Here is a 72,089-nt window from a genome sequence, read left to right on the forward strand (position 1 = left end):
GTATATTTTTTCTAATACTTCCCACATGTTGTCCAATGAGGATAAAAGGGGGGAAAACATTTTGCATCAATTCCCAAAAAAACACACATGATGTATTCCCATTTAACAGCCTACGTACGATTTACGGGCGGGTGAGGTGTTTATGTGGTGTGGCAAAAATGCATCCCCAAAATAGCCACTTAAGCTACCGGCGTGTGCATTGTTCACTCACGCTTACTCATTTTCGCTCTTCGGACGTGTCAATTCGTTAAAAGCAGACGGGATGAAATGTCAATCGAATTAGGTTTGAATTTTGGGCGCAATGAAATGGAAACCCATTCTTCACCGGACAGACTACAGCATCCGCAGCGGGGTAAGGTGGATTAGTTTCATATAAAAGCATATCTTAATGCTATGATGATTTTAAACATCATCATCAGTTTTTTGGTGTTAAAGATTTAATGTATATATTTTATAATATAGCAAATATAACAAATCTACCAAATAAAAAATGACGAAAAATGTAATGCTTTTAATGCAAAACATGAGTTGTTCTTAAACTGCATATCGGCATTACTGCTTGAGTTTTATTTATCAAGCCTAATTACTTATAAGCTAAATTTTTCATATAACACTGCGGAACTGATTATAATTATTTCTACATGGTGATGAATTTATAAGCAGCTTCACACTACATAACAAATTAAACACCTCATTTAGCACAATTAAAACGTTATTCTGAATCTTCTGAAACCTGCCACCATATCTTAAGAATTCCTTTCCTGCATTAAAAGCTTCATCAACCACGCAGTTATGCTTACTGTCCAATTTTAATTGAGTTCTCAAGTGAGTGAAAATGCATGCTATTTGCACAATTTGGCCCCCACAAAGCCAATTCACACACAAAGTGTTGTGCGGTCAATTGCAATGTTAAATGGTGAGGAAAAAATGATAAATTGACGCGCTGCCCCACACCGATCCGCATTCCGTGCGAGTGCAATTGCACCGCATTTTTTGTTTTTTTATTTCATTCTCTCACCATTTTACTGCGTGTCCAGTTACGCGTCATCTTCATCAGTGCAGCAACGCGGTGCTAATGGCTCATCTGGGTCGCGTTTTCGTTTCGTGATTGCTGCAGGACATTATCCGGGCATGCGAGGCTTGACGAAGGTGACAATTAACAATGCCCAATCCAATTCCGTACTGGGGCTAGAGCATCGCGGTTGCACCGCAGGGTGAAAGTGAATTTGTTCGCTGATTGCACTGCGACCATTCGCACCATTCGCGAGCACTTTTGTTGTGATAGTTTGGTGTTTTAAAGAAAGCATCACCTACGCGTACGTACGCTGCCACGTGCGAGTATGCAATAACGATGCGCCAACGCGTTGGCAGTACTTGCACCAATGAATGAGGTGGATGCAATTTCACGCCATCACGGTGTAGATACAGTGATACTTCTTTTTTGTTTCGGTAAATTTAGTGTCTCATCCACCGTTAGCCATGCACGTGACACCATAGTCTCCTGACTAATCATCGGGGAAGATGTTCGCTCCCATTGGGTCGCATAATCCCTTAAGACTGTTAAATTGAATTTCAACAAAACGAACCAGATATTCGCTAGCAGATATTCGAACGCGTATCGAATGATATTTATTGGACACGGCACAAGCCACATCAGTGCCATGCCCAACCGAGTGTCGCCCCTTTACGATTAATTTGCGGAAGGGCACATTTCCTCGACGTGTCTGGGTATGCGATGGAAACCCTTCGGGAGATGCGTACTGCTGCACCAGCTTTTAAGTCGCGTGGCCAAGATGATACGCGTCATTTGATGCTCGTTTGCCGGTTCTATCTAGTTTGTAGATACTCCGAGACAGCAGAGTGATATGCAATCCTATCAGAAAACAAAACTGCACATCATCCTTGAGCAGTAAGAGCTACGAAATACCTTAGAGGTTCGCAAAGAAAGTATTGCTGGATAGAAATAGAAGCACATAGAGTGTGGAATGAAGAAAAACCTCGCATAAACTACACATACCGACTGACGTACAGTTTGGTCAAAGTTATGATTTATGGACAGTCGTAACAGACATAGTAAATTATTCACACCATCGATGATGAGGTTTCTTCATGTTGTGCATGATTTGTTTCACTTTACCTTGTGCATTCTGTACAGAATTCCCCGTTGTAATCATGTGTGCAAAGAACAGAAAATCGAAATGTGCTAAGCTAATAAACAAATTGAAGCAGAACTTGATAAATCAACTTACCACCAATCAATGCAATTTCTTTCGTCTACTTTATGTTTTTCTTTTTCGAGAACACTGCTACTTTCAGTTACTTTTAATTTGATTGTTTTTGAAGAACGTATAAAATGTTTTTAAATGTCTTATTTCTTTCTTTAACGATTGGTTTCATAAATTTATATGTAACATTGATTTTTGTGTAATGAATATTTACTAAATTTCATTTTTATTTTTATTTTCATTTACTCACTCATTTATCGAATCACAAATACATCACCCACTACAATACTTGTTGCTTTTAAAAAATACAGAGCAGCACTAAACAATCGTGTGGTATAAAATTAACATTAAGCAAATAAACGCAGTAAATAAAACTCACAAAGCTACTTAATGAAGTAATTTTCATTTGTTAAATAATCAAACAGAAGTTTAAAAGAATCTAACGCATCGCTTTTGCTGCTACATTACAAAAGAAATGCAAAAAACGAAATGCTATCCGGTGGCTAAAATAAATAACAATACGTGAGACAGTTTTTTTTGTTTGTATCATAACAATACTGTGGCATTAAAAGAACAATTATTTACAAATTGCGTCTATTTACAGGGGGAATTCTTGTCACATTATGTCAAACAATGTGCTCTTTACACAGAAGGCTAGTTTGGTGGTGTTCTCGAGGCTGTCGGTGGATGCTGAACATGCTGTGGAGGTATCTGGTAGGGACTGAATCGATTCCCCAGCTGTCTCGCTCGCCCATCACCCGGCGACGGTGATCCAGGATTTGGCGAAGGGCTTGAAACTGGCGGTGCTGGCGGTGGTGTGCGAGGGCTCTGTCCTGCGGCAGCGGCTACAGCCAGGGAAGCGGTTTGCTGCAGAAATCCGGGAGGAATTTGTGGTGGCCATTGACCACCGGTTGCCTGCCAGAGTCCAAGATTGAGTGCGCCAAGGCTTGCTGGAGGACGCTGATACATCTGGGGTAGAAGCATCTCGCTGTAGGGCGACCGTCCCCACAGCTGTAGATGCTGCCGTGCTTTCTCGAAGAGTGCGGCCTGTGCTGAACCATCCGGATCTTGGCTGGATGCGAACTGAGCCATCGCCATCGGGTCTGGGAAGAGGCGCATCGGTGAGCGGAGATGTTGCTCTAGCAGAAGAGCATCCATTGGGTCCCTGAGAACAGAACAAAGTTATGCGATATTATGGATATAAGTTTTACGTAAGATCGAAATTTCCAATTCGCTTTTTCCATCATATTTGTTATGCAATTAATATTATCTATATTGTTTCTTTTCCATCGGGGCGGCCCGATGGTGCATGTGATAAACAGCGCCAGTCCACACGGCCGGACCGGGTTCAAATCCCATCCGGACCGTCGCCCCGTAGCAAGGACTGACTATCCGGCTACGTGGTAAAAATAAGTCTAGTAAGCCAGAAATGGCCGGCGTGACCTGTAAGGTCGTTAAAAGCCAAGAAGAGAGAGATTGTTTCTTTTACTTTCGAAAACTTTAAAACAATTCTTTTGGAATTATTTTACAATTTTTAAACATATTTAAAAGAAATTCATTCATGCAACGATGTAATGATTTTTTTGCAAGTAATTTCAGAGTCTGACACACCCACAACATACCAAGAATTGTGCTCCTCATCATAATCATCATCACCATCATCATCATCATCAGCATAATCTTTTTCCAACTAATATCCTCTGAACTACGGTAGAACAACATAGGCCTGCCACCGCAACCAACAAAGGACTTGTCCCGGCAACGATCAGTTATTAAATAACTATAAACTTCGCTTCATTTTCAATTTCACACGACCATAAACCAATTCACGTGATCACTTTGACTACGACGATGAGGTACCTTCGGAGCGATCAATTTCGATCTTTCCTCTGCAGTTTGCAGATTGAAAAAAAACGAAACCTGTACTCACAATTCCGTCTGGCACCAGACATCAGGTGGAAAAGAAATAGGGTGAATACAAGAGGTAGGTACTGAATTGAACCAACCATTCCACCCAACGATCGTTTACTGACTATTTTTCTGGGCAAAACTTTTGTAGATTGGCTTCTTCCACCAGGCGAAACATACCTCTTTCTTCCGGCATTCTGAGACCAGCAGAAGATGAAGCTTCACTGCCTCCGTCGAGCGGCTCCAAGAAGGCTCGCAACGATCCTCCCAAGCCCAAATCACTCCCGAGTGCTTCCCACTTCGACCAACACAAAAAAACCGCGGTGAAAACGAATGAAAACTTTGGCAGTCACGAAAGAGGATCGCTTCCCTGGATGGTTCCCAATCAATGGGAGCCGTTGAAAAGAAGCGAGAAAGGAAGGCGAACATGAAACGACACTCGAACCGCGATCGCACGATCTGCCGCCCTGTAATTTTCGAATGCCGCGCTGGTGATGATATTAGCCTGAAGGGCTGTTCGCTCCTTTTTTGTTCGCCGGTCATCCGTGCGGACCGGCGTTCGCGCTGGACCATGTTTATGCTTGCTTTGCTCGCTTGCGGATAAGCACCCACGGCGAAGGACTTGCGAAAGGAAGAGCAACCACGAAACGGACCGACGAGATCTGGTTCACCGTCGGAGATTCCTTCACACCTCGCGTACAACAAATTAGAGCCTTCAATTATTAGCTGCTATCATCGGGTGTAATTATGAAAAATCTGACCAATTGTGCCATTCTCTGTTTTTTTTTTTTATTTCATTGCACATTTTCTATCTCTCTCTTGCACTTGCTGCCTTGTATGGTTTTATTTTTTTATTGTTAAAAGTTTATATTGAAGAAGCTTTCCGTTTCGCAACGAACATTGCAAAATCGCCCCATTCTAGATTGACAGGTCTTCAAAAATGAGTGGGAATTTCTTTTATTTCTGGGTGAAGTGTACAAGAATCGATTCCAAAACATCGATGGCTGTTAATTTTTTTCCCCGATCATTGACCAAACGTTACCCACCTCATAATCGGATGGATGTTTTTTTTGCCATTCTTGTTTTGGTTTCCATATCGAGATGCACTTTAACCGCTAATCATCTTCCGGTTTCACGCCTCACATTCTTCGCGACGATGCATTGAAAAAATAAAGCACGGTGGCTGTAGCGGCATCTCACTGCAACTCCCGATCGGTAGAGGACCCTTTAATTATGGCAAAAGGGTTTTGCCGATACCGCACCCAACCACCACGTCCTATTAAATATTTTCCCATTGCAAGTTGACTTTTTGAACAAACGTATGATCCTATGAAACGTGGCCGATGCATTCTTTTCCCAATTTACGTTTAAACGTTAGAATTTTCTTTTAACTCAACTTAAGACCAATGATCTTATGCAACAGATTGCCATTGCACATTGAACATTGGCTACGAAAAAGGTAGCACAATGATTATCGTTTTTGAAAAGACAAGAAAAGCATATCAATTGCACTTCTTTGTAATGTTTCAAGAGGTTCTCCTACTTATGATTTCATGCTTAGACCGTATCACCATTTTTATAATGCCATTTTAAATACTTAATTTGTTGTCAATATTTTCAGTTCCTTTTGTACGATAAAGGCATCCCAAAAACACAATCCCTCTTCATACGTATTGGTCTCCCACGATCATCCATTAAATTATATTCAACATCTTGAAGCATATAATCCAGCGCCATCCCAAAAATCATGATCGATGTGCCTCTTTAATGTCATGGCATCAGTATTTGACAAATGGCGGATGAATAGAGCAGAACTTTCTGAACGACAGAACGAATTCATGACACAGGATCGAACAACTGAAGCATCAATCTTCCCTTCCAAAGAATGTGCTAACGGTTCAAGAGCCATTTCTTTAGATTCTTCCTCTTTAAACATTCTTTAAACTGCAACACTTTAGCAGGCCTACATTGCGTCTCGCTGTCTGTCAGTTAAAATGCATCAACTGCACCCGAACTGAAATTCTTCCAATGGTCTTGAGCGTGCATCATATCTGCCTCTGAAGTCTTCCTGTCACAAACCGCGCAGACTTACGGGCATTCTTTACCAAAATGCTCGACAGTCATAAATTATTACCGCCCGGCATGTTACGCTTTACGGCTCGAAGTTCATCAATTTCGTGTAAATTACTACGCAGCCCGCAGAACGCATTCGGGTGCTTCATGCGAATTCCGTGCGCCTGGCAGATCTTTCTTTCCTTTGCCATTCTGGCCGCCGGCAACCCACCTTCGTTTGCTTTTTTTTTCGGTCCACTCCTCTGAAGGTGCTGGAAGGTGTTGTAAGGATTTTATCAATCATTACGCGCATCGAAGGGTTTTCCATCGTTCGCCTTTAATTTTTGCCGCGTCCTTTGACGCAACAGAAACGAACTCCGTATCCGTTCGCGGCTGCAAAGAGGCGGCAATCAACGCCCCAAAACTCCAAACCAATGGAAACCTTCATCTTCTCCTTCCAGCGAAAAGCCAGGATGGGTCATACCGTTGGACCGAGGGACGGGAACACACTTGTGAAGGAAAGACCAAGCTTCGCGTCGTCGTGCCCGGGGGCCAGCGCAGCACAGTTGTCAGAATAATTACGACCACTTTTAACAGTCATTTAGCCCCGTTTTGCCTTCCTCTAGACTGTTGTTGTGTTTTTTTTTTTTTTGTTTTTGCGCAACGCCTTCATGCAACGCGCGATTTGCGCTGCTCGAACGCTTTACGAAGGTGCCGAATGTGCCGCTCTGTAATCAACACTTTAGTGAAACGAAAACGAAACCGCGCTGCAGGGCCTGATGAGCGGCACACGGGACAAAAAACGGGCTGAGAAAAACGTCGTCATTTTATTTCTCATCTCAATCTCGCAAAACACACCGGGACCTTCCAGGGAGACTCCCTCAAGGCAAACGGGACCCAAAACTATAACCCAAGTTTGACACTGAGCACAGAAACAGAAACCAAAACAAAAGCTAGTACAATTGAGTCAACGGTAAAGGAAGTGCACAATCGGTTAAATGGTTACATAAAGAAAAGAGTAACTTGCAAAGAGATACATCTCAAACCATTTCAACAATGTTACCATGGTCTCCCTAGCGAATAACGCATGGAGAGATTGTAAAGAAAAGTTTATTTATAAAAAGGATTTAGTACCCGCTGAATCAATACTTACATGCCACAGTAACTGAAATAATACAAGGGACAAGAGTTAAGAGCATTTCATTTCTTGTTGTGTGAGGTATTCCCCAATATGATTAAAAATATGTTGCCACTCAAAGGACAAGGTAATGAGCTTCTTATTTTTATGACCAGAAAAGCGTTAAATTCAACCACAAGAGGTAAATTAAATTGTACATACTATTAAAGTACAGAACCAAAGAAATAATTATCAAGATAAACAAAAATATTTTGCCCACTGGTTACAAACTTACCTATCAAAGTCGGTCAATCGCGACGAGTCCCGAAATCCTTTAGCGAATGGATTGGAATCGATTTTCAGCTTCGTTATCAGCTGATTCTGATAGGCGGTTACAGCTGTGAATACAGTTTCGGGAAAGACGTACGTTTTGTGATCGACTTCCTGCAGCTCCTTTGGTGAGTTGGGGATACTTTGTCCTGGCCCAAGACGTACAAGATGAATCCTTGGCTGATAGCGGTGCATCGAATTCAGTACAATCTGCAAACCATAAGTCGATTAAATCGATTAGAAATTTGATTAATTAATTTAGTTATTCACATCTTTATCACACTTATTCTAAAATGCACAGCCTATACAATTTATTTGCAATAGCTTCATAAAAGATATATTTCAAAACATTTAGATACATATTTTAAGTATAGAAACGGAAATATGTATAGAGACTTTAAATGGATCTTTTCAATAATATATACTGATTAATCTGGATCTATTAATTTAAAGTTAAAGTTTAACTAAATACTCATATTTTGCGAAAGGATACCTTTTTACTTCTATTTCGTCAAAATGCTCAAAATCTACACTTTAAAAATCAAGAAAAAAGTAATGAAATAAAGAATGTATGCGTTCCTACAATGCTAAGCAAAACTTCTTTTTTTGCACATTTTTAGTACGAGGTGAATCCTGAAAGTTTAATGCGTAGTAAACAACTCAACACAAGCACTAAACACAGCGCTGTTTAAAAAAAAAGAAACTTTACGTAAAAGTTAGAAACAGGAAAATGATGGCTGCAGTAGTAGTGGAAATTGTTTTCCAAGGGAGATAACTGCTCTGCCCGGATACTCACTCACCCAAGCCTCGGTAAAATGGGTGTTTGCGCACTTGCGTGAAGAATGTGTTGTTGCCATTTCCTCGCCGAAGGAAATAGGGGCGAAATATAAAAAAAAAACACTCACACACTCGCATCGGCTAAAACGAGCTAGCACCGAATATCGCCATTGAGCACGTACTGCACCAAAGAAGGAGAAAAACAGTCCGCACACAGCATCCTTCCATCATTCGTGGCTACACCCACACAATCACCATAAGTGGACGGGCGCTAACACCATGAAAGGAAATATGATATTCCAGAGACGAAAGGGCCATGAATTTGACAACCGACAACTACCACCACCACTACTGCCACCAGGTCCAAGAAGACCTTCTCCCCAACAACGTCCACGGCGACGAACAGAGAATAAACCATTTATAAGGGGAATGGCAATCCATAAATTATGATTTGATGAAATTGATATCGCCCCCACGAGATACGGCGAGAGAAAATCGAGCTCCACCAGATCCACAGCCCCATCGTCCCCAACGTACAAGCAAACCAACCATAATGGCCACCAATGGTGGTGGACATCGGGCAAAAATGGCGCTCAATGTCGAGCGACCGGGTAACGGTCGGTCGGTCGGTCGGTTTATGTTTCCCCTCGAGGGCATCCCGGACAAAACTGTTTCGTGCGCTAGAGGAATCGTTAAGGCAAATATCAATAATAAAGAGATAAACACAAAAAATCGATATTTTCCAACGACCGGCCGGACCGGAGTGGGTCATGCACCAGGAACGGTTCAATTCCTGCCCACTTACAAACCTTCCAACCGGGAAGGTGATGAGGGAACATCATCACCTTGAAGTTGAAATACATGCACGTAATAGTTGGCCAATTTTGCAGACTGACTCTTGTCAGGAACTGTTTCCGGGTACATAAACGTCCATCGTTTCTGTAGTAAATAAGTAAATAACAAAGCAGTACCGGTGACGGTAGCAAAAAAAAGCTTTCGAAAAAACGAAAAATTCTTTATATCGTTTTTATCTTTTTCGAAAAATTCACCTTCATAAAAACACTATTTCAAGTTTCGCCATATACCAAGAACGAAGACACTTAGGACAATCAACTCAACCAGTATGATAGAATATTCTGCCGGGTAATTCCATGGAGAATTTGTCTGGTGCAGGTATTAAAGCAAAACCCCACAAACCATACTGTCTCCTGTACGATCCAAGCGGTTTCAATGTTGGCAGAAGGGAATGTCGACTTCGGACTACCTAGACAGCAGATAACCCACATAATTTATGGACGATGTTTTATAGAGACATTTCCCCGGTAATTAGTGTTACGAAGGCGAAACGTTACAACATTCCCCATCCCAGCGGAACAGCTTCGATCGCGCCACATAGCGACAGACATCCTGAGCACACGTGCAATCGACAAATCGACTGAAAACAACGTTCGGGCTATATGTATGCGGGCTGCGAGCAAAATCTACCCGTTTCGCCGGTGACAGTACTAATCAACATAATTTATCGACACGTTCTAGGATTCGGATTGGATGGGTGATGGTGGGATTTGCATCACTATTAAAACCAGCTGTGGCTCCAGAACACAACTTCCGGGCCTGTACACCAGTTGTCGATCTGTAAGTACCTTCTGCCTGCTTATTATGATCGAGAAGCTATTCATGTTGTGACTAATACCGTTTGGATGCGATCAATCAATACTTTGCCACATTTGGGTTTGCTGTTAAATCGAACTTAAGCAGATAATGTACATTGTAGCAATTCTTACAGATAGACACACTCTGAGTCCACGTCCTCAGGAATACCTCGTCAGCTAAATTCCTGCTGGAAAATGGATTCACTTTTCCGTAGCACTTCTACACACACACACACACGCGCGTGCATTTTCCATCTCTGCTCCAGAAAAGCAGAAAAACTGCTCACCGAACGGGAAACCCATCACACTTCAACAGTTTCCAGCTTTGGGCCGCCGACGCCCTGGCAGGATGGGCTGGGCACGAGCACGGGTCTGATGTTTCGTACCTAATTTATCAAGCTAACACCTCGCCACCATGGAACACCGAGAGGTTGGCTCTTTCATGGTGTTGGCGTACACTTCACCACCACCGCTGCTGCTGGATGGAGCCATTTTTATGCTAAGCACCATCAGATAGACTGAACGCTCACCGGGACCCAACCGAACGAGCACGGGAAGAGGATAGCTGAAGGGACGAAGGGAGGAAGCGCCACTTCCGTACACTACCGTGCCAGTGTCTGCTGCTTTACACAACCGTAGCGAAGACATGCGCGCTTTATCAGCTTTTCTAAATTTGCGTCCCTTTCAGCGCATCCCCTATTCGCAACGTAACACCCCACCAGCAACGAGACAAGGACGAAAGTCTGGCACTAACACAAATCAAGGGTGCGTGCTACTAGAGCTTACTTACACAATCACACTACTCGGTCGGTTGTATTAGTAGCATTTCCTTACACGACTCTGCGAAGGCTCTGCCTTTCAAAGACAGAGTGTGTGGTGGTTTCAGCCGAGCATGTTACCATGGCGACTGCTCCACCATCACAGAAAATTGGGGAGCGCAGGCGAACAGGACGGATTAACTGTCCACAAACGCGACAACCTCTTGCAAGAGTGTTAGCCCTAGCTGTAGTGGTAGTAGTAATCGCTGCTTTGCCCACTTTAACACCCTGGGCATTTGTGGACCGCGGACGACCGAGGACGACTTGAAACCAGTGGTGCTGCTAAACTCGACGACAAATCGATTCTTCTAACAGCTTTTCACAGATCGTCTCCTCGTTCGGTGGTCCGGGTGCGCTTCGGTTCAGTGGTTTGGAACGCCATAGCCGGGCAAGGAAAACGAATATTCCTGCCTCTTTGCTCAGCCCTTCGTCTCACCCAGCCGTACTAGCTGTACCATGATTAAGAAGACTAAATTTCGAGAAGGTAGTACATCAGCTTGCCAGGGTAAAGAGCAAACGAGAACTAGCAGATGCTTCTGATTAGGATCGGTACCTCGCATCCTTTCTAGATAACATTTAACTCCTTTCTACTTTTTGCTTCAATGTGTCCCCTGTTTTGCCACCACTAATACGTATCTGATACGTGTATAACGCAAGCCGCACACACTTACACCGTCACGGCAGACCACAGGCCACAAGTCCGGGCCATAGTGTTGGCGTGAAAAACTTGTCAGCATATAGAACGGTTCATTTTCAACATTCTTAATTACAAGTTTTATCTTATCGTCACGCCGGATGTTCCGAACGGTTGGAAGAGTTTCTTTGGTCGTTTTATTTTTCGGATTTTCTAGCTCATCGTTGGAACACGCTCACACGATATTTTGCCTACATCAATTTGGGCTCTAGCAACTTTTTCCATCGATTGTAGTGTGACCTGCCGTTCAGATATCTAGTTAAAATGTGATACAGCAAATGAATACAATATTTCCAAATTTAATAAAAATCTGAATTTACAGACAACATTTTTACAAACAAACAGTAAATATTAATATTCATATACATATTATTGAGGTAAATGATTGAGCAGGAAAAGATTAGAATTGATCAAAATGCTTTTGTTTAGTATTTTGTTCTTTTGCTTCTTTTGATTTACAACAACATTAAGAGAAGTGTCTTCGTCTGCCATTTCTGGTTTTTCTTAACATTATTAAAATTTTATTTACTTAACATTTTATTTACTTATATCAGGATACCCACTACTGACTACGGGGATACAGTCCGGATGGGACTACATACCCTGTTCTCTCGTGTATGACATTTTGTTTCAAACCGTTCGTGATATTAACCTGCAGCAGGTGTATTTAAACCGTGACTGACCGAGTATCATCGTCGCCAACTAAACCACTCTAACTGTGAAAAAGATTTTACGAGCTAGGTTGTTTGGTGTCATTCGAATGACATGACTAACTTACCGGAGTATGGATAATAGAAAGATCATTTTACAACAAATTTTGCCACCTATTGTAGCGGTTTGTTACATTGTCCTTCCACACATTTGAAGAGAAACACCCTTGTCAGTAATTTTACGCTCGACTAAGAAGTTTTTATTGGCCTCAAACAAAATTGGGTCTTGGAGGCGGTTGAGAGTGTTAGAAACATAATTGTTTTTTATCTAGTCACAGCTTCGACCGTTTCTATAGCTTTATTAACTGAAGAAGTTTCCACAGGCTTTTCACTGGCACCAATTGGCATCCAAGCAAATATGTTAAAGTCAAAGTTAATGTCGGTGTTGATTGTTGACCAAAATAGATCTACTTTGGGCGGCTTCTAAAATGCAATCAATACAATACAATGCAACATGTACAATATTCCTACTACATTCGCTATTTTTTTGTCAGACGAGTCACCCACGCGTTTTAATTTGTCTCGTTGATCTCTAACCAAAGATCGCCTGAACAACGCTTTGATAATCAGAAGATAGTAATAAATGTATAGAAGGAAAGGAAAACTGACGAATCGTTCTAACAACAATCCTTGATAGAGCTGACCTCTGAGATATTTGCATACACCTAACATGCAATAATGGAAAAAATATCATTAATAGAAGTCATCTAAATTATTATGGCATATTTCTAAAGTAAAAGTAATTTAATGTCCAAATTGTACCAATGGTTTGAAACCAGTAAGACGAAAATGTTTTAAATGTTGACGTTTAAGCATCGCAATAAAAATTTCCTGAGTTATTCTGAGGTCATCTGGAGCGCTCCCGATAATTCTAAATATAAAATCCGCAGAAATTCGTCATGTCCGATAATTACTAAACAATTTTCAGTACTTGTTTTGCTGTTACATACAAAACAATGTAAACACTCAATTTTGGCTTAGTTGACGCACTTCTGGTTAAAACGATCAACAAAACCAAACCAACCACAGCTCGCGCACACCCATGGAGTGGTTTTTGGTTACGTGTGACAAACACATTCCAGTCATCTTTCTTTCTACCCACTTTCCGCGTATTGTGTTCGCTTTACCTCGCACAAGATGAAAAGTATGTCGTTCCACTTGAGTCCAAATTTTTTAAAAACACCAACACCAGAAACGCACCCTATGTGCTGACCCACCACGCGCTCCGGAGCGCTACGGGCGGTCTCTTCGATTCCAAGTTCTCCACGGTGGCTCACGATCAGCTCCTGTCCATCGGTCACCACAAGCACCCTGCTAACGGCCGGTCCCGGCATTGCTAAACCGAAAACTGCACCCCGGGACCAAGAAGCTTCGTATTTAAAAGCGGATTCGGTCGCTTAGCCACTTCGTCTCTGGTATGGTCTCATATCAGATGACGAACGTTCTTGGAGTTTATCATGACATCGGAAAAAGGGGGAAGAATTTCGATTTATTGCCTGATAAAATACGACCCACACATGGATTGACCCATCCATTACCCGAAATCTAGACCATAGCTGAGGAACGAGTTTATAGGAAGCGTCGTTAGAATGAAACATACGTCCAAACTATTATAATGAGCAAAATTTAATAACTTTTTTAGCTATTCTTATTTCATGTTTCTTCGTGCAATGATCATCACGATACACACTTCTGTGAATCAGCAGGATAATGTTCATCTTATGTTAATAATCACGATACATTATCGTTGAATAATTTAATAAGCAAATAGCACTGCGATGATATTCCCAGTGGTCGTCAGCAGCCAGATGCGTCTCAGAAGAAGCGGTAGCACCATTACGTACTAGTGTATTTTCCTCATCGAAACCCTACCTTAATGGCATCAAACCGGTCGATCTTTTACCACTGCACAGGCCTGCCCTGGTTCGCAAACCTGAGATTAATTAAGTGTTTCCGATAACGATCTGCAAATTATGCAACCGCTCGTGAACTGAGCCGCCCTCGAGTCGCCAACTCGACGCCTTTGCAATTGTACAAGTTTATGTAGACATTCCCTCGTTCAATCTTCCTTTCATGGGTACCAGGCACAGGGCCACGGGTGTCTCAAAGACAACCAAACAGGTCGATCAATTGCAGCGCTGCGGATGTACGCCTGTCAACGGGCTCAGGACCGGCTCCCAAAAGGAGTCATAATTTTTGCCATCGATTGCAAAGCGCGATGGCTACGGAATTAGTTATGCTCTCGAAAGCTCGCGAATTGGCTGTGGCCCCTGCATGGACGGGTTGCCGTTAGAGGCTAATTTAAGAGCTACGCGCTGGTAATCAGTGGTGCTGGTAATTAATGAGCCACAGCCATACAGTACAGCAGCCTCTTGGCTGTTGAAGGGTTTCCAAAGGGACGTAAAGCGCTACTCGATGTTTCGAAAACAACGCTAGCACCCGAAATGTCTCCCGAATGTTTCACATTAAGTATTCCAATCCCATTACCGGGCATGAAACGCCACTGGCGAAATTATTCAAATCAACGGCATATTCGGTTGCCGCTTGATATATATATATTTTTTTTCTATCAAATCGAATCCCAAAATCCCGTGAGGCTAACCTTTCAGCTTCGGTTATCGTTCTTTCGTACCCATCGTGCCCGGTCGTTTCCCGGCACGGCAACATCGACAAGCTCGAACGTGATAAGGTGTCAAAATATCACACTCAACTCTAGCCAAACTCGCTGAAAGTCCAGTTTACGTGACGGTATGGAGCGCAAACGACCCCAAAAAACTCCAATATGGCCACCGGGCCTGTCAGGCCGTTTTGCGAGCTGCGGGCATTAATAATTCATCCACCCATCGAAATAATAGTAAATTATGTAGATGGAGAAGCGAGCCGAGTAGTGGTCATAAAAATAACAGTGAGAAAATAACCAACCACGATACGCAAAGGTGCTTCGGGACGATTTCTGGACCTTTCCGTCTTTTTTCTACTACCGTCCAAAGTGTGTAGGGAACGTGACCGCGAGCTGACGAGCGGTCCGGGGGGGGCCGCGGAGGGAAAGAAAAAGGTGCGAATGTGTTAGGTCGACGAAATAATCACGAAATTAGGATTATGCAAATCGTATCCCGAACACTATCCAGCTTTTCCTTCACTTTTTTCTCGCGCGCCATGACGGGAAATGCTCTGAAACGAGCACCACATTACGTCGAAGGATTATTACCACGACCACCACCACGACCAACGATTGCAATTCCTTTGGCAGCATTAGCGAGTGGTGGTGAATGAACGAAGTTAAAGAAAACCCACGCACTCACACCACACAGTGGTAGAAGGTGTCAAATGGAAAAGTGTCATAAAGTGTGCGAGTTACGATCATTGACACTTTCTTTCGATCCCATTTCTTTCGAGACCCGGTGCAGAACGGTTCCTAAGCACGGACCAACCAAAGGAAAAGCTACCCTTCCCTGGGTAGGTAAGCTGTCTCCGGATAACACAGCGCTGGAAATGTATTAATTAAGTATAACTTATAGCCACCGAGCTTAATTGTCTCCATAATTTCCCACCACCACCTTACAGTTCCGTGGGGCTGCGAAGTATAAGAGCAAAAAAAAAAAAAACGACGCTAAGGAGCCGTGCCTGGTTGGGTCACCCAATTGGTTGGCTGACGGTCACCAATGGCTTTTCTGTGGGGCCCTTTTTTCCTTCGTTCCACGTGCCATAGCGAGAGCAACACACTCACACACTCCGTCTTGTGCGCTGCGTGAGGAGTGGGAAAAGTTATGATTATTGGAAAATTATGGAAATAAGATACGTTGAACCACACACACGCACGTATATTCTTGCATCTCGATGGTGTTCCAACTTGCTGTTAAAAAAGTGGTGTATTTTGTGCGTTAGCTTCTTCATATCATTTTCCTTCACAAAATGCAACACACGCAACGAAGATTAGCTGTACTTTATTTGGTGCTAGATGAATGTTTCGTCGGCTCCTCTTGTGTACTTTGTATTAGAACAATCTCTTAGTAGTGTTTATAGCAGGATTAGAAAATTGAGCTTATACGATTTAAGCTTATTAATTGCCTTTTTTGTGTTAAGTTTTGCAAAAAAAGAGGAATTTATACTAAGTGGAGTGTTTAAAGCTATGAATAAACAACCAAATTTAAAGTCACAGAACTCCATAGAAAATTCATCAATTCTTCCAATTTATTCCTACCCAATTATTAGTCATCCGAAAAAAAACTTCTACAGACCACCTGGATCCTTTCCTGCTATAACAAATAGGAACCAATAATATATTGTTTTCTGTTATCGAACATCATCACAGCGCCATCGAGAAGCTAGTGGATCAAATTTCTTTTTCCCCAAAAAACAAAACTTTTGAAAAATCTCAAATGTGTGGACGGTTTTTGAGAGTGACCCTTGGCAGTTCAGGGCGAGTGTGTTCGTGTAAGATTAACGCACCCTTGCCAACCACTCGTCAGCGATTGGATCGTTAACGCAGCAGGCGCCAGATTGAGTTTTATGTGTTCGCCGGAAAACTAAAACACGCTGGTTACATTTTTCCTCCTCCTTCGTAACGTAATACGATCGTAGGCACACGACAAACGACCAACCGTCGGTATACTCCGATATCGATAGCTCTCGAATTACACTTACCTGACCATTCTTGTCCATCTCGTTGTTGGTGAGCTTGACTTTCTCGAACGAAATGACCTGTTTGCGGAGCGCGTCCGGGCCGATCGGTGTGTCCGGGTGTGCGTATAGTCGGGCGGGTGGCGGTGGGTCCGCTTTGCCGGCCACCAGCCAGGACGAACGATGGTAAGCGTACCGATAGCGCCGACTGTCCATTGGAATGATATCGAGCAGTACCACGTAACGATCGGAAGGAGTTGTCTGGCGCAATGGTCCAGAGAATGAAACGCGAACTGTTGGAAACATACGTCTGAAAAGATAACGATGAAATATGAAATTATGTTCAGCCATTTTGAAATACAATCAAGACATGATAATAGACGAGATCGTAACAGTTATATAAATTTAATTTCCGCTTTTACAAAGTACGTGTTTGCGGAATTGAGAAATTCCTTTATAAATGATTACATACATTTCTGATGACATGATAATTGCCTTACCCATTTATGCATGCTTCAAACTAACTTTAAATACAACTTTCTCATTAGCCTAATGCGTTACGTTTTAAACGCTCTTAAAAGCTATGTTGCTCATAACTGGATAATATCTCACATCACGTGCACGAGAAGCTCCTTTGCCTTTGGTATGGTCCCTGCTTCAGTCGTTTGAAGAGAAGCATTAACTGGAGCGAACATATTCACCGCCCCAAAAAACCAGTAATAATCTTCCCCACTGTATTGAATAAAGGCGATCATTAACGTAGTATCATTAGCATAACTAATTATGTTTTGCTAATGAAAAAAGCCGCTGGGCGGAGTCTTTCAAGTGTGTTTTGTTTACTTTTGAAGCGTATTTTTGATCGGAAATACTTTTAATTTACACAAAAACAAGATTCCTATTGAAAGGAAACAAAATGGATCATCCTGGTTTACCGGAATGATCGGTTGCACTCTTGAACTTGTGCAGCTTTTGTGTGGAAAAACGCAACATAACTGGCATTTCGTGCCTTGAATGAAATATACTTTAGCGTTAAAACGATCCCCTGCGTTGTATTATACATCACCCCATTCCAGCTTAAAACGCGTCCATCTTTGACATCTGTCATTAGCACAAATGATCGATCTTTTAAAAGGATCGCTAGCAACTGTCTGTGTATGATGGATTCCAAACGATGATGGTACCCTCATCAGTTAAGCGTAATTGTAACACACTTTTGTTGCTGGTTCTAATTTGGTGAGAATGGTCTGCCTTCTTAACCCTGTAACATGGAGGGAAATGATGGAGAAGAACATTTTACTGTATACTTTTAAGCGCAATTGAAAATGTGGCCAGCTATTGTCATCTTTTTGGTTAAAATATTTGATAGTTTGTTAAGAGAGCTGATTAAATCGTATAATTGTAAATATCCGCATTAAGGCCGAACAGTTTAAAAATATAAAAGTTATCGAAAATCCAAAAAAATATATTAATTTTGAAACAAAATTAAAAACAATGGTAAAGCCGATAAAAAATGAATAAAAATTGATATAGAGCATCGAAAGTCATCAAAAGAACAAAAAATAAATAGCTTCAATGGTCTATTGCACACTCGAGAAGGAAATTGAGCTATATCATAATATTTAAGTACAGCCTGATGGTGGTTCCACTCATCACCAGCGAACCGATCTAAAGCGCCACCGTAATGAGGCAAAAAAGGTGGGAACAGAAATTAATAACATCTGTCATTACTTTGTATACCTCTGGCCGTTCTGCAAACCGATGCAATAGTGCGGGAGAATAAACACAGTAATGGAGACACGCAAAAAACAGACTGCACCAGCAAACCATCAACAACTCCCAAAGGTGACCAAAGGGAATCATTCACTCATTTCCAGCCACCGATGACTTCTGCCAGCGAGAAACCTCCCGTAGTGCAAGCATTTCGCTCCGACATACCGATGGGAAATGGTCGACCCAAAGCGGACAGGAAGTGCATTCGCGAGCGATTAATGTTGCACAGCTCGATCGGATCGCTGCCACATCTTCACGGTAGCAATGCACGAGAAGCGAAAACAAAAAAAAAAACGACACCAGGCAATCGAAATTGAAACAGGCTCACTTTCCTTTCCACCTTTCCCCGGACGTTTTTCTTCATTTGCTGCACACTTCACCTGCTTTCTTGAGACATTCAGTACACACGGCCCAATGGTCGTTTCATTGAGGAAAAAAGCATATGAATTAATGGTCACTACCTACCTAATGGAGTGTATGAAATGAGGTGGAAAATTGAAATCCCTTTATTTCGTTGGCCTTCCCCGCGCTTTCCACCGGTCACTCCTTCTCGTTCTCTATTTAGAAAGAACTATTTCCATTTTTCATACGCCTTTCTTTACACGGGACCCTGGTCGATTTAACGCCTTTTGGTTCGCTCTATCGAGCCATTCGGTGCGCCAGTCTGGTCGTGCATTGTTAAGTTTTGGTTGCAGTGGAAAAGTGGTCCGGTTTCAAGCCGCACCGTACATCTAGCCGTAGCTGTAATCGATTCCGATTCACCTTTAAGTGAGTTTGTTTGTACGAAAGCTTAGCGTGAAGTTTACTCGCTTACGGGTGAGTAATTTGTTAATAATTACCAAGCTTGTTTCCACCGGCTGGTTGGCAGCGTTAGCCGTTTGTAAGCGGCAGATGAATTATGGTTCGCAATTTATTTTCCTTCGTTTTACGTCAAGCACTACATTACTCGGAACAATTGGATTCTGTTACTACAGTTTGCTCAATAGACTATTCTTCTCGCTGCTACTGCTTCAGTAAACGTGCCTCTAGCGTAAACTTCCTGCTCAGGTTGGAAGTGGGATGTAAAAGTGGAAGAGAAACAAAAAGAAAATTCAATAAAACTATTTAAAACTGCTAACAATCTGGTCCATTTGATCGAAAGTAAAAAATTATTTCAAACCATTGAAAAATCAAACAAAAAGGATAACAATTCCAGCAACAACAAAAAAATTCAAACCATACCAAAGAACCATAAATGAATTATGATGTGCAAAGAAAATTTATTTTGATGGCTCTTTATTTGACTTGTGTGCATCAATTTCGCTCGTAACGCCCACCATGTTCGGGCCACAATCCGCTTGGACCACGAGCAAACCGAAAACCGAGCAACCGCAAACGAGCGCAACAATCAACACAGAGAGTCACATGCGATTCGAGAATAAACGCCATTCGGTCTGATTGGAACCATGTGCCCATGGTATCTCGGCTGTTCCATTTCTGCTCCTCGGCATGGTTATGTTGCTGCACACATTCGAAACGAAGGAAGAAGCATACCCGTTTCCCAGTGGCGATGCGTTCCTGTGTCAAAGTCGTTTATATTTTGCCACTCGATGTTTACCTTTCGCTAGTTTTTGTTTTCTTATCATTCTTTAATGCGTTCGGTCTTTACCACTGCCATTGAATGCACCATTTATTTTTGTTTCGCATCCTCACATGCATTTACACACGTACCAACACACAGATATACACTCAGCACTATTACCTGGTTTGATTGATGCCTCCAGATTAATCACGAACAGTGAAACGCATAAACAGATACTTTTGCCATTTGTTGTGATGTTTTATGTTTGTTGATACAAGTATAAATCGTACACGGCCACAGTATGCGATTTTTCTCTGTCTTTCTCTCTCTCTCTCTCTCTCTTCCTCTCTCTCTCTCTCTCACTCTTTTGAGCAACAATTTTCATTCTTCTAGCCCATATGCTACGGTAACATTGTTTCTTCCACTTGTGTATGGATGGTTTTTCCCTGCACCAATATTTGTTTGAAAATCATTCACATTTTCCATACTGCAGCTTGCATGTTCGTGTATGAATAATCAGCAAAACCAACCAAACCACATTTTCCACACTCGCTTAAACATTGTCGAGATGTATGTTGTAAGCTGCAAAAGCTCGCACACTTACAGCCCCCATTATGTTCGACGTCAGTTCGGCTGGTTTCGCTGCAGTGTTGCAAAAACAGTTGCAGGCGTGAAAAATGATTGATGAGCGTTTGATTCTGCCTGCGGTAGAGTATCATCGGACAAGCATCATTTATTGGTTCTGCTGGATGCCTGCTTTCGGGTGTTGCCCTTTTCTTGTTGATTTTCGATTCGTTTGCGTTTTCATACAAATACCTACACTACACTCTTTTTATCCCCGTCTCATTTCTATTTAACCACAATGCCACATTGACAATACTTTGTGTTCGAATATCCTTGTGCAAATATGATAATTAAACATTTTTTTTCTGTGCGCAAGATTTAAATTTTTGATTAGCACCGCACGATCAACGCGTCAACAAACTAACCAGAAAAAACAACGACTTGTACCATCTTAAACATTTTCTTGTAATCAACAATATCAACCACGTTGTATCAGCTGTTACGTACCAAAGCGAGATAGGACCGGCCGCAAGTTGATTAAATTAATGCGATAATTTACGGCACACATTGACCAGCTCGCTCATTATTAACAAAAGGACCGCCTTTTAAAATGTGGAGACGTTTGTTTGTTTGCTACGATACGATGGGATAATAAATTACAATCTTTCAAAAACTAACCGAACACCTCGGACATTGTAGCTACTCATTTTTATTTAGCTTAGTTTCAGCACCATAGGCCATATCTGAAGTGAACAAGGTTCTGTTTTAATTTATTAAAAATATGTTTTTTATAGCTATGTTATCAACTATTTCGAAAATTTTGATTATGTTTCAATCTTTTTTTAAGTTCGTACTAAAGAGTAAATGTTTAAATAATCATGCATGAACTGCAGAAGACTTTTTTTTTCAAATATTAATTTAAAATATCTTTTTTACAATCTCAGGAAAAAAGGAACTAAGAAGAAGTTTTCTAAATTTTCAGACATTATTTTCTATAACAAAAGTATAAGGAATGATTCTCGAACTAGAAAATAATCCATACATTACTTTAATCTTGCTTACATGGAAGTATTTTCGCCATAAAATAATATTAACATTTATTTTATTTGTTTGGTTCAACCATTCAGTTTACCCATGTTGCCTCACAATCAAATACAAGCATTACAGAATCTTTGACTGTTAATCGAAACACCAAGCAGAACATTCACACTGACCGATAAACGTAAAACTCATTCATTTGTTAATGAAACAGGTGTGTGTCTGTTCAGGTCTTCTGTTCGAGAACGCGGTCCTTCCTCAACGAAGGTTCCCGGAAAGAAAAAAGCTCAACGCGCAACCCAAACGCAATGCAAACAACAATGCGACCTGCTGCGCTGAAAGCGAAAATGAATTATGTTAAGGTCATGTCGGACAAGCAGTTTTTCAGCTGATTTTATGATCATAACCGGAGGAAGTTTTTTTCCTTCTTTCTTTCTTTTACGATCCATATTATGCTAATTAAGCTAAAGCCCATCCTAAAACGCCAAGAATGGAGGTGGAAAAGGTGTCCGTAGCGCTTATATTTTCTGCTCTTACTCAATGTTCTAAAATACCTAGTTCTGTTTACTGGTTTGTGTTAGCATTTCTTTCGGTTTCGGATCCATGTGAAATCCATGGGAGTTGGATTGGTTTCCTTCATTCGGCTTCAAACTGCTTTTCGCCATTAAACTTGGCGAACAGGGTTCGCTGAACAGAAGCCGTACAATGAATTGAAACATTTGGTATGCGTAAAAATGTGTAAATCATTCCCGGGCAGCACTTAAATCGCCCTTTCTTTAGCCCTCGCGATTGACCGGTCCGATAGGTCTCCGCTTTTCTGTGCGCGAACTGTCGTAAAGCTTTCGGAGCGCATGATCTTCATGCGAAAGAATACACGGTGCTTAATTCGTTGCATTAATAAAAAAAAAACTAAAAATATTCCAGATGAAATGTTTCCCCGGAATGAGGTGAAAAGTAAGGCCCGAAACCATTGATCAAAGGCAAAATGACGAGAAAATGTTTCAAATCCTTCATAACCTACCCAGATCCTGCACGATGATCGTTGCGATCAGCAAGCACAGTAACGTTAATAATTAGCACCCTATTTTCAAGTCACCACTCACTGGTTTTATTCGTTTTTTTTTTTTGTTTCACGTAAAAAGTCTCTCAGGGGTTTTGCTTATCAATTCCGAAACATCATCACCGAAATTAGCAATCGTTGAAATTATGTAAATAAATATTGAAATAACGAAACAAAAGTTCCGAGCAATGACTCAAAGAAAAACAAAAGAAAAATACTAAACCAATCACCTACCTCAACGTTATATGTTTTATGCTGACATAAATTCAGCTGCAAATGTAAAGGAACTATGAGAACTTCTCGCCGGTAGGGTTGATGACTGTGAGTAAGCACTTTTAACACGCCATTACCGCTGGTGTTATTCGTAGCAATCCATTTAATATCGTTCCATACGAGGGTTATCAGGTGAAGTACAAAAGACTATTATAGATACGCAGCACAATAATGAAGCAATAACAATACACCGAATATCGAATGGAGAGTAAATCAGCTATAAAACAATGAGCGAAATATAAAGTAAAGAACCACAAAGACTCGTACAAAATAAGCAAAAAATGGAACAGTGTAAAAAAGGATAAAAATAACTTTAAAAAAAAGTAAAGCACTAATCCTCGTAAGAAATGAAATTCAATTTCACAAAGAATGCGTCCATACTATATTCCATTTCACCTGAAGGAAACTTTTCCGGAAAACTTATTTCCCCATCTACCAATTTCCAACGTTCAGTTGGCATTTTGTGTTTTTTTGCACCTCGTCCCCCGATGAGTGGCCACTTGATGGGTTTAGTTTTAATGAAAATGATACAACAATATTCTTTGACTCAATTCGTTTGTTTTCTGAATTCGTTCGTTACATTTGTTTGGCCGCAGTTTGTTTTGCCAACTCATCATGCCCACGACCGATTCTGTCTAACTGTATGCTGATGAATAGTGAATACCCGTTGTGTGAGAAAAAATTTAAACATATTCATCGTACTGTAAAGATCACTATCTTCCGGTGGCACGTTTTCGAGTGGTCGAAACATTTCCATTGCTTTACGGTGAAAATGGAGAGACGAATGCTTTTCATCGCGTTGGAAATTAAAACAAAATTCCTGAACCGACACTAGCAGGCAACCGTTCTAAGCGACGGGTCATGCGGAAAGCGATGACAAAACGAATCTTTTGCCATGAAAACAATATTTAAATTAACTGGTGTCGTATTCAATCTATCATTATGAGACTCGAAAAAGTTATGAACTAAAGATGCTATGAATCCTTAAATTTGCTGCGAACTGCATATTACTCATAGATATTACATGGCTTATGCAACAATTTTGCAACAATTGGTAACATAATTAACATGAGATTTAATTCATGGTTTTATGAGATTAAAATAGTATAGAATTGAAACGTGTAATCAATGGAATAACAAAAAAATTAATTTTGGAACGCCACACATTCAAACATAGTTTTTAGAATATTAGAAATAGCTGACATGAACTCTCGAAGGTCGTTAAGTCAGAGAGAGAGAGAGAGAGAGAGAGAGAGAGAGAGAGAGAGTGAACTCAAACAAAAATGACATTAGCGCAATTTTATTAAAAAAAACTTATTACACCTCCTTCATTTAGGTAATACTCCTTCAATAGTTCGTGAAAATTGTAAGATAAATGGATGAGTTTTTTATTAATCTAGCACTTGAGCACTTGACTTAAAAAACGGCTTAGTTTTTTAAGTTAAGAAAAATAGTTCTTTACTTAGCAACCTTCAAAAGCTTTACAGCAATCTTATATGAATCAATTGACGAGAATATATCACAATGTGCCTAACAATGTACAAAACATGAAGTATGATTATTTTAATTTTTATTACTTGACTGATAATCCCTTTTGTTAATAATTTGCAACTTTCTTTTGTGGCTCAAAAAAATATATCGAAATAGTTAGGATCTGAAGCTCTCTGCAGTTCATTGTTTCTTCTTTCCCAGTTTAAATATGTTTGAAAAGTTCAAAAAATACATCGATTGATTTACTTAAATCTTCAAACATAAATCATTTATCTTGCTTTTACACAAACGACTATATTCGATCCGATTCAATTAACATAGCATTTACATTCGCAACCGGTCATTGTCATGCAGACGAACGCTACATTGTAACCGGAAACCAATCCTCCAAATTAATCCCCATGCTTCACCGTACGACTGATGCTGGCCAATTCCAAACACAGCCACCGAATCGTCGTTTAACAATTCATCAAATTCATCACCACGATGCGACTGATTTGATTTCAATAAAGATTCGAATCAAACAAGGTAAAAATAAAACCTCGGCCATCCAAGTCCCCTAAGGTGGGGACAACAAAACGCTCATCTTTCGCTCACCATACTATTGTAATCTATGCGATCTCACAATGCACACACACACGCACATTCCGATCTCCGATGGAGTGGAAAATGAAATGCTACTCGGCAGTGCTCGGCTGGTGACGGGGAAAACAATCGCAATTAATTAAGGGCTGATCAAAAAAACGAACTCTGGATTGAGGTGGAAAAGAAAAAAAACCTCACACACGCTTCGGGATGGGCGATAAATCTCACGGTTCATCGCTCGACCAGCACCCATTTCAAATAAAAACGGTCGCACAGGAATCACATTTTGGTGCGTGATGAGGATGATGAAAATGGTGGCAATAAAGCACCGAACAAACGTGAGATCTTCCAATCGAAACTGGTCAACAATGCACGAATTAGATAAAAGCATTTTGCACGGGACAGCATCCGGAATTGCGTGGTCCGCTATCGTATAGGGAAATGTTGGGTTGGCTTTCCATTAAATATCGTAACACACCCTATTTCGCAAATGCAGACCACCGGACTAGTGGTAGTATGAATGTTTCATTACATTTTAATTCATACCACAAGCAAGAAAAAAATCTAACTTTCTCTGTAAACTAAGGTTTGATACAAGATCACCTGCTTGCAGACGATCTGTTTGCAAGGAAAGGTTCTGAATATGTAACAGCAACGACAAAAAAACTCTCTCCGGAATCAAGAGACACATATGGTTCCCTGTTTCTACCAGCATCAGGATTTCCTGTAGCCATCCTCGCTTGCGCTCATCAACCGACAGTTCACGCGTTACAGTGGTGACCGTTTTGACAGTTTGACGTAGGCAATGAACCCCGAAAAAACACAATGCCCGATCATCCATGGAGGGTGCAAATGTTTTGATTGACAGATTAGCGCGCTGGTAAGCGGAAAAGCCGGTGATACCAGCAATTGCCGCTGTCATGTCGTGTTTCCCCCCTACCATCACGAGGACCACTTTCGGCAAACCACCAGTCTTCCGGTTTGGTGCGAGATTGAAAACGACAAAAATGCTCTCACCCATGAAAACGACAAAAAATTCTCCAAACCACACAACCACATTTTCTTTCCATGTTAGTGCTTTTCTCTGGTAGGGTGCCATTTTTCTCACCTTTCTAGGATTTCATGCACTTCACTGCACACTGTCATCCGTGTTGGGATGCGCGCACCATTACGATTCGGCATTCAACAATGCCCGACGAATACCAATTTCGCATGCCAATCGTGTCGCTTCGCCACCACCATGGCCACCCCGAATTGAACGATTGTTTGACATTTGGCTTAATCAATTTAATTTGCGACCCAAAATCGTACCTCCAAACAACCGTGCTCCGGTTGATGTTCAATCAATTTTTTTCCGTCGTTACCGTGACTAGAAGTTCGAATGGGCGGCGGGAAGCTTTTGTATCCAAAATAAAAAGCCACAGATTGGTGGGAAGTTTGCAGCCTGACGTGGCCACCGTGGTTTGTGTGGTGTTTTTTTTACCCAAAAACTGTTTGCCAGATGTTTTGCTTTGGACATGCATTTTATGACACAAATTGGGCACAGTTTGATGAACGAAAAATTGCACAATATTGGCGTGTAGCGGCTATCGGTTCGATTTCCATGTTACGTCTATCACGTTGAGTCTCGTTAGACATCAAAACTCGAAATATGGAGTTTTTTTCGGTGCATATGATTAGATTCTAGATACTGTAATTTTCTCGACACACCAAATGAACCACAAACACTCAAAAGAACTTCGTTATCAGCTAAGAAGATAGCACATTATTTTGTTCAATTTAAGGTATAATTTCACGTATTCCTATGCAGCTGTTATTTTTCAACAATCAAATAAAATTTTAATGGACATTTGAAAATATGGTGTACTTTAAAATAATACACCAAACACTAGCAATCTTTGAACGAACAACTCAAACACTCCCACCAACGGAGTCGATACACACATATAAAAATAACCTTCATGTCGTCCGTGAAATGTTCAAACTGTCATACCAAGGATCATTAATTTTGGAAATTATGATTACCTAAGGTGGGTCAGCTTGACGCGGCCCGAATCGCTACGCTTCAATGGCGCTAGGTGGGAAATGAATTCATTGTCGCTGAATTTTGTCGCCCAATGGCTATTTTCCCGTTTGCATTCACCTCAATACATTAACCAATACTCCTACCCTATCTACCCCTACTCCAACCGGCGAACGATATTGATTGAGCGGTAACTTGTGAAACGTAACCGAAAGTAAATGAAGTACAAAATACGGTTCCAAGTATGGTAATAAAAATGTAACACCGTCTTGCCGGGACGATCCTGCCACGCTGCAAGAACAAAGGCAACGGAACGGATGACAAGAACATAAACGAAAATTATGAAACAACCCTTTTTGCTGCCATGACGCTAATGATCGATTTGCATGTTACAATCGATCCCCGGTAGGTTCATCGCCGTTTTTTCGATGAGTATTGGATTTTGCTCCCTTTCCAGTGTGGCCTTTTCGTGATGGGTGGTTTTCCAGTTCCAGTAACCGGTGCCGGTCAACCCGACCCGGACGAACCGGATACGCCTCAAACAGGACGCGGAAAGGTGCTTCCTTTTGCATGTACGCTAGGCGCACACGACAATGAGGTGCTTATGTGTGAAAAGTAGATTGTATAAAGTTGTTTTGTGCGGTTCCAACGACGAAGAGAATGACAGACAAAGTTTTTACGTACGTACAATAAATATCCTGCATTTGATATTGCGTTGGAAAATGCAGGGCTAAGTTCTCTATTACTCGCCGCCTTTCAGTTTTTTGTAAAATATACCTTCATTAAAGAATACTAAATATTCGTTTGTTAGTTCGATTAAATGAATCCCCAATACGTACAAAGTTTTTTCTAATCAAAAATCAAACATCAATTGACATGCAAATAAATCATACATTAATATTGGCAATAGATGCAATATACTAATATGAAAGATATAAGTATCAAGATATATATTTTTTTAAAATTAAATAAGATTTCTTATGGCAAATACCACTTCTGTATACGCAAATAAAACGAATTTATTTGGTTATATATTATTTTTAATATGTGCTGACTTAATTAGACCTTAATAATTGAAATTCCATAAATTCGATTAGAAGTAGGACTGATTGCGGATAAATAAAGTCAAAGATAGCCATAAATGGCAGCTAAATATCTTTCGAGTTGATGGTGTCAAAAACAAAGAGTAAAATTGAAAATCAAATTTATAATAGAACTACTTCTAAACAAAATCAAGGTTAGAACAAGAACACGAAAAACGAGTTTAAACACATTACATGAAAATTGGAATCCATTAAATCATAAACCTTAAAACGAGAGATATTATAGCAATAAACAAGGTTTTTGGAATGAAAATGTTTTACACAGTCTAAAAAACAGTACGAAGTAGCTAAAACACAGCAAAATTGAAGAATTTAAAAAATAAAAGGAATTCATGAATCAGTCGTAAGAATTCCAATTTGCTAACCCATACAACTTTAGAAAAATACAGTGTTCTATCAAAACACTGAATATGACGATCTGAAAATGAAAAAACAACGTATCTTTTGAACTATTTACACTAGAGTAATTGCATTGTCATCACAATTAATAAGCTAAATGTTTTCTTTTCTAAAATAACCTTATTAAAATATCCTCCAGCCATTCTCTAGCCTTTCTACAAATCCACTTTAAATGCATTAAAAATATAGTCTTTACTCTTTGCAAGACAAAACATAATGCATAAGGCTTAAAGCTACCTTTTGATTTTAACTTAACACGATCGGCAGAACAAAAACATCCAATCCCATTAGACATACGGCCCAACGTACTGCCCAACACTAGTCAGCAAACCCCATAACCGACCACCAACCACGGGAGTAACCTAACCGAAGTGTTGACCGGATCGTTAAAACCATCATCGAATGTTTCCCTCGCACCAAGTTCAGCAACGGCTCCAAAATATGCCCAATTAGTAGCTACGTACAGTCGCCCGGTCCAACACACAGCAGGAGTCCGAAAACCCCACGAACGAGTTTTGGGCGTTCGCGGTTTTTGTGATTATTATTATTTTTTTCTTCAAACTTCACAACTGTGGCGCGTTACTCCACGATCACGTCATCGATTCGGGCGCACGAATCATACGCGTATAAATGTGCACCTTCTACCGCAAGGGGCACAGGGGTACGTACAGTCAAACACACGCTTTTCAGCAGACGCCAACCAAAACAGCAGCGAGGCGAAAAAATTAGCAGCAGTCAGCCACGAGTAAACAAAAAACCCTCTCATTCCACTCCACAGCCGAGCGCCATAATCGTATTATTTATGATCGGTCGAAACATAAATCGTGCCTTACCGCCCCCCACCGCTTACCCATGCCCGGCCAGTATGTGTTTTGGGAGATGTAGCTTTGCTTTACGCCCGCACAGCATCCTTCAATTTGTTGCTACCTCGCACACGATAAGGCAAAGGGCGCGATCGCGATCATTTATTTATTTATTTGCACACATGCACACGCAACAACGAGGAAGAAAAAAAAATCCAATCTTTTATCACCTCTGCTCCCTTCGGTATTGGGGAAATGAACGAGCGCAAAAATGTGCATAATGTGACACCCCAGCATAAATATCATCACTTTAAACTGGTGTAAAACGGTAAGATTTACGACGGTTAGCGTCGCACGGTGTGGAACGTAGCCACTACAGCCACTACTAGAAGTATTCTCGAGAAATAAAATTTGCTTCAAAACATATTTACGACACTTTAAACTCTTCCTTAGCGGGCGGCGAGGGCAAGGAAGGAAAAAACGTAATCATTATAACTTTTCACCAAAAATACTTTAAACAATGTTAGCGCCACCAATCGTAAGACTTCAACGCCCGCAAGGATATCAGAATCAGGCGCAACGAAGGAATAAGCCGAGCCGGCACGGCCCGTTTAGATGTGCAATGTTTTCGAAAGCTAAACCATACCGGCATGGCGTCCGGGAAGTACAATTAACTGGCACCGAATAAATTTTACACCCCGAAAAACATGACCATTTGCTGTCGGACATTCAATTTTCCTCGGTTCCTGGACATTCGTGCGACCGGCACGAACAGGGTACGCATGCAAGGATCAACATAACTACAGGTCAGTCCAGTATGGGATGAAGAAAAAGGTGCACAAAAACAAAGTCGCCCTAGAGGTATGCTTGAAGGCATATTTAAAATGTTCTATACGAAATTCTCGTGTAGTTCATGTCGTAAAAATGCTTTTCCTAAAAAATATAAACCATATTTGTATTTTTTCCTATATTAATATATCTATTTTAAAACTACTTTGTTTTAATCCTTCTGGAAAATTAACTGTTTACGTCAGTTAGTATGCTTGGGCAATGCATGTTTATACGATAACAATCTGAATTGTTTCAATTCCTGTGTGGCCCAAGAAAAGCCAAAGGATGTCCCTGTGATCGCACACCCTTTTGCGTACCTTGGAGCAATTCTTCGCGCCCCGTAAGCCATCCAGAAAGGTGTGTTAAATATGAAACAAATGTGCGCTCGATATCACATGCCGATAGGACGGCAAATTACCTCACTACCCGTAACGGTGGCCCATGTCCGATAAACACATGTGCCACGGTTCGGATGTAAAAGATGGAGAGAGAGAAAAAGAGGTTAGAAACGCGTTTAACCACGGCTAAGTCGTACAAAGTCGCATCGACTGAGGGACCATGTCGATTATCGAAGCGGAAGCCTAGTTCGCCGGAACCGGTTCCACCAGCCAGTGCCATCGCGTCAAGCGCACAAACTACGCGCACAGAAGCATGTAACGACCATGTTTTCTATCGGTTGCACGATAAGATAAGATACTGTTCGAAGGTGTGGAACCGTTAGCTTCATTTATGCTTCTACAGAATAAAAATGGAGAAATGCCATGAGGGCGAAAAAACATAACCTTTTCCGTACCTTGCCTAGCGGCGGCTATCGGATTAATTCATCGAGAATGCAAAAGAGGTGTTGAGAGGGTTTAAACTTCTGACGCGCGGAAGGTCGATCCCACTTATCGTACATGATTTGCATAGACTATTGATGGTGACTCAAACGATCCTAGTCACTGTGGGTGGCCTCAGACCCGTTGGCCAAAAAAGGCTAAACACAAGCCTACTCCAGTCCTTCTCTTGGAATTTGATGCGCGATCTTGCTCGACTCACTTTTGTGGCGCGAAGAGATGCAACATCTCGCCAGAATGAAACGGCTTCCGGCTAGTGCACCAGAACGAAATAAATTCGATCTTGTTCGCACACTCAAGAGCGGCATAGAAGCGGTCACACGTTGTTTAGGAAAATTTATTACCATGTGTAGGAGGTGCCGTAACTGGCTCAGAGACCACAGCCTGTTTCACTTGCCCGAGAGAAGAAAACTCATTTTTCTTGCACAAACGACACGGAGGTCAGTAGTGTCAGGTTTGTACTTGACCAGCAGTTCGTTCAAAACGGCATTCCTTAATCTTCCGGTTGCTCTTGTTACGGACGTTCTTCACTAACCGATCGTCATGGGAAGTTACGTTTGAAGAGGACCGGAAAAAGAGCTGAAGGTTCCAGTTTGGGTTTCGAGTCGATTTCGTTTTTGCCCACAGTTTTGTCTCAAGTAATACAATGAGCTTGCTGGTTTTAGTCGTGGTCACTTTACACTATCAATGGCTGTTAGTTAACATGAGAACAAGATGATGAAAACTAGACAGTCGTCTTCTTCTAAGCATCGTGTGTTCTCACGATCGGAAATGTTGAGTTTAGTTCGTTTGGTCACTCTGTTGACATTTGATGACTTTTTTCTTTAATTTTTTTACAGAGATGTAGTATCATATAACAATGTCCGGAGTAATTCATATCCGTTCAAATAGACCATAAATTGCCATTCTATTTCTTCACTTTGTAGAATTACAGTCGGTTTAGTGAAAAGTGTGAAGTATTGAATGCAGTACAATAATTATTTTTGCAACTATTTATTTTATTTGTAATTCATGATTACGGCTTTTAGTCACATTGTCAACCTTAAAAGGCTGAAGTGTGTACAACTTTCACAAGCATTTTCTCTTTTTACTTTTCCTTATCCCGGCCAAACTCGGTTATTAGTTTTGCAACTATTTGTTGCAATTTAGAATCGAATATTTTTTTAGATTAAAAAAACCCGAAATATTCAATCAACATACCAATTATAATCTAATTGTGAAATATTCCTTTTAACGATTAGATCATATTCAATGAAAATAATTTAAAAATTCGATAAAATTCTCTGTTTTTCTCAATTGTTGTAACTGCCGTATAATGTTTCATGTTTATTTGTAAATTACATGTCAGTGTTTAAATTTCACAACATCTATCTTATGTTTTATAAACGGCCAATGATAACATAAAAATAATGTTTTGAATATGATCATTTTAAACGTAGCTCAAGTTGCAGATGTATAGTACCCTGCAATGCCAACTTTATTTCCTGTTGAAACATTTATCATAAAACAACTGATTCTTATCCATTTTACATCCTTGTAAAGCAAGGCACATATATTGCTGCGGAAACATTCCTAACCACGTTATCATTTTCGCTCCCGATCGAGTCGAGCCGGAAATTGGCTGATTAACACATCGGATAACATTTGATCGATCGGCGGCATATTTCTCATCTCTGTGTAATGATATACAGGCTACCAAAAAAAATCATTAAAGCTATCGCTACACCCTGCCGCCGATGAACCATTGATCGATTTGCCATCGTACTGGCTAATCTCTCGCCAGTTACGCAGTCTGCGTATGTTTCAGCCACACGATCAAACAAACGACCATTCGGACGATAACAATTTGATCAATCGCTTAACCCGGCTTAAAGCAACGCAGAGAAATGCAAGAGTCGATCAAATGGCAGGTGATTGCGTGTCCTTCGAATAACGCTTGGCACTGTCCCGTCTACTCCTAAAACGAACCTATTGCCACCTATTGCTCTTTTCGTTTCGTTTAACCGACGTCTTCGGGTGCAAATGCAACAAGGAGCCTTGTTTTATTTGCTCCGGAAGCTTTCAAATGCTTCATTTATTTATTGCTAACAGAGCACCCGGCCTGGCCTGGATAGGGTGAAATAAGACTGTGGAGTGCAAATATTTACAGCCGATCCTTTTTTTTGGCACCGATCCACTACAAAAAGCAGCGTGTAATAACTTCTGGCTTTCGGAAACTTGGTGGTAGTGAAGCAGAAGTTTTTTGAGCCTCACATTTACACACATGCTACGAAAGCAGAGGAAGAGTTCCATCCTTCGTTGCATCTTTTTGTTTCACCCTTCACAGACAAACACCTCCTGCCCGAGACGTGTAAAATGCTCTCCAAAATGGCATCGAAGCAATCGCAGCGGGATGAAAGGTCTGCGAAACTGCACCGGACTTGTGAAGAAGCTGTTGCCACCGGAAGATAAATCAAACTAAATGACTGTTTATTTATTTAATGTACTGAAAGCCATTTTTGCGGCGCACAACGGTTGCGCGGTGAGGCAGGGATAAAACTCAATGCTCAATCGACCGTTGGTCCCAAAACGGGAAACCAAAAACCCTCCTTAGACAAGGGGGCACCGTAACGATCTGGTGACCGTACCTCATGGTTCTCACTCCTTCCCAAGATGCTCTGCATTTCTTTATGTCTTTCACGCTAGCCTGTCGTTCCCCTTCGATGGCCTACCTTCCGAGGCAGTCCTTCTTCACACAGCGTCCCGACGATGACGACGACTGCGACCCCACTGCGGTAGGATATAAATTGTTTATGTGGTGTAATTTTGCGGTCCATTCATGATCGGAAATTTATCTTATGAAATCATAATCACGCCGGGTTATGTGGTATGTTTTTTTTCTTTCTTTCTTGCATTTTGCTCCCTTCTTTATTTGCACTCTTTTCTCTATCGCCCTGCAAAAGCAACGATCGTTACGTATGTTGCAAAACGGTGAAAAGGATGGCGAAAAATGTGTCACATCTTGTGTGTGAGATCGTACATGCCCGCCTTCGGGCAATCCGCTTCTATCGGTTGTGTGGCAATTTTGCGCTCGCAAAACGATGAGGCGTTACGTGCGACTGTAGGTTGGCCGTCTAAAAATAAGGGTCTTAATTAGAAACTAGATGGCAATTTGCGCAAGACGTTTGCACACGATGGTGATCATTTTCCAGCGCTCGATGCTCTTCGTCATCTTCTCAGGCGCAGCGACACACACACACTGTTAGTACGCACTCCCTTAGAGGAGAAAAAACCTTGCCGAACCGGCTTTCACTTGAGAATGGCGAAGATTCAATGACGTTTAACGATTTTTTGGATCAAATTTCCATTTTATACTTTTCCGCATGCAGTACCGGGGGAAGGCACAAAACAAGCACAGGACATCGGGTCAAAGTCGGGTCGAATGCAATCAAATGAAGGTGTTTATTTCGTGATGGCGTTTAACGCCTAACGAACGCAATCCGAGCCGTGTGGAAGCATCTTCCTTTGAAGGCTGGGCGAACTTCCATCGAAATGCTTGCACGCACACACACACACACACACACCGATCGTACGCTTCGATGAAATTAAGGAAATTAAACTAATAAAATTAACAGGAAACAACGAGTAAACCTGTCATCGAACTGATTATCGTCTCGGATGCCTATCGTTGCCGACCGGAGGAGACAACGAAAACACACTGGACACCCTGGGCAAATGAAGTGAGGCACAAAAACAACAACATCCAACACACATCCACACCATGGTCCGCCCGGTAAACTTCTCGTAAAGTGCGATGTTGTCCCGTATTCTTTCGAAGGCACAACATTTGCTCCACAGCTCAGCTTCGATCGATCCAAGCATCTTTAGCCAAGCTTTAAGCACGTAGGAAACAAGAAGTAGAAAAAAACAAAAAGGGCAAAGCGAAAGATTGGTTGAAGAGAGAAAAAACACTCAGACAGAAAACACTTTATCGCTTCTGATCATCAAAAAGGCAATCCGATGGGTGAGGAATGTGCGTACAAAACGGATCCGGCGCACCACGAGAGCGGCTGGAAGCCACGGAAGGAATGGAAAAGATGGAATTCTTTTATTATCTTGTTTTGTCACTTTCGAACGACACCGAATCGATGATAATCTTCGTGTGTTTTTTTTAATTTGTAATTTGATACATAAATTTAATTTTAATTACATGCTGATCGACGGAACAGTTGTTTCGATCGAAGCTTATCGTTTTACCGCTGCGGATTGGTTCCTACTGATTTTACTTAAACCCCGGGTAGCTACAATCATGAACGAGATGTAACGATGTTTTGAGAATAGTTCACAGAACGACGGATTTTTTTTTATTTTTTCTTCATTTCACATGCTCAATCAACGAATGATTTTATTCACAATAGTATATTATACGGTCCATTGCACTTCAACAGGAATGAGATGCAATTTTATTCCAATCTATGTACTCCAAAAGAAGCGAACGATTATCGGACTATTGCTTTCGAAAGGATAATGTCAACTAAAACTCGGCAATTCGCCATCATTACTCTATGAATTGAGCACATTATGCAGTGAATTACTACAAAACCGTTGTAAAAAATAACGTTTGCAACCAATAAATTCTAGTGCAATCTTCCGCGGAACACGAAATGAGGGATCGTGTTAATTTTGCTAGCAACGGTCGTTCGTACAGCTAATAAAATCATCTTCTGTGTGGTACCAATCATTACTGCTTTTTTCACAACACCTCACCTATGTGTCATGAGAAGGTTTTGTAATGAGACAGCGTAAGGTACAAAGCATTACGAGCAGAGGGTTAAAGCGAACCCAAAAACCAATAAACCCCAACGTGTTAAACTCATAAAAAAGCCACTTCACGAGTCTGTGCTCTAAAAATGAGCTTTCCATCTGTGAAGCAACCTCGCCGCTTTTCGAAAGCGTCTATCGAAGCCATGCCAAACCGGATGGACACATCCGCCCGGTATCCAGGGAGTGAGATAAAAATAATAAAGCAACAGCAAACATTCGAACGAATCGAAAAAAAACGGGAACGATCTATCGATGTAAATCTTCACTTTATGCTTATTGATTTATGCCGCATTCGGTTCGATGTTCTCCCATGCTAGAGCACCATATCACAACGAACATGATCGCCGTTTTGTGCTGCATACCGTGTGGTGAACTAGCGCTCGCAAAACAGCAGGCCCGGCAGCAGACACTCGTTGACAGGAGATGGTCCACTTTAAACGTTCATCCCGCACGAACACATGTGCCGCTGGCAAAACGCGATGAAGAAGGAACCGTAAATTATGATTTTATTTGAAGAAATTGAAACGAACCCCCCGTAAAAGTAAAGGAATTTCTATAGCCCTGGGTGCCCCGTTCGTGACGGAAACCCCCTCGCGATCGGTTCGGTGTGTGGTCGCCAAACACGACCCGTTTTTTTTCGGATCACTCCCCCACGGCGAGGACGATATGGACTGGGGTCTCCACCGAGGTACGCTGTCCGGTGTTGTTCGGTCTGTCTTGTGGTACGAACGGGTACCGTGGCCCGGGTACAGTATATCCGTACAAGCCAAAGGTGACCAAAGGTGCTGCGCATCCGCAAACTGCGACAATAAACCAGTTTAAAGCCCATGCATGACAGGTTCCGATGGCAGCTTCCACTGGTGTACCACGGACACCGTTGGTCTTGCCATTGACATCGTGGAAATTTATCACTTTCATCGGGTGGATTAGCGATTTTATTGCTTTATTGCAGCGACGAAAAGTTGTAAAACACATAATAGGCAAGAGGTGGCCAGCACGGCAAGGCCAAGGTTTCGCCACGTCGAAGGCGATCATAATACCGGATCAAATCGAACCTGATTATGATCCGTGATCTTCCCGTACCCGAGCAAAACAAGGGCCGCATCGTATCGATCGGTTCGTTGTTTTTCACACCTCCTAACAACCCGGATCACCGGTTGTTCTGGTTCTCGGGCGGAACACCGGTAACGAGCTTACACACCCGGGGTGTAAACATGTCGCTTGTTTTGCATCCCACCCGGATGGGGAGATTTGGGAAGCAAGCTGCAACGGGACATCGTGACATGCCGTAACCGTGTGCTATGAAGGGGGGTAACTTGCGTGGTTCAGGTTCGTCGCCGTTGCCGCTCACCCCCCAAAAACCTGATGTGCGCTCGTAAAGCAATAAAACATCGCGCATGCAAAGCCGGTTGAGAAAATTCGAACCTTGGCGTGAGAAGTGGCCAATCGAGCAGGAAGGGATTACACACGGCAAATCGAACGATCGATCGTTGACGGATATGGGTTCGGGTCGTTTGTGTGAGAAAATGCTCTTTAGCAGCAAGATTCACGTTATTCTGCTAAGCTTAAGTATGCAGCATTACTATTTGACCTTGTACCTAAGGTGATAAAACCAGTACAATGCTCTCGTTACGATGGAAGTACAAGAATCTCTTTCATGGAACGACGTAAATCACAAACCACATCTTGACTAAGGCACTGAATCAAGTGATTTCAATGCTTCAAATTACACATCAAACATTAAAAAATTTATAATAATGAACAATTCACTATCATCATTGATCATAAATGACCGCAGCATACCGTAATCCACCACAGCCAAGACACTTCATGGTCACCGCAACTTCAACAAATAAAAATGACAACTTTAAATAACCTGCGCAAGTAGTAGTACTATACGGTACCAACCTCTCTCTACCAACAGTGAACATAGTCAACGTCCTACATGCTGAGGCTATCATGCTCAACCATCTGCGTTCTCAACCCCACCGGCCAACCTCGACACGTGTCATCGGTATAAACCTTAGCGCGTACTGCGTGTAGGCCGCCTCCGAGCGCAACCGATCCTAGGCGCTGGGTGTGCTAATTGCCCACCGATTACAAACTCATTTGCCCGCAATTACTAGGCCTGCGTTGCCGCACATGCATCACACCGGGTCAGGGCGCACCGTGGTCCGTTTGCATCCAGTAGCATACAACGCCATACGCTCGCCATACCCTGCTGTGCACACACATGGCTTATTTTCAGCCATTTTTGTACTGTTGACAGATGTGTTGTGGTCGGGAGACAACGTCAAACAGGCCGCCATAGTATACCGGCCGTGATTGACACATCTGTCATAGGCAACAACCGATTGACAGCGCCCTCTGGGTCACTGCTGTGACATCGCGACAAACCGTGATATGCCTGACTGTATTGTGTCAGAGGAAGTAGCCGGAGTGATAGTAGAAGCCAATGTGTAGGTGATCTTTCACTTACCGTCCAGTTTTCGTGATGATCATCTCAGTACCAAGATCGTGAAACTTGTCCCAGAGTTCCTTCGTTTCTAGGTGACACTGTACAGGTCGCAGTTCGTCACAATTGCACGATCCTACGATCGTTGATTTGGACTAGAAAGAGGACATTAAATTGTAGTAAATAGAGAGATATTGTCGGAATTCAAATAAACGTGCAATATTTACCTGCGCGGGTTCGGGTGTGAGTCGTTCCTCGTCGGATGGGCTGCCAGTAGTACGCGCTGGTGATGTCGTTTCCTTGCGTGTTTTGGTTGCCCGGTTCTTCGATGTACCGTGGTTAGAAGTGGCTGCCACCTCCGAATCACTGCATTGCTCCACATCGACATCGATATCATCATCCGCTTCCGGGAATCGATCAACAGAGAGAGGACCTTAAGCAAACAGAAATTAACGTTCAATCGCAGCTTCAAACAATTTCGTTGTAAAACGCTACCAAGAACTTTTTTGTTATCAATAAATCAAGTCTATTCAGTTTGTTTGGGATCACAAAAAAGCTATCTACACCTTAAACTCCCACCTGCTAAACGAGTGCGCTCGTCGCATTAGCAAAGAGAGGCTAATTAAATTTGCATCTAAATTAACCGTGAAACAAACGTTTGCTCGTCCGCTCGTGTATGTACTACTTGTAACATCTATTCCCTGTTCCAATCGCTTGTTGTATCTATTCTAATGAGCCACAAGCTCGCACTGTTCCCATTCCACCGCTAACTAAATCACTCACTTTTTCAACATTTTTTTCATCCTCGTTCTGGCTTCGTCGTCGCATCTTTTAAATCTCGAACATAGGAAATGCGATAAGGTTCGAATTATGCTTCGAAACCGAACACTTGTCCAATGCAGTACCATGGCAGTAAATCATAAAGGCAAGCGAAATGATTTATGTGCTTCTCTAGGTTTCTCGCGATACTCAGGGGAACTTTGGGGAACTTTAGAAGCAAAAAAACTCAACAAACTTTGCTCTTTCAAAAATGCCTTTTTGATGTTTGCTCCATTTTGTATCAAGGGAAAATATACACAGCGGTTTGTTGTGATTTTTTTTGCAGTTCGATACACAAAATATGTAAAAAGTAGAATAAATTTGAATAACAATTTTCGTTTCTGAAGTTGCTTGAGTTACATCGGCACATAGGCGGAAACTAGAGCATGTTTTTATACAGATATTACAACAGATCTTTATTATACGGTTTACGATATTTGCGATGCTTCCCTTGTAACTTCCATTCTAAAATAAAATACCTACTTCAATTTTAAAACTCCCTTCCAATAAATGGACACTTGTATATAATTTAAGCACGATAAACGATTCATTTAAACAAAGCGCAGCTAATGAGATGTTTGAGCTACTCTTCCCTTTTTTTAGTTTCGTTACTCAACCACCACTTATATCATGTATTGGTAAGTATTCTCATTGTTCTTTACAGAGTTACGTATCAAATGTAAAGAAGGTAACCCATTTGACTTCTTTCAAAACCTCCAATTCAACAACGTCAGCTGTTAGCCAAGAAGCATCCTTTTCCCTAAATCCTGATTTTTGTTTCCCCTTTCCCAAAACCCTCAATAAATAACTTCAACATCACCAAAAAGACCTATGTGTTTGTTGTTTAACTGTATGCCCCCGTCATTTGAAGCCTTTTCGAATACCTCTCGGCAAGGATGCTTCACCATTATCGCTTCCTTAAGTGCTGGTTTTTCATTGCCTCGTTTCTCGCGGTCTAGCCAACCGCATCGACTGATCGAATAGGAAATGACCCTTTAATTATACAATTTATCAAAATTAGACACAAAATCATAAAGGACCGAGTGACACGCACGCACCGTTTAAGGCTCCATAGCCCTGATGGCTGCTGATCGATTGAGCCGAGATCCTTTCGGATGGTGCGGTAGACCGGCAGAAGGCAGCGAGCGGCAGTAACACATGGATAATGATAAAATAATAACCTCCTTGATAGATAATAACAGTGCTGCCAGCGGATCTGCCGCCTCTCTTGCACACGCTTGTGAGGTATCAATCGTATCGTGCCGAGGACAAACGTATGGGTATGTTTTGGGGGTATTTTTTTTAGTTCATACTATTTATAACGCTTTTCTTTCTCTGTAGACCACACGAGCGACAACAGATGGACATGTTCCACCACATACCAAACCGAAGGATCCCAGAAGCCGGTGAAACCGTGTGATCGAAAGGGCCAAAAAAGAAGCAGGGCTCGATGTACATCGGTACTAATGCCAAATATCGCGCAAAGCCCAAAACCGAAACGAGCTGTCATTCAATCAACACAGCCACTATGACGACCGTAGCAGTCGAGTGGCCGCGGAAGCGTTATTCCAATTTCCAATTTAGCGATTGCTCGATTTTCGCCACCATTTCACAGCATTCAGCCCTCCAGGGGTAATCCGGTCGGAACCGGTTTTGGATCGGTGATGTGACCGAAACCATAATTACCATACGATCGACTCGCGTGTACCGCAGTCACCACAGAACTCACCCGTTTCCTCGCACCTTTAAAAATGGTCTCCCTCACTGCCACCGTACCGTACGGATCTGGCCAGCAAAAACGTGTAATAGAAAATTATTAGACAACTCGACAGGTTCGGTGCTGCTGTTTGGCTGGTTTGGCGGTTGCAATTAATCGACCAGCGTCGAGCTGACAACAACTCGATGTGTTTATGTTGATTTTGCTACCTTCTCCCCAGTTATCATTCCGCCCGCTGGCCATAGCCGTTGTTTTTGGTTTTATAAAATACGATTTAAATAAAGCGTAAATGTGTGAGGGAAATTTGAGGCTTCTGAACCAAAAACCTCAATCCAATAATGTACGTTTGATTACCTAATTGGATGTTTGCTGATGATTAATTTAATGTACGAAGCGAAACCTCAGCTGTGTATCTTCACACCACTATTAAAGAAAACAAATAGTTTAATGGTGTTTTTTTATTCATTCTTGTCATAATTAAATTTTTGAAATAAAAACAAAATCTTTTTTTGATTTTTTTGATATTAAAAAGGTTATTAGAATATAAAAAATAATACTGTGTAGTGTAGGAATTGGATATATTTTTTTTTCGAAAGGTCAAAATTAATTACAAACATTTTTTCACATGTTTGTTACAAACAAAAAAGAATAACGAAAAATCAATGCGTGCTGCGCCTCTCTCTGTTTCTCTCTATTTCTTTCCATGTTCCTTTGCCATGTTCAATCGTGAATCCTATTTCGGATGCGCACATTATCGCTCTTTCACTATGAACTTACGCTCTTGCACTAGGTACGCTATAGTACAAGCACTATCAACCCTAATTACTGTCTGACGCACTAATGAAGGCGATAATCTATTTTAAATTAATTTATGCATTTGTTGCACCGAACCATCAGCACGCACGAAACCAGATGCTTGGCTGCATCTACGCGCCCGTACACATGCAACCACATACACAACGAGCGCCATTTTTGCGTGTCTACCGCCTTGCATCTAAATTATCCTGCCTGCCTGCCAGCTTCATCGGTCCATCACCACGAACCGGTGCATCGATGTGGAGCATGTGAGAGCTTCTTATCTGTACCCAATGAAAGGTTGTTGTCTTAGCTAATGGAAACCACCCATCCCATGCTCCTGGCCTCATTCTTTCTACCACCACCGAGAAAGCTTTTCGTAAGCCAAATATCAAAATACCCTAAACAGACGAGTCGGCAGTAAGTAGCTGGCGCACGGACAAACACGATCGGTTATTAATCTCTGCGACACATTTCCCGACCCCGAAGATCACCGACAAACGGCAAAGACGATGACGACGACGACGACGAATGGCGCAACGGCAGGCGCACATTTTATCCCACGCGTGACATCAACGCGTCATCGCAGAATTCAATCCACGCGGCAAACGCAATTTCCCTTCGGACGACAAAACGCGAACGCATATGCTCTTCCAAACAGCCAAATCGTCACGGATGGTGGCCGGAAATTTATGACAACTAACGGATTAACTCCGGGCTTCTGTCGTAAATTATCAACGGCAAAACACAAGGGGCTGTCTCAAGCACACAAACACCAATCAAATGAAGTTTTCGGTGAGAAGCGAAACGATGAAAACTGGCACTGGCTTCCTTGAGCGACTACTGCCCAAAATACGGCTGTACGACCATCGTCGACTAAATGACGATCGGCGTTTAGAAGAACTTGTGGCGGATTGACTCACGTTTCACATTTCTGCTGCGAACGCACGCATCTCCAACATCGCGCTTAGTGGAGTTAAACGGTTTTTTTTTTTGGAAGAACGATGAAAAACTCATCCCCTAAAAACCAGCGCCGCGACATCGATCGCATCTGGTGATGAATAGTTGATAGATATTTTTCTGCATAATTTGCCAAACATAAACGCAAAGAAGCTCGGCAAATATATTCGTTCGCCCACGTACATCGTTTGAGGGGCTTTTTTCCCTTTCTTTCATTCTTTCGCTCTCGCTTATTCGTTTCGTAAAAGGGTAGCTTTTATGTGCCTCAGCACAGGCGAAATCCGTCATCAATCGAAACGGATGGTTTATTACGTTCGGTGTGGGCAGAAGCTTGTTAACAGAGAATACAATTTTATTATTCCACCGATGTTGAGGTGGGTTCGTTCGGGACTGCTGGTCAGTAGTTGGGGTATTTATTTATTTAAAACGTAAAGAACAAAGTTGTTTTAATGTGCTTCGAACAACTTTGTATCTGTATGGGTAGGGAATTGAATAAAATAAATTTGAATTTGTTTGTGTTTGAAATATTTCATTCGAAACATACCAAAAGTATTTTTTTATTAAAAAACTTTTAAAGTTTCATTGTGGTGTTTTAATAACTTTAAAAAATATTTTTTGTACTTTAATTGAATAATTTGTTCAAATTATTTTGCTTATTTTGCTACATATTCTAAATATACAATAAGCATTCTAACCGGAATGCTTTCTACGGTCACAACCATTCACAAAACAGCCCCGTCAACTAAAAGTGGTCTTTCGGCGGAACCGCAGACCTTCACCAACAGAGGCCTCATCGTTTGAACCGAACGGTGATGATGGTGATGAGAAACATGAGCAGCTCATTTTCACCCAGTTGCTGCTGTCGCCATTAAGCAGCCAGCCGCCAAGCTGACCGTAAATCATGATCTCATTCAATCGCAAAAACCCTAGTACATCCACATTCACCTAGTTAACCGCTACAGATCACATCCCGCTTTATGACACTTTATGGTGTGAGCTGAAGATTTCTACCGGTCCAATCTGTTTTTGTTCCGGTGCGAATGGTTTCACCAACAAACAAAAAAAAAACGGTAGCAGTCAACGTTTGTCCGTTTGCTCTCAACCAGTGATGGCTTCACTTCCTTCTGCTAAGAAAGGGCTAGAGATAAAATATATTACCCTGCTTGATAGGAAACCACAAACAACACACGTTCACAAAATGCTTTAATGCCATTGCTTTCCATTGCCCGTGTACTTGTGTTCACATTTATTCCACGCTGCCTAAAAATTCCCATCTTCATGAAGTTCAGCTTGAAATTATACCGACGCTCCCATCGTTGCCGTAGACAGTGTTGTAATTCATTTTTTTATTTATACATTCATTATCGTTTCCCTGCCAGGAGGAAGCTTTCTTAAGCTTCTTCCATCTTAGAATCATAATTCATCTATGTGACTAAAAGTGGGATTTGTTTTTTTTTTATAAATTGTCATATTCTAATTTAAACGATAACGTTTCTCACGCCCTTTAAAGAGTGAAACATTTCTACTCACGATGAAAAGTTAGTAAACTGTTAACAATTATTTATTTTGGTGGTTTTTCATACCTTCTTGTATAATAATGTTTGCCGACAATTTTCTAAACACATGATCGTCAAACAGTTAAACTGATGGCATACGATATAATTATACGTATCCAGTGCTTGTCGCAACAAAACACCGTACAAATCGTGACAATGTGCTATCTCGTGCTAGTGATCAGCGTAATACTGATGCGATAGATGTATCGATTGCTACTACAAAACTCCTGTGCTTAGTGGCAAACATATCATTAGACAGAAATTGTTGCTTCCCATCAAGATTTTTTCCTCTCGATAAAAACACATTAGGATGAGCATTATTTTGTACCGATTAGCAGCGCGGTTGTGTGAGTGAGAATAAAATGAGCTAGCGCTGTAATGCCTGAAATCGCGAGGAAAAATAAATAGGGATACAGTGTCATTTGTTTAAAATAAAAGGTATTCTGTTTGTTCTTAACTTTTGTAATCATTTGAACATAAGAAAAAAAAATGTTATAGTTTTTTACTATTTAGAAACAAGAATAAAATAAAATAAATAAGAAGATAATATATAAATAAATAATAGAAAGAAATAAAAAACGATAATATTTTTTGTATCTCATTTTAAAGCAACAAACATTACATATTTCCTCGTTTTTCGGAATTCGCTTTTTCTGCATTTTGGTGTCGAGTTTGGTGATGGCTGTTAAGAATTGAATTTCAACGTACAATGTATCTCATGCATTAGTTTAATGATTGTGAGATGACTAGCGCTAAACAAACAAACTTTTCACGGTTGGTGATTGCGTGATGGAGCAACAATTCAGTTTTCTTTAAATATATGTATTCATGGTTGATATAAGTTTTTTTTAGATTAATTTATTCAATGTTTACTCAGTCAAAATTATTGTCCGTTGATTTTTGTGTTGCGATAACAAAAAGTAAAAATGTTTCAGTTTAAAACTTATCTCAAATGTGGCATTTTAATATTCATGTTTTAACAATGGAAAAAAAATATTCAGATTCCAGCTTATCACCTTATTTCGTTTAGTTTAACCAATTACACGTTAGGTAATAAATAATTTGAATACATCTAATATAAAGTACAAACTTCAAAAATAGAATCAAAATTAAAACTATTTACTGGTGGCCATAGATGCAACATTGAGCATTAAGAGTAAATTTCTCACATGATTAAATGCATGATATAATCCTTTTTTCTTATTTTAACCAGCTTCTTAATAAGAGTTGGCATTACAAGAAGCATGATAGATATTTCAAATTATCAAAAGGCCAAAGACCTAATTATTTCTCACTTTTGTGTTGAACCTAATTTCATCCGTTATTCAACTGCTACATGATAAAACCATAAGTACACTTTTTTAACAGCAAATCCGACTCAACATAGCGCCATAATCAACGTACAGCACGATTGTTTGTTCACAGCTTATCCTTACAGTGAACTATTGTTCACAAAGTGTTTCATCGCCAGTCGATTGTAACTTGCATGAAAACATTCAATCAATGTATGTTTGCAGTAAGTGTTAAACCAATCAGCAGTAACCTTGCTGAATTGGAAAAGCGAAAGAGAAACGTTTACTAGCAAGTTTACTACCAACTCTACTTAAATGCGTCTATTTGAAGCCGAAGAAAATGATTTAAATTACACGCAACATTTTTGCTCAGTTTTTAACTCACTTTAAAAATGAGTTTTAAAAATATGATGTTTTGTTCTCTAATCTAGAATCCACTGTTTAAACATATTGAAACTATTGCAATTCTACTCACTGCTGCTTCGCTCCGATGGTTCCCGGCTCGAACTATTTCCACCACGAGCCATAATGGCGGCGATTGAAAAATCTGTCCCACTGCTTCCCGTTTTCGATGCAACCAGTGCTGCAGCTGCAGCTGCCGCTGCAACCGTGGCCGCTCCTGCACCGCCACAGTGTGTTTGCGTTCCTAATAACATGTTTTTTTTGTTTGGCTGTTGTTTTGTTACTCGTTTTCGACACAATTCTTCACTATTCACTCGCACCACTCTACACGTCGGCAGTGAACCTATTTTTTTTTTTATTTATTTCAAAACAACCTAAAGCTCACACTCGATGCGATGTTTTCCACTCCCTATTTTGCCACCGAAAGAGATGCTGTGCATTCAATGTAGAACAATCGCCCGTCGATGAAAACAAACCAGCACAAGCACCAGCACAGTGCAAATAATTTCAACACATCCGCGAGCCATTTCCCGGGGTTTTTTGGGTTAAAATTAATGGAGCTTTTCGAGAGGGAACACTATCGAACGATAATCTGTCAAAGCTGATTTCATTTATTTATTTTGCGTTTATTTGCAACACCCTTGCGGTACACTTGTTCGCCCGGAAGATAGCAGAACCTCCTGGTGCTGATTTCTCTACGCCTAACATTTCACATTTTCCGTACAGCAACAAAAAAACACACACCCTTGAGCGTACGCAACGACAACGACGACGAAAAATAACACGCGCCTTTTCGCGTATTCGCGCTATGGAAGGTTTGCGTACGTGCGCTTACGTGCGCCGGTAGCAAGCAAACTGCAAGGGAGAATGCATATCATGGCCGCCATTCGGGTCGCAAACGCGCGTTGCTCTTTCGCCACCAAGAGAAGTAAAACTAAAATAAGAAAAAAAAACAACAACATCATACAAACAATTTCTAGTGGGATTTGTTTTTTCGCCTCTGCCGAAGCTCACCAGAAAATGTTGCTTCATCGCAGATGTGCATATCAATGGTGATGGTGGTGGTGGTGTTCCATTCGAAGCTACCCCATCTAAAGGGGAGCACATCAAAGTTGCGTAGGAAGAAAGCCGTCTTCACGCACACATTTGCATGAGCAGACTAAACGCGAAGGAAATACAATGTTTTCTTGATTTTCTTTCCTTACTCCATCAAAGCATGCATGTTTTTCATAAATTTGAACAAAAACATTTACCAACTCATAGCTCCACCTACTTTTATAAACCGTCCGCTCACTTGCATTCTCACGATGAGTTCGGTTCTCGTTGGAATGAGATCAATCTCATCTCACCACTCATACGCTCACTTCCTATGGAGGTGAGTTCCTTTGGTGAGTTTGACACTCCGAAAGAATCAAACTTTTTTGTGTTATTTTTGGTTCTTCATCAAATTTGACTACTTAAGGATTCATTGCGTACACATGTATTGAAGAATTATTTGATACAAATATTAAATAAAAATTAAATTATTATAAACGTCCATTTTTTCATTCTAGATTTTGGCTTCCTATTATTTATGTATATAACTTTTCATTATTGCCCATTTTATTTTACTAATATTTTTTAATAAGATTGATAGACATGTATTGTCCTAAACATTTAGAAGAACCTATGGCATATTTTACCTTCGTGACTACTGTTTAGCCCCTCTCTCTCCCTCTCTTTCCCGTATTACCCAATATCAGATCGTCTTTTATTAAAATAGTGTCACTTTTTGTTATTTTTCATACCATTCCTAATGTTGCGAAGGTTATGAAACACATTTTTCAGCACCATTTCCGAACGACTCAACGTCTGCAACCATTCTTCGTCTAACACCCCATTATTTCGACGAAACGTTTGTCGGCTGTGCGGGAATTTGGGAACCATTTTTAATGTGTCTTCGCGTCTCGTAAAATTAACATTCACATTTCGCGGGCATTACCACGGCAGAAGACAATCAGCCAGCTCGGTATGGGTTGCGGCCATTCATGCGCTGAAGGATTCTGTAAACTGGTGTGTCGTTCATTTACTGCCGGTACGTGCACAAAATTCCATACCGAAGCGCCTCGATCGACATTTTACACTTTTTAACGACCCGCTAGCTGAGGTGAACTGTCGCTTGGTGCTAGATGGTGCGAAGAAGTGGAGCAACAAAAAAAACCAGAACACAAAGATACCTCTTAGACGAAGGACAACACCGTGTAGAGGTGGGAATATTAATGATCACATTTTTGCGAAAATGAAAACACAGACACACACACGTACTGAAAAAATAACATGGCGTCAGTCGGTTGTCACTTTTGCTGAAACTCATTTCGAGGTGCGAAGATGAGGAGGCATTTAACAAGCGTCCTTTAACAGTGTTTGGCTTTCAGAAAGCTGATTTCTTCATTCGTTAAGTATTTCTCCAGCAGCACGGCAGGCAGCTGACACAGCATCAGCACCGAGCGACAACAGGTCCAACAGGCAAGTGGCGAAAGAAGTAGAACATTATTACGCGTGGAACTACGGCGCCGCAACGATGGAGCGTGGCCCGTGGAACGGCAGAGGCCATTGGCAAATAAACACCAAAGTGAACAAGCTTTCTGGATAAAATCGAGCCACATCAAGCGAAACGATGTGATGGCGCAACGGTGCGAAACATTTCGATTGGCGCTCCGCTGGCAGACTCAGTTTTTGGGGAAGCTTTCGAACACGTTACTCCGAGAGTAGAGTCACCGAAAATGCCATATCCTTCCCTTGCTTGCTATATTTATAATCCAATAGAAAAGATAGAAATACTTTTTTCAAGGATTTTTAATACGACTTTTATACAAAATGAGAACAGAACGAAATCTCTTGTTTATGATATTTTCATCCATTAAATGCGAAGAAGAAGAAACGGTTAATTATGATTCCTGTTTATTATAAACTTTTATCCTTCGGCTTTTGAAGTTTCAGAACCGATTGTAAGAGGTGTAAGCTGAAAGCGAAATAAAGAAGTAAAAAAACGCTAAAGAAGACCCTAAACTAACGCAAGAAGACCCTAAAACTAACTAACATGCAAGTATGTAATGTAACATGCAATTATTAAAACATCAAAACAAAACAACAAAACAAGTAAAATACAAAAAAAGTAAAACAGTAAAAAGTAAACGTATTGTTTATGAGAGGTAAACTGCCCAAAGAAATCTACAAATAAAAACAATGTTGAATAAACGAATACAATCAGTTTATTATTCTATAACTAAATAAATAAATCGACAATACATGAATATATAAAGAAAAACATCTATAAATCAAACATTTATTGAATAAATTAATACCATGAATAGGTATATGTATGATGTTAAAATGGTTAAAAAAATATCATAGCTTATTTATTTAAACTTTAACATTTTTTCAACTGGAGTCTTGCAATCAAAAAAATCATTAATAATAGATAGTTGGTCATTTTACATAAGGATATACAGTTCAACGAGACCAGAGATAAGATTGTTTTCTTATGCCTTAAATTTCAGAAACTAAACCCATCTATACTGCAGATGCTATATAATTATTGCAACTCAAGTTTAAAAAATCCAACAAAGCACCAAACACAAAATTGCACCTTTGATTTTCCTCCTAAACGTTCAACAAAATCTAAGCACGGTGGAATCAAAGTTCCTCGCTTCATGTACAACCGTCCCAATGAGGTCCATTAATATCTGTCAACGAGTGGAGTCTCGTTAGACCTCTACACCCAACCACCAGTCAACCGCAGTTAACCGAAGGAGTGACAACTTACCAAGCCCATTTTCATCAAATTAACAATCCCATCCCCAGTGGCCGGCCCGCTTCCGCCCAACAACAGATGCCGGTGAGTGCGTCACCAACAATGAAACGTAAAAAAAACAGTAAGAGAACACTACAGACAAAAATATCACGCAGTCCTGTGTGACGCATCGAGAGCTTGCACATTGAACGCGCCTAAGATGTGTTGTTTTGTGGACATAATAAGATACCAACTGTTTGCCTGGAACATTGATCTCCTCCAGCCCAACAGCATGCGGTTTGCGTTTTGCTTTGTAAATGTCTTTGACACAGAGAGAAAAGCGGAAAGAATAGCACCGTGTGTGACTTGTACACACAACATGACCCGTGAGTCCCAATTTTCCCTCACCGTGCCAATGCATAAGCCTACCAGAAAACAATCCCCGAAAAGGTGTGATCTCCTTCTGCGGCCACCGCTCCTACTGATGCTGTCTGCCCGGCCCGTTCTGTCGCCTTTTGTTGCCACCGATCTGTAGGGTCGGACGGGGTGCTTTTATTTACACTTCAGACCATAAACCACTCACCGGAAAGATTTACGACCACTTCCTTCTCGGTGGCTCCGTGTAGCGGTGTGTTTTGTAAATGTCTTTGTATTTCAAACTACAACGCGCCACGATCGCTCGAACGCCAGACACGGCGATTTCTCTAGCTTATTTTCGGCTGTTGATGTATCTCGATTCTGATTCACACCCGGCACGAGATACGTACAGCAACAAGAACGTGGAATCCATTTTGTCGTCGGGCCTAAGAAACTGTTTGCCGGTACCCTTTGCTAGGTTAGCGAAATGGAGAGTAGAAGGCCGAGGGCAATCGACTGGGCAACTTCTAACACCGAGAAACTGTGCGTACCCAAGCGTTCCTGATCCTAAATGTACAATAAACGAATGAATTAAACTATTTATGATTTTATGCCTTCTTTCCGGTACGTAGCTGTAAAACGTGAACAAACAGAACCATGATTCAAAGATTTCTCGTTCCTCAAGAACTGGCTTTGCTATATAGCACCAACTAATAGGAAGTAGCAAAATCTTTATGTTGAAATCACACGTAAGATTACAGCAATTTATGACATTTTCCACGATTATCCAAACGTTTATGGCAAGAATAAATTATGATGAAGTTATAATAGAAATTATCTAACCTCTACTTAAAATAAAGTACTAAACGAGATATTAAATTTAATTTCTTATACCCCAAGAAATAAAAATATATTAAAACGACTTAAAAATCATTTACAAATCAGCTAGATTTTTGATAATCTTCAATAAATCTTCAAAATATGTAATCAAATTATGTTTTCTCAAATTGTTAAAATGATTTTAAGTAAATTATTCGTCACATTCTTCAATTTCGGAAAAAATATAGGGAAATAAAACAAAATATGAAGGGATGAACATTAACATAGAATCATTAATAGAAGGAATTTAGCGAGATGTTGTTACTGAGATTGTTATTATCATTAAAATATATAAAAAAAATAATTGCAAATAAAAGAAAAAATACCAATGCAAAAAGGACAAATAGAAGAACCTCAAACTACGCTTAAATCACGCGTTTCTGAATTAATAAAAAAAACATTTCTGGTCAAAATTATTAGTTCGGTAGTGCTAGTGTTAAACAAACTCTTAAAACTGCATCACATTCATTTATGCAATATTTCATTTACTTCGATAATTTAATAATGATGCGTTACGAATGCATATTGGGTATAGAACGACTTCTATAAAAAAATCCATCTATATCAAACAGTTCTACGAGCGCTCCAATATTGTGCTTATCTTTTTTCACATAATTTATCCATTTTCTTATGACGACCAACTCTTCGCAGGCAACAAACAGTTTCACCATTTTACTGCAAGGTTCTCCGGACGCTTTGAACAGGAAAAGAATTCATTTTCAAACCCAGATTCCAGATGGTGGTAGTAAAGAAAATAAACGTTCCAACCGTTCGCCAGCGCACCAGTCGTTAAATACACTCATCATTTTCCAACCGAAAAACTGAACGCAACAACACCATTTGGTAGCCGCTACGGGATCATCTGATCCCATACCAATAAATGCGGGCGGCGTGATTCTTTGAGCTGCTTGTGACTACGAGCTTCGAAAATTTCCTCTCAACCAGAGACATTGCGCTGCCTCCCTTCGGCTGAGGAAGCTCCCTGTAGGACATTTCGTCTTCAAACCATTATTGCCTCCTTATATTGCACCATGCTGAACGGTACAGCGCACGCCCGTTGGTGATGCCGACCGAGATTAAGCCGCCGCTAAATGCGCTGTGGTGCAATATCAATAAAGTCCAGCAAACCGCAGGCCACCAATGGGCCGAGCCGGAAAATGGGCGAAAATAAATAAGCCCCACAGCTGCTTATCGGTAACGACATGGCCACTAAACCTGGCCCCGAATCCAGATGACGTGATTTCGTTTCCATCCTGTTTCCGTTTTGCATTCTTTCTGCCAGAAACGGTTCCCCTGGCTGCATCTTTTCCCCCCACAAAAAACGTTGCTTTTTCCACCATGCTTTTTCGATCGTTTATCTAAAACCAGAGTTTGGTCCATACACGGTCGGACACTGCAAATCGAACGTTTCTCAAGAACACACTCTACTTCGGGTCAATTCCACTTACGATCCACGCCCGATCGGTGCTGGTTTGTTTTTCCCCAATAAGCAGCCGCTGACCGGATGGGGTTTCGCCTCTTGGGCGGCGTGAACACTTCAATCTCCAGATGATTACCATCCCTGACACGAAGCAGAGGATCTCGGAACACTTTCTCGGCGCGCACCCTGCACAATGTGAGGCGCAAGCATTGGTTGAGTGTATGCCGCAGCAGTGCCGCTTATTTTGCTTAACGCTGTTGCGATCTGACGGAGCAATGGCGCTGGGTAGAGGCTGTTCAATCGATAACAAAATAAATACTCTAGTAGCATAGCAGTAAACACAACACATCTTGTAAAGACTGCTATAAATATAGACGCCATCTTAACGCTTTAACGCCACCAAGGGGATCCGAAATGAGAGATAAGAAATTAATTATCTCCCTTCTGTTTCTTTATGGTTCCATTCAAAACACGCTGAATAGTTTGCGTACGCAAATAAGTGGGATGAAAATTTCATTTCGAAAAAAAATTCATCCCAAAAAAACAAAATAACGTACATTTGATATTAATAGCTAAATATAACATTTCCTTGGTATTGGTGTTTTCTTTTAATATTCTCAATCTAAACCTTTCCTTTCTTGTCGTACGGTGGTCACCCAATTTTACTGTACATGTCAAATTAAATTAAATGAATTAAACAATCAATTTTGTTGTAAAATTTTCCGCTTAGTTCATTAAATACAAGTCTATTATATCAATTTAATAGACCTGTTTGCAGCTATTTACTTATTTCAATTTAATGACTTTTACATTTTAGCAAACGTTTTTACAGTCCCAAGATGAATAGAATTTCTAATTTATTAATTTTATGATATCTATATATTTATAGATAAACTCAACGTTTACAAGCAGCCTGATATCCATTTTAAAATTTCCTATCAAGGCAACATCCTTGCAGTTTTCAATGCCAACAACCTCCGCTTCAATAATTCGCTTGATTGAACATTGCAGCCGTTGCCACTCTGTTAACAAACGCAAATTTAAGTGCATACTTTGGCGAATCTTTAATTTCGCCTGCACTCACTTATGCTGCCCGCGATCGAGTTTTCCGTCCTGACCTCATCATATCGACATTCATGGTTCCGCCGCTCCTTTGAAGAGTGCCGCTGCCGGCACGAAGATGAAAGACCGTCGATAACATTGAAACTAACGCTGTAAACACCTACAGTTAGGCTTTGGGCGATGAGGAGGGGCGGACAAAGGAAAATTGCAAACATCTTCCACGATCGTCATCATGTAATGGGCATTTCTCTTCATGATCCCATCAATAGCGTGTAATATGACATGCCAGCTCAATAAAAAGCAATCGATTAGGTTACGTTCCAGAAATTGAAACTATGTTCACTTTTCGCCACACCTCTCTATCCACTCACAACCACCCCTTCTTGACCTTATAGCTTTAGGACCTTCAACCGTGCGGTTCGCGTCAGTACCTCCCGGACTGACCTCCCCCAAGGAAGCGCTGCGGACTAATTACGACCGCGGGCCCGGCCGGATGACTTACAGATGAAAGTAATGAGCCTGGCACATTATTGAGCACAGGAAGTTGCCGGCTCACAAACTAAGTCGGTTTCTTTTCAACTTGTTCCCCCACCCGTTCCGTCTGTGTGTCCACCTTACAAACCTTCCTGCCCATGTTTAACTGATGCGAAAATGCGTAAACTCAATCGAATCCACAGTTCGAACGTGGCTTCTCAGTTTCAGCATCGATTCGCTTTCGATTGGCTGCAAAAGATGCAATTTATTCGGCCGGGTAATTTATCATGTTTTCGCATTTAACCTTCATTAGCCATCGTTCGCTTTTTTCTCTCACTCTTACATCGTCCATGTTTCCTCGATTACCTACTGTACCCTTCATGATGGGGGGAAAACTTTATCTGATGATAAGCCGCTTTCGCTTTCCATCGTCGAAGGTAAGCATCCTGTGCGGTCTCCCGACCGTATCCTAATCAATTGACGTATGTTCTTCTCGTGATCTATATTTTTTGCCGGCTTCGGAGACCAATGAAGAAGGTATTATGTGATCCTTCCGGCTACTAGGCGGTTCTAGGGAATGCGTCAATCATATACCGTCTGTTTTTGATTGTCGCTCGCTGCACCAAAGCTAATTTGCGAACGTCTCTTTTGATCCATTTTTAGCACACAGCCTTAAGGAAGTATGCGAAGTGTGAAACAGTAATAAGCAGGTTTGATTCCATTAGCATGCATGCTAGTGCAATCGTGCACTTCATTAGTATTACTCATGCAATTAAGGTGCAACTACAGTAATATTTTAATTGTTTTTTTTTTCTTAAATGTTTCATTCTGTGTTTAAGCTTTGTAGTATTTTTTTAACTATTTCCTATTAAATGAATATTAAACTTATGTAAAAACTTTCTTCAGTTTGAGATTGAGTCACCTTCATGAAATTATCGCCATTTTAATGAATCGAAACACATATTGGGAGATTCTATCCTAAGTTTATTCTTCCACTTGTTACCTCGTAATTGACATATTTTAAAATATCTATAGCTTTATTGCAGCAACATTTTAACACACTATCTATAATTTAAAACTTAAAATTTACAATTTTCTTTGTGCTTAAAGTTTATTGCGATTTTGATCTTGTTATTTGATGTTAATATGTAATATAAAACAGATTTTTTTTGTTGCGTGATATTTTTTTAAAGTAAGCAATTCAACTCAAAAAAATTTTTCTCAGACATTCTCACTAGAGCAATTATAACGAACAAACTGCAAAGAGTATCAGACAAACGTTTGCGCTTCACTGCGGGTGGCCCATCCCGGAAGCAAACTGATTAAATATTATTAAATAACCACAGCGGCTTTCTTAAGAGAAATGGAAGCTTCGATTCTTGCTTCACGCAAGCCGGAAATTGGAAATCAAAGAACTAGGAAACGCTACATAATCGTCAAAGGTGCCACTGTGGACACCTTGTCAAATTATAGGGCACAAATCAGCCGCCACAATACAAAAAAAAACACACGGAAATGGGAAAGTTGATCTACAATGTTACCAATGCCCTCTGATGTTGCCGTTGTGAAAGACTTTCTTTTTGTTTCTTGCCACCTCGAGGATTATTCAAGTGATCTTTTGTAATTATTTAATTCTGTATTCACTTCTGCTCCCTGGGACACATGCAGACAAACGTACTGATTACAAACTGTCGGCCGACTCGATTGAAGACAAACGTACGAAAAGAACACACAAGAACTGGTTAGAGAACATTTTTTGCGCTTTTTTTGTATCCGTTTGACCTTTGGCCAACCTTCTTGATTTGACAATTAAACAACGCCACAATGCGGACACCTTCTTTCATTCAGTTTCTTCACAAATTTCAACACGAAAAACAAACTTACGCTTATTTCCTGTTGGATGCCTTCCCATGCACAAAGGCAACGAGAAAGCTACAATGCACGTGAACAATCGAACAAAAACGAGGATGGCACGAGGACATTTTCGCCTCAGCTGTTCATCGGTCGCTTTTGTGGGCTTTTTTTACATACGAAAGCGAAAAAAAAGTTGTCCTTAAACCAAAGAAAAACAACAATCCAAACAACTGACCCCCGAGCTATTGTGTGTAGAATAGTGGAAAAATAATGTAATTATCCTCCTTATGGTTTGCTTTCAAAAGAGGTCCCTTTTGGCTTTTATTTTCGTCATTGTTTCGTACGATTGTTTTCCAACAGCAAAGCCCCTTTCCGGAAATGGAAATCAAATCTCGTTTTAAACCGCAGAAAACAACCGTTAGACTAATTAAAGTACATTTTGTTGAAGAATAATAGTAAGTTTTTTGTATGTATTTTCATCCTTGAGGTGGTCCTTTGAGAACTTGTTTGATTTTTAACCGCAATTGTTGTGTTCAAATAGGAGCACATTAGTTGCTTTATTAAGTTGAAGTGGTAAATTTTAAAGTTAGTACTTGTTTTGAGTGTTATTACCATTTAATATCTAGAAAATGAAAATCCATTTATTATCTAGAAATGAACTTGTACGGTCATTTTGAATCTATAAAATATTTCTTTTATTCCTTGACTCTAGAGATGAAAAAAAGCCAGTAGCACTAACTGTGATAAGACTATTAACAAGATCTCATCGATATGCTTTCCACCCACACTTCCACCAAGTTTAATAGACGCAACAGAAAAGTAAAACAAAAACAAACCACTTATCCAAACCTGTCTATACGAAAGAAACCCCACGAGAGGCCATTTCCATTCGCGTGGGCCATAACGTTGATTGGTTCATTTTTCGCAATAATCTACTTCTTCCATCCATCCACGCAACTCTTCCAGCACGAAAAACGTATAAATAATGTACATTCACCAAACTATTAATTACGAATAATTTATCGAAATTACAAACCTGCCCTTTGGTACCTTCCATGGGGCTGGTGCGCCGGCTACCTAACACGACAACAACGCCAATCCGGTCACGATCAAATCCTTAGCAGCTAGTGAACACCAAAAAGCGCAAATGCACAAAAAAGTGATCAGCAAAGAGCTCACACATTAACCACCACGGATAAAAAAGGGCTGTACCTTCCTGCTCCGGCATCGACTAATCGAGCTGGGTACATCATGGGCGCCATTTATGAAGCGCCATTTTAAAAGCACATGCAATACACTTTTACCAGCTTGTTATCAGCTACCGTTTCGTGGCTGTGTATCAGCGGAAAGCAAAACGACTGTTGACGCGTAGACGTCAAGAGGGCCATTTGACGAAAGCTAGTTTCGTCAAGTGAGTAGTGAGAAAATAGTGAGTAGTGAGATGGTCTCTCACGATAGGAACACTCATGAAAAAACTTATAAATAGGGCTAGAAAAATGGAATAAATCCTCTTACATTTTGGAACCTCGAAAAACTACAACCTGTTTGGTAAATATCGCAACAAAAAATCGATCCGAAATTTCGCGAAGCTGTTCATGGTGCCGTGACCAGGATGGTACTTGCTCCTGGTTTTTAATCGCGAATTTCGATCATCACACCGTTACCGTAACATCGTTTCCTGCTTTCGTATCACATTCGTCGTGATTTTGTGAAACGCACAGCTGATTTTGCCGCCGCACGCAAAACACTGTCAATCCCACGCACTCATAGTCACTTACGCAATGCCCGTGCAACCCGTTGTCTTGGCGTCCCGACGGACAATTTTGTTGGTGTCTCTTTCGCGGTACGAGAAGTTTTTGGAGGATTTCGTTCCTGAACGGGACCAAGCAGAGGTGGAAATACGTGTAAAAAGGTTCGAGAAGCTATGCCTTGATCTAGAAAGTGTTCAGCAAGGTTTGGAAGATTCTGCTGCCACTGCAGAAGAAATAGCGCAAAATGCTGCTCTAAGGGAGAATTTCGAGAATAGGCTGATCTACGTACAATCGCAGTTACAGATTAAGTTACCATCAGAACAAGTTCCGATCCCACAAACGAGCACCGGATTGAATCCGTTAAAGGGCATCAAACTACCCACTATTGCACTGCCCGAATTCACGGGAGATTATATGCAATGGTTGACATTCCGCGATACCTTTGAGTGCCTGATACACGCAAACATAGATTTGCCGGCAATACAAAAGTTCCATTATTTGCGCGCCGCGGTTAAAGGTGAAGCGGCTCAAGTGATAGAATCTATCACCATAAGTGCAGCTAATTATGAGTTAGCATGGAACACGCTAACCGAGCGATACTCAAACGAGTATTTGCTGCGAAAACGCCATTTGCAAGCAATGTTTGCCATTCCTACTGCCCAGAAGGAAAGCGTTTCAACACTGCACCATCTTGTGGATGAATTTGAGCGGCATAAAAAGATTCTACAGCACTTGGGAGAAGACACGGACACTTGGGGTAGCATTCTTGAGCATCTGTTATGCACTAAACTCCCAATAATCACCTTACGCGATTGGGAAGAGCACGCATCAAATAACGCCGATCCGAGTTACGATAGTTTAATTTCGTTCCTTCACCGTCGTATGCGTGTATTGGAGACGTTGTTAGTAAACAACCGTCATACGTCACAGGTTCATGACCTGAGTCACTCACCGAGAATGTCCTTTTCACGCCAAGCCAGTTTTGCCTCGACATCAAATGAAACGCCAAATTGTACGTTATGCAAATCCGCGCACTATCTTTTTAAATGCCCGCAATTCGAAGGGATGGACCCGAAGGAGCGTCACCGTTTTACCATGTCCGCGCGTTTATGTTTGAATTGTCTGCGAGAGAATCACAGGGCTCGTGATTGCCCATCGCCGCACAAATGCCGTTACTGTAATGCGGCACACCACACGAAATTGCACTACGTACACAACACCACTAGTACTACTGCACTTCCGCACCACACACCCGACACCACTAGAGATCACACAGCCACCAACAACGCACAACGCACTTTTGCAGCAGCTTTGCAGCAAGCACCCGAGCAGGTCTTACTCCAAACTGCGTTGATCAACATTATTGATGATTTCGGAATAGCTCATCCTGCGCGAGCGCTGTTGGACAGCGCATCGCAGCCGAATCTAATAAGCGATCGACTCGCTCATCGGCTACGTTTAAAGAAAAGTAATGTGAACATTACTATTGTTGGAGCTGGGCAATCTACAAAAACAGTACGTGAATCCGTACACGCCCAGATTGTCTCTAGATCCAGTTCGTTTACGGTGAACACCGAGATGTTGATCGTAGACAATTTGATTGCGAATATTCCGACGCGCGATATTGACCGCAACGATTGGACCATACCACCTGGTTTCGCTTTAGCAGATCCGTTGTTCGATAAAGCTGCCCCCGTTGACATCATTCTTGGCGCTCGTCATTACCATACAGTTTTCGAGAATGCATCTCAGTTCCATCCAGCACCTCATCTACCCGTCATGATAAATAGTGTCTTTGGTTGGGTAGTGAGCGGCGCAACGTCCGTTGGAAGTTCTGCACCTAAAACCGTTTCCAACGCTTCGTATAGGGTCGTCTGTATGGCATCTTTGGAGGAGTCGCTACAACGATTTTGGCAATTAGAAGATTTAACGGTGAATGACGCATACTCACCGGATGAACGGTATTGTGAAACCCTTTACAAGACCACTACCAAACGTGACGACACCGGCAGATATATTGTACGCCTACCAAAGCAGCCTGACTTCGATCAAACGCTCGGCCTTTCTAGATTACAGGCCATCCGTCGTTTCGAGCTTCTTGAGCGGAGATTGGAACGCGATCCTGCACTTCGAGAATCATATCAAACGTTCATGAAGGAGTATTTGGAACTGGGGCACATGTCTCGTATAAGCACTGAATGTGACGATACAGCTGCTTATTATTTACCACACCATCCAGTTTTTAATGCATCAAGTACCACTACAAAGGTTAGAGTTGTGTTTGATGGCTCAGCTAAAACGTCGACTGGACATTCACTGAATGAAGCTTTACGGGTTGGACCCATAATTCAGGATGAACTCATCGACATCATTCTTCGTTTTCGTACCTACAAGATCGCTGTTGTAGCTGATATTGCAAAAATGTATCGGCAAGTCATTTTGCATCCCGATGATCGAAAATTGGTTCACCTCTTCTTCCGCTTCTCACCGCATTCGCCGATTGAATTGTACGAGTTGAATACTGTGACATATGGTTTGTCTCCATCATCGTTCTTGGCCACTCGTACATTGTTGCAGCTGGCGGAAGATGAAGGTGCTGATTATCCACTTGCTACACCTGCGCTGAAACACAATTTCTACGTTGACGACTTCATTGGTGGAGCCAACAGCGTGGATGAAGCTCGCAAGCTTCGTCAGCAGCTATCTGAGTTGCTATCCAAGGGAGGGTTTGAGCTCAGAAAGTGGACATCCAACTGTTTGGACGTGCTTACCGGTTTACCAGTGGAACACATCGGCACACAGTCATCGCTGCAGTTTGCGCCGAACGAGACGGTAAAGGCACTTGGCATCGCTTGGAAGCCCGAACTCGACGTTTTGTGTTTCGAGTCGACGGTAACAATGGAAACCACCAGCATCACCATGCGGTCCATATTGTCAAACATTGCTCGAATGTTTGATCCTCTTGGGTTGATCGCTCCAGTCATCATACGCGCGAAACTGCTGATGCAGGAGTTGTGGCTGCAGAAAATCGGGTGGGATGATCCGGTTCCTGCACATATCTGCAACAAATGGAAATCGGTTACTGACGACTGGAAGGATTTGGCTGACTTCAAAAGTGAACGTTATGTGCTTTTACCTAACTCTGAAATACAGTTCCATATATTTGCAGACGCGTCAGAGGTTGCATATGGTGCCTGTATTTACGCTCGTTGTGAGGACCAGCAGGCACAGGTACGAGTGACTCTGCTCGCGTCGAAATCTCGGGTGGCTCCACTGAAACGTGTTACGTTACCGAGATTGGAGCTTTGCGCAGCCGTGCTAGCAGTACATCTGCATCATCGTGTTCGACGGGCGATGAAAATCGATGCGACCGAATCGGTTTTCTGGTCGGATTCAACTGTGACGCTAAACTGGATTGCGTCTCCACCCAACACCTGGAAAACATTCGTGGCGAATCGTGTTGCTGAGATCCAGAATTATTCGCATCCCCGACAATGGAAGCACATTCCAGGTACATCGAATCCTGCAGACCTGGTGTCCCGAGGGATGTCCGCAGCTGAGATGCTGAAAAGTTCGATGTGGCGTTGTGGTCCCGATTGGTTGGCTTTACCTGCCTCTAACTGGCCTATTTCGAATCCATCACTGGCTACTGAAACGGATATGGAAACTCGTCAGGTGAGTGCTGCAGTCGCCAATATACATACCATTCACCCTTGGTTCAATTTGTCGTCGTCATATACCAAATTGTTACGCATAATCGCATACTGCACACGTTTTATACACAACACAAAACACAAGATACGTACGCAACCGTCAGCACCGTTTACCTCCGCTGCATTGTCGATTACACCCAAGTTCATCGAAGCAGCGAAAATCGTACTATGCAAACTGGCGCAGCAAGACGAGTTTTCATCGGAAATCCGACTACTGAAAATAGGAGAAACCGTGGGAAAACACTCACCTCTAAGACGGTTGAATCCATTTCTCGACGAAGAAGGAATAGTACGAGTGGGAGGGCGTTTGAAGCTTGCACAGCTTCCTTACCAGTCTAAGCATCCCATCGTGCTCCCCAAGAACCATAAGCTAGCTCATCTCATCGCAGTCCACTACCACGAAAAGCTTATGCATGGCGGGGGAAGACTATTGCTTTCCCAGATACGAGAGGAGTATTGGCCACTCGACGGACGACGTCTAGTGAAAGGAATAGTAAGGAATTGTTTTCGTTGCATACGACAAGATCCGTCGCTTACGCAACAACAAACGGGACAACTCCCGTACCAACGCATCACCCCAAGCCGGCCGTTCTCCGTAACCGGAGTGGACTACGCCGGGCCGTTTTACCTCAAACCAACACACAAGAGAGCTGCTGCCACTAAATGTTACTTGTGTGTGTTCGTGTGCTTTTCAACCAAGGCGGTTCACCTGGAGCTGGTTGGCGATCTCACCACTGCAGGATTCTTGGCCGCTTTGCATCGGTTTACATCCCGGCGCGGATTACCATCTGATATACACTCGGATAATGGGAAAAACTTTGAGGGTGCAGCACACGAACTTAATGAACTGTTTGAATTGTTTCAGAACGAACAGCTACAAAACGTCATCGCATCCAAATGTTCCGACTTGGGTATCACTTGGCACTTTACCCCACCTAAGGCCCCACATTTCGGTGGATTGTGGGAAGCCGCGGTAAAGACGGCCAAACGACATCTCTATCGGCACCTAGGCAGTTCGAGGCTGTCGTATGAAGGGTACTGCACCATTCTGCAGCAGATAGAAGCGGCAATGAACTCGCGTCCTTTGTTGCCGCTGACGGATGACCCGAATGATCTGGCGGCGCTTACTCCTGCGCACTTCCTTATTGGCACGTCGATGCATGCGGTGCCTGTTCCCGACTACACCCGCTTGAAGGCCTACACGTTAGACGAATTGCAGAGCTGGCAATTGCTTGTTCAACGCTTCTGGAAGCATTGGGCAACAGAATATCTGCAGGAGATGCAGAAGGATAACAAGGTGGTGAATCGTAGTGAGATAGTACCTGGCAGACTGGTCATCCTAGTGGACGATTCGCTTCCCATCACCCGATGGCCCCTCGCACGCATTGTCGAAATACATCCTGGAGAGGATCAGCTTACGCGTGTAGTGAAGCTGAAAACGGCGAAAGGTATAATTACGCGTCCAGTAACTAAAATTTGTCTGTTACCTGTTGCGAAGCCGTCTGCTTAGTAGCACGTGTAACTTGTTTTGTTTTCTTTATGACGTTCTGTCATGGGGGGGAGTATGTTGACGCGTAGACGTCAAGAGGGCCATTTGACGAAAGCTAGTTTCGTCAAGTGAGTAGTGAGAAAATAGTGAGTAGTGAGATGGTCTCTCACGATAGGAACACTCATGAAAAAACTTATAAATAGGGCTAGAAAAATGGAATAAATCCTCTTACATTTTGGAACCTCGAAAAACTACAACCTGTTTGGTAAATATCGCAACAAAAAATCGATCCGAAATTTCGCGAAGCTGTTCAACGACTCTGCCACACTTCATGCATTCAATTGTAAGTATTGGACATGCACGAAGCCCCTTATTATCAAATGCAGCTGGGAACGAAACTCTCCCGACACCGCCCGATAAGCGCCAAATGTCTGACTTCTAAAAAAAATATACATTTGCTGGCATGTTGCCTTCAAGATCTTCATTTGATACTATTCGAAACGGGTTTATCGAAATTAAATTTCCGTCAGCTTAAGAGTTCACTTTCGATCAGTACTCGATCGCGTGATGCACTTAGGCCATCAGGCATTCAGGAGAAAATCAGGCATTTGTTGCTCCAATTTTAAATTTTCCCTTAATTTCAGTTTGGTTTTTTGTGAAATGCTGCCTTTTAACCCTACATTTCCATTAAAATGAAATTTCCCAAATTAATGTTCCCAATTTAATGACGAAACATCAGCAATAAACGATTGTAATAGTGTGTTGCAACCAACTTTGAACATGCTCAAATGCTCAAATGTCAAAGAGGTTAGACTTACGATCCCTAGATAAAATAGAACTCAAGTAACAGCCATAAAGTGTTAGATAACGTCCAAAGCAACGTGGTTCTACAGATATAGTTGATTAAATAAATCAAAAAGTGTCTTTCATTCTAGTTGTTTTTGTTATATTAAAGAATTTATGTTTTATTCTTTTAAGATTTAATTTACAGGTTTTTTTATTATCTACTTATTTACTTGTTTTTTTTATTATTTACTTCTTTTTCATAAGCTAAAGTACCACTTTTTAAAATTTTAAATATTATTAATGTGCTCTACAATCTGTTACGTATTAAGCCATTTGTTGATCCCTCGAATCAAACGAATTAATAGTAAATATCTTCATTACTTAAAATGTGTATCATTTCAACAAAACCATACATCAATTCCGACCACTAATGCATCTCTCCAGAAAACAGTGCCCAACTACAAAGAATAAACAATTACGCTTGCTTTTGTCCGAACCTTTGCCACCTGGCAATTAGCAGGTCATTTAATTACATTTAATTTCACCCCGCTGGTAAGACGCGCGAATCCAAACGAATCTTCTACAACCAAAGCGTCTACAATTGGTTTCGTCTGGCCAGTAACAAAAGCAATCCGCCGTACTAACAAACCAACCAAACCAACCTGCAGTTATCGAGTCACAGTCGTCAGTCACTAAACGCGGCAAATGGCGCCCGACAAGCACCTTCCATTCCCAACGATTACTGTCTGATTAAGTTATTAGACAGCGAGGTCCGTTTCCCGCGATTCCATATCAAAGGTGATTCTACCGAGTTGGCAAAATTACTGTGTCACACTGTTGATTTGCCGGCCGTTGGACAAACGGAAAAAAGGAACATCTTTGCTATGTTTCTGTAGCTCCACTTACTGCTCCACGCCTGCTGCCCAGCGCTTCCTAACCATGGTTGAACGGGTAGAATACTCCCCCTTATGATATACCACCTGGATTGGGTCTCAGGTCGAAATGGAGGCCATAACATGGATCGGTTTCCGGCAATGCGTTGTTTGTTTTTGAACCGAACCCCGACGGCCGAAACGTGTCATTAGACTAGGCCCTCGACTCGAGAGTATCTGCGTATCTATCGTCTGGTTTCCTCTTTGGAAACGGGTGGAGTCTCTGTTTGATTACATCCTTGTTTTTTCCCTTATTCTATAGCTCCTCTTTTTTCTAGTTTGCCTGCGTAGTAAGAATCAGGTGCGTCCAGTCTGGTCCGTTTGTGTTTTTGAATATAGGAAATTATCATGTCTGCATAGGCGTAATGACAGTGTGGATCGCTAAAGAGGGAAAATTGAGACTTCAACCCATGCTTGGGCCACCCATGTGAGCAAACCCAAATGACGCCATTTGTAACTTTTCTATCGAATGTTTTGCGGACAGTGCAATAAAACCCCGATTCAATGACGAATGTCATTACCTTTGGTCTGGCGCTGAGTGTGTGAGGCTTTGAACGATACATTATCAGCTGCATAATTGAATGATAAAAAGACATTATTTGCATGCGATTAGAAGATGTACGGTGTGAACTAGGACAGGAGGGTTTATTATATTTAAAAGTAATTGTTTGATTTTTTGTAAATGGCACTTATCATTTTAGGTTTTAATTTTATCAGATTATCACACATTAGCGATAAAATAGGGAAAAGAATAAGACACAACAAAGCGAAAAGGTATAATGAAATCCAAGATTTTTACAAGTGAATAAATGAAAGTTAGCTTAAAAAATTATTATTCTAATAATTACTTGAAATAGCAGCATCACTTTCTTCCTATTTTTGTCTTGTTACTACAAGAAATATTTTTTTTTAAATGATAGCTTAGCTAATCTTAAAACCTTAAAGTCTGCAAAAGACACAACAAAATATCAATTCCTATTTCACGCTTAACATTATCCAATCGTTCGTTAAAGTGCCGTTAAATTAGGGATGCATTAAAATGCTGAACACGTTTCATTTCCATCCATTTCTTACAACCGTACCCTTCGACAGTAATGTTGTAAAGTTGGCCACAAGAACAACAAAAATAGGTGTTACATACCGCGTTGTGCAACAGTCTTACTGTAGCTTGCAGCTTGTATGGGTCACTCAAAGACGGTAAATAAACAATGCATGTCATAAATAAGGCTTCTTAAATGGAGAAATCGGAAAAAGATGGAACAAGAAAAACGTTTCTGCAAAGCACCATGGTAACCGGAAACAGGGGCAAATAGCACGTAAAGGACTGTACGGTACGAGCAACCGAGCCGAGGTTCTGTTAAATACGTTCTTAATTACGCAAAAGTTGCCTTACGCTACACAGGAGTGTTTCTTACGCTGCCCGAAACGAGATCTGTTTTCGTCGATCGCTGCACTATTGTGTTACGAAACTGGTCCTTTCGTGGCAGGACCTCGTTTTCGGAGCCCGTCATACCCGTCATCTGGAATGTCAAAACAACGGTGAGCGAAGAATGATGGAAACGGTCTGGGTCACGATACTGAGACATCCATTAGTCCTATTGTTCTCCGGTTCTGTTCCGATTTCATGAGGATTGTGTGTGAAAAATTCCTTCCCTGACAAGAAGTCAACACGAAAGCCCTTTTTATCCCTTACACTCGCGGCAAAACGGGATCATCAATGAGAGCTGTCAGATCGACCGAGTGAGAAAAGGAATCCCGAAAGCAACGAAGGTGAATTCCCGGCCTATAGTTAACAATGTCTCAAGTTAACAATTCATCACGCACCCGGACCACACCAATCGATAGGGAACCGATGTTTGACGTTCAAATTAAACCGTTCCAAACAGGGCGCAGAACAAAGCGCAGAAATCAACCATCGCCAGATATGTGACGTCTGTCATCTGGCCGTCCAATTGTTTTGCCATGAGAGCATTCTGCTCATCTTTGCGTGTGGCGATGCGTGAAAAGCCCGGCAATCGATCGTACCGTGGCGGAGCAGCGTTTTATTGTTGCTCCGTATCCGAATCTCGGTTAACCGTGAAATTTACGAACAGAAAAGTTAATTAAGCAGTACACCAGGACACGCGCAAGTGATGGTTACCTTGCGGTTAAAATTCATCTTCCATTAAATGAGCATTTTATTGTATGTTTTAAGCATAAATGTTCTTTTGTCTACTACCGCAAATTCGTTCGCTTGTGGTTTTTGTCTTAAATTTATTTAATCACTGAGCTTGGCTAAGAAATCGTGCGAGAGAAACCTGTGATACAGTAAAATAAGCATCCAAATGAAGATTGTTGGTCAATTCATATTTGCACAGAAATTCAATAAAATTTAAGACCTTCAAGAAATCAAACAAATATGTTTTAAATTGTATTATTTATTTTATTTTAGAAATGAAATTCTCAAAACATATGAAAGGTCTGCCATTACCTAGCATTCTTTTTTTTCGTTTCTCCTTAGTTTGATAGTCAGTTAGGCAAATTTAATTACTAATTGAATAAAACATACAGGTAATATTGGATACAAATTTGGCAATGATTCTATAACCGATGATACAAAATATGGTTGTATTATACTATTCGTAATCGTATGAGTAATTAAAAAACAATTAAACAAAATGTTTCATAACAATTATCACATAACAGCCATAACTCTTCCATATCATGAAACATATCAGTAAAGGTAAAGCAATTAATTATAAACAAATTTGATTTACATAAGTTCTCTTATCGATGCAACATACAACTTTGTGCATTCCATGAATAAAGAAATAAATCACCTTTATTTAACAGATCACAAATTCCTAATTCACTTTTTTACCTCCAGACTTTGTGTAAATAGTAAAAAGCACAACAACAACAAGCAGGTAATCATCCATCATACAACACAATTTTATCAATAACAAAGTTACATCCTTCCAGATGAGTTCCCAAACCAGTTCCAAACCAAAACCCCCTCACATAGTTCCCCTATGTGTGATAGTTCCCCTTTTATGTGCGGTGGGCGCGTGTGTAAACTCTCACACCAATTAGAAGTAAACGATCCTCCAACGCATATTGGAATATGCATGCATGGTTTCGTGGAGCTTTCCACTGCAAACGTGGAAAATGTCGGATCCTCTGGAATAAAAACAAAAAGTTTGCTCAAAAGTACCACACGGGCACGCAATAAAAACGACGACCGACATCCGCAGAAAGCTCGGTGAAGGGAATTAAAATGTAACCGAACAAACTCCCCACAGCGAGAATGGCGACATATGAACGATTTATATCAAGTTCGCCACCATGTCGGTAGGTACACGGACATTTTGTTCGTTACACTCATACAAGTACCCAGTCGTGCTTGTTCCTTGAAGTTAGGCCCCTATTACCTGCTGGATCCACACAAAACTAGCCACCCAATGTGATGGTAAAGCGCCAAAGGTAAAAGCAAAGTTTTATGATTTATTTGCCTTCGGGCGAATTTATGTTCCCGCGCTTGGGGTGGAAACTTTTTCCACGGAGCTCTAATGTTTCAAAACTTTACACTTTGCTTGTTTTACTGTGATTATTTCTAGTGTTTTGTTTTTTTGTAGTTGCTCTAGTAACATTTTTGGATGATATCATAGAAGGAATAGAAAGTTTTATTTGCAGTACATGTTTCTGAATGTTTTTTTTTTTTTCTTCTGTTTTGTTAGAACCGGTACATATGCGTTGCATTCTAGGGATAAACTTTTGGTGATTAAAACGTAATGGCGCCGAAGGATAAACAAACGCCCATCCGATGCATATGGGTCGAAACGATTTCTACATACATAATGGGGTAAAGAATGTGTCCTTGAATAGTTTGTCCGTTTTATAATCGCCAAACATACAATATCGTGGATAATCAACGCGAAATATATTCCAATTACGTTGCCTTAAAAATAAATAAAATAGTCATAAAAACACATGTCTGTGGCTTGTGCCATATTCCTAACAAAAAATGCAAAAGTTTGGTAAAACAAATATAAAAAAGGATAACCATTTTATCATCATTTTCCTTGCGCAGTGTATCACCAAATACACAATGAAACGACTGAAATCGATCCTTCGTCGTATCCCGCTGCCTTCTGATGACAAGTACAACAGCGAACTGCTGGTATGAGAGCCTGAAAAAGAACACCTTGTTTTGTCATTGTAGTTTTTTCCTTCTAAAGAATCGACTTCTAAATCACCATAAATCCTCCGAAACCCCCGTGCCGAAACCCAAAGAAGGATGCGTTCCAGCGGAACAAAACAAAACCAAAGTTTCCTGGTGAGCGATCGATAGGTGTTACTGAAGGATGAGTGACAAACAGACTCAAAGCAGCGCAAAAGAATCCTAGTTTTCCTAGAGCTCAATTTCACACCTGTAGGTGGTATTCGGTGCCGATCCGGACCGGCTGCTTAATCTACCCATATTCAAAAGGCGTTTCAGTTGTCCATCCTTTTAACCGGATTGATTTGGTCTGCCAGTGACATGCGAAAAATAAACAAAATTAACGCCAAAGACGATACGGTCCAGTCAGCCAGCGGGGTGTGAGCAACGGTATGCAAGACAAACTGGCCAAAGTATTTACATTTATTTACATTCGACAAATCAGGATAATGCCAACCAATTGTTGCCACAACAAACCTTACCAACAATACGCTCGGTAATGGTTTACCCAAAAAAGAAAAGAAAAGCCCAAAACACCCAAAAACATATCCCGAGTGTTTGCGCTTGTGGTGAAAAAGAAAAGTGAACCAAAACCTCGACCGCAGTGGATGGATTTTTCGACTTCAGTGTAGAGAGAAGAAAACAAGATCCACGAAGAATGTATGCCAGACATGAGATTAAGGACAGGCCTGCTTGTTCTTTTTTCTTCCCCCGGTGTTACCGTTACGAAGGTGTCTTTAGAAGGCGTTAGTTCGTACCCCGAAGATGCAGGAATTTGAGGTGTAGGAGGGTTGGAAAAAATCTCATTAACTGTCATGTCCTGTACCTTATCCCGAGGTGTTCTTTTCACGGGACACCACGGGAAAAGAATGAAGGCGAAATAAATCCGACTCTAAGCCACCTTCGCGCTTAAATGTCCTTCACGCTGGCGGTAAATGAATGTAAAATGGAGAGAGAGAGAGAGAGAGAGAAAAAAACCATCCTGGACACGGGCCACGAATGAGTTTCGGAAGTTTTCAAGTCCTTCAACCAACACCGGACCAGCCGAGGAAATCCTTTCTTAAACGATTCTTACTTCTTGCCCTCGTCCATCCATCGTTTGCCGTTGTGTTCGCACAGGTTGGAAATCCTTTTTACACCTGCGGTCCAAGTCCGAGAATTGACTTTTTTTGTTGCTGTTTCCCTACCATCGTACAACACAGCCTGCCGGTACGGATCCTGGGGGAAAGGATTTCTTTCGCTTCTGCCCATTAGCTTGGGATGGATTGAGGATGCAGCTCATTTTTCTCTCACTACTGCCATGTCCCTGGGTGCTTTCATTGTACTTTTTTCCCACTTTCCCCACGGGATATAGGGATTAGGGTTCGTTGCTTGGTGAATGTTTACAAAACGACAGCTGATTAATTGAGGTCTATTATCAGGCGGGAAAACTTCCAACCAAACCTTATCTCGCCCTGCCTATCTCGATTATCTCGATCGCGGTATTCCCCCTTGGTGTACAGTATGGTGTCTTTTGGGTTTGAAGCTGCAAACAGGAAACAGTGTACCACAACAGATACCGCTGGCCAAAGAAGGATTTTTTCGAAGGTGTTTTTTTTTCTCCTTTTACTACATCTTGTAATCATCCAACGATACTCCTGCTGAGGCTGATTTATCTGGGAATAATTTGTTTCTAGCCTTCGGCTTCAGTTAAGCCACCTGAATGCTACTTTACTCTCAACTCGAGAGGCAACAAAAAAATCTGTCACGATAATTCGTGGGCGGTCGAAATTATTATTTCCCGGGTTATCATTCCAATGCTCCAGCATAACTGTTGAGCCGCATGGAATAAATGAGAAAAAAATGCATTTGCCCGCTTATAATGAAGCTGAAAAATAATTCCACATTGTTTATGAATGTACTTAAGATATAATTTGAAACTTCGCAGTTATTTCGGCGGTGTGAAAATGTGGACAAAGAGTAATCACACATGGTGGAAACTTCAACGGTTTGTTTGAAATTGTTTTGTAAAATTTACTTCTTGCATTGGAGTTATCATTATAAAAAAAAACAAATTTTGAATTTAATGTGTATCTTTTCATTACATATGCACAAAAGATTACTACTAGAAGATGTTAGGCATTTTACTTAACGTTAGTTTGCGTTAATTTAATTGACACTCATACTATACTTCTGTAAAAAATATGAAACATATTTGAAAAGAACTAATTTAATACTAATACGATTAAGTTCTACTGTCTGTCTGCCTATTGCCAATAATTGTATGCCGCAATATTAAGCTTCTTATGTCCGTAAATCAAAGATGTCTGTTGATGGATGAAGGATGGAATGCGATCATATAATGAATAATCTCGATTAGTAGGCATCAAAACTTTCGACCATCGGCATTATAAGCATCAAACTGCGTTTATTGAAAATGACTTTTAGGGACTTTTCTTTCTAAAGGATCACTTTTAGGAACTTCTCTTCTTTCTTACCCTTAAAGTGATCGTGGTTTACAGCACCTAGTCTATGTATTTATTAGTAAAAATTACATAGCTTTCATTAATCCATCATTCTATTTTACATATCGATTTTTAAATAGATTTACTTTTATATTTATAACGTTTCTTACATCCTTTATTCGTTATTCATACAAAAATATAAAAGCTGAGTAAATATTACTTGGAGCAAACATTTGCCTATAGTGTGTATAATTCTTCTTCATGTAAGATAGTTCTTTGGATGCTCGATTTAGAAAATCTTATTGTACTTTTATTGGATTATTTATTGGCCGAGATCCCTTGCTTAGTCGTATTCTTTGTAAGACCAGAAAGTCGCGTAACGATATCGTCAACTATCGTATTTTGTCTCTTATCGGAGTATGTTTATGGGAGGTTTAGATGAGTGTCTTTCCCAACATAATTATATTTGAGTCACACTATGCGAATCAATACTCAATCTTTGAAGAAACCTCGCAACCTAGACCTTAAAGAGACATTTGGGGATATCGTGTAAAAACGCGTCGCAAGATCAACCTCATTCCACAAAATCCACAATTATGAAACAGGATTCCTGGTGGGATGTGAATATACTGATAAACTATAAAACGCACCTTTACATGATTGTTTGTTTGCTCGGTTAGAACGGCCTGGCTGTATGAAGGCTTGATTTACCACATAGCAGGATAGTCAGTCTTTGCTACGGGGGAACGATCCAGATGCCGTTTATCACATACACCAGCAGGCCGCCCCAAACACCTTAAGATGAGCCTTTAACAAAAGGTTTATTGAACAAAGGAAATATATGACTTCAAGATTTTGTTTAACAAAATTATATAGACTTATCTCAAACTTCACGTTGACTGAGGATCTGGTTGCTAGT

General features: G+C 41.1%; 1 protein-coding gene across 2 annotated transcripts; it reads right to left on the bottom strand.

Moving 5' to 3' along the window:
• Positions 1–1,992: 1,992 nt before the first annotated feature.
• LOC125765580 (T-box protein H15-like) lies at positions 1,993–47,398 on the bottom strand. Of its 2 annotated transcripts, XM_049430884.1 has the most exons (7): positions 46,113–47,398; positions 38,726–38,931; positions 38,523–38,653; positions 16,928–17,213; positions 7,598–7,842; positions 7,339–7,350; positions 1,993–3,390 (listed from the first exon to the last, which is right to left on the bottom strand). In XM_049430884.1, exons 1-7 carry the CDS (start codon positions 46,291–46,293, stop codon positions 2,880–2,882), a joined length of 1,572 nt encoding a protein of 523 aa, XP_049286841.1. In that variant the 5' UTR covers positions 46,294–47,398; the 3' UTR covers positions 1,993–2,879. The 2 variants fall into 2 exon arrangements, with proteins under 2 accessions (XP_049286841.1, XP_049286842.1); XM_049430885.1 differs by lacking the exon at positions 7,339–7,350 and having other exon boundaries at positions 1,994–3,390; positions 46,113–47,397.
• Positions 47,399–72,089: the final 24,691 nt, after the last annotated feature.

This window comes from Anopheles funestus, chromosome 2RL (assembly GCF_943734845.2).
Source record: "Anopheles funestus chromosome 2RL, idAnoFuneDA-416_04, whole genome shotgun sequence".
NCBI classification, from domain to species: Eukaryota; Metazoa; Arthropoda; class Insecta; order Diptera; family Culicidae; genus Anopheles; species Anopheles funestus.

What these genes read in the sequence shown, in the direction of transcription:
- LOC125765580 (XM_049430884.1), bottom strand. Translation starts at nt 46,293, where the DNA reads ATGTTATTAGGAACGCAAACACACTGTGGCGGTGCAGGAGCGGCCACG. An exon ending in TCACACCCGAACCCGCGCAG is followed by an intron (nt 38,654 to 38,725) that starts GTAAATATTGCA and finishes TCCTCTTTCTAG; the next exon opens with TCCAAATCAACGATCGTAGG. An exon ending in ATCATCACGAAAACTGGACG is followed by an intron (nt 17,214 to 38,522) that starts GTAAGTGAAAGA and finishes TTATCTTTTCAG; the next exon opens with ACGTATGTTTCCAACAGTTC.